The sequence below is a fragment of the Rhipicephalus sanguineus genome, chromosome 4 (genome assembly GCF_013339695.2).
Source record: "Rhipicephalus sanguineus isolate Rsan-2018 chromosome 4, BIME_Rsan_1.4, whole genome shotgun sequence".
NCBI lineage: Eukaryota > Metazoa > Arthropoda > Arachnida > Ixodida > Ixodidae > Rhipicephalus > Rhipicephalus sanguineus.
This window is the reverse complement of record NC_051179.1, coordinates 63,937,808-63,990,211: the sequence shown is the minus strand read 5'-3', so window position 1 is coordinate 63,990,211 and position 52,404 is coordinate 63,937,808. Positions and strand designations below refer to the sequence as shown.

Sequence of the window (52,404 nt, the reverse complement as noted above, 5' to 3'; positions counted from 1 at the left end):
CTGATTCGTTCAGCCCACGAGAACGTCATTTCAGGAGCTACACTTTACGTATTGCAACGTTGAGAGATCTAGGTCTCTCTTTTTTTGTCAATATGACAGGTGCGTTTCCAACACTGTAAGCGAAAACGGGAAAAAAATAAACAAGTACAGGTTATTTGGTAGACAGTGCTGCAGCATCAATATTAGAGATCAGGGGAGTCGTACTCGTCTAGTTCAGCTGTGTTCGCTGGTCATCGTCTTCCCAGACGCTGGAGACAAGAGACACCGCAGTATTGGCGTTACCGACTAAGGCCATAAAGATAACCCTGGCCCAACACCTAATTTGCGAGAGAAGACGCCGTTACACGCCGAAACTTGCGTACTAAGACTCTTCGCAGGGGACGCTTGTTCCCGCATTGTATTTGACCTGGACGCTTACGCCGGCAACCGATGCTGAGCGCCTAGCTGTCTCTACCACATGTTATAAAAGTGCGCGCAGTGCTACATGAACGACACCACTGCCCCCCACCCGTTTTGCCATGGCCTTCTCGGCAGCTTCTGCCCTCTAGAGCTGCGACTGGTGGACAGCACACGGTGAATACTGCATTCGATTGGGAACACCAAGGTGATTTAATGGCTGTTTCATGAGTGGATAAGCTTTCGCATGTGCTCCTCTTAGCGGTGCCTAAAGGGACTGAAGGGAATGCCACTTATCACAAGTCCTCTCGAGCAGACACTACTGCAATACCGCGTTGCTACTGAAAACACTTCTCATGCACGATATTCTTTAGATCGCTAGAAATGCGGCGTAAACTTAAGTAGCGGACAAAGCGTCGCTTGATCTGAATGGTCACAAGCTAATTTAAATTTCGAATCACTGAAACAACACTTGTATTTCATTTCTGAGTATAGCTGCAGGCAGTATATAAAAAAGTACGTTTACACCTAAACAGCGAACTCCGTGACAGACAAACGTTTTAACATAATATAGACGTTCCAGCAGGGACTATCGCTAGGTTTTCAATTACTCAGACTACATTCTTACCTATAGTCCCGATGTTAGCGCGTGTCGGCGTGAAGCCAGAATACATGCAAACACCAATGCGTGTTAGGCCTTACAAAACTTGCCGCCATCTATAAAACGGTGCTCCGGGGACCTTCATCAATCATCAACAATTTACGTGGTAGCACACAGGGCCGTAGAGTATATTACACTCCATTAATTACATCTCTTTGAAAGAGCGAATGAGATGTCCAATGCGGTATTTGCAGAAACTGCTTGTGTGATGAGCTGCGTTCTGTTAACGTTTATTTATGCGAGAAGTGTATGAGCGCGCTCGTTACCAAACCTAACATGTTATTGCGGAACTGAAGCATAATTGGGAATAATTTTCTGTCCCAGCTATATAATTACTATTCTCTAATTATCGTGAACGCCAAGTGGTACAGAAATTATTAATGATATCCTGGGGACTGCGATTATATTACGTGCTTAGTGTTTTATTTTTAAGGGTGCACTACTAGCTAAGAAGTCTTCCATTGAAGAAGCTCTTGAAGAAAAGAAGAAAATGCTTTGCAGCAGTAGGCGTTGATAGTTGCGTTAATTCATTATGATTAGAAACATAAAGTACTCACTAAAGTTTGCACAAGAAGAAGTAGTGTGCTAGTGTATGCCATTTTTTGTGATCAGTTATAACAGTGCGCTCTAAAATCTTTACAAGCAAAGCTTGTTTGCTGGGAGCTTAGCCTGATTTCATCTTAGCTTTTTGTTTTTCCTGCCGCTTAACGGCAACTCCAAAGGGCACGCCTGCCTCATGATGAAGCAGGAAGGTAATTGAGATTTGTTACACGTTGCTATCATTCAAATTGCTCTTTCCGTCTCAAAGAGCGCTTATAAACGGTATGCAGATAATGTCCTAAGCGGAAAGCTGTCAAACTTGTTTTGAGTTGCTACCAGAACAGCCCGAGAGTTCAAATACTTGATGGTCATCTTTTAGGCTACTTTGCTTCTTGTCACGGCACTTACGTTCGGTTGTCGGATGCGTCACGGTCGTTGAATGATCTGAAGTGCGTGGAGCTGTTTGAAGAATCCAAACTCGCAGGGCAGTCCGTGCCGATATGAAGGGATCTTTTTAAGACGAGAAAGGCGAAAGCGAAAGCTATCAGCGCCTGAGCAGCAATTTATTTCTTCGCTATTTTTCCTCTAATTGATGGCAGCGTTTAAGATGACCTTATGTCTAGTTGGATTTCGTGCGAAAAATACCGCGCGACCACTGGACATGTCGTCCACCGGTAACGCGATATATCTGCACCTTGATTAATCAAAATTCTTGAGAATTTCATGCCGTTCCTGCTCTTTCAATTTTGTGCCTGTCAAGAAGAAGGGCGCCATTTTTTTTTATGTACGTCTGTGTGCCCTTTCGTATTTTTGAGCCGGTCGTAAACATGTGCACTATTTCGGCATTTCCAGAGCGTGCGAAGAGCATCTGTGAGTCATTCTGCGCATGCAGGGCCATTTGGTCGGCTGCGTTATGATTTTTTTCGCTCTCTCTCTCTATCAAAGATGTCGCGCTTCTCGTCCACCCTCTCCACCAGTATCAGTGATGACAGAACGGCCACACCAACAAGGAATGCATCATTTGCCCTTAACTCCCACTTCTCAAATCATTTCAACAGTGTAAGCCGTTAACGGCTCTTAAAAACAGCCGATTTTGGTGGTGATCTCGTCCGCCGCCGCCAGTGTCCGTCGCAGCTATCGCGCGCAATGAGAAAAAAAATCGTTGTTCGAAACGGGGTCGAAACCAGGCATTCCCCGTGGCAGTCCAGTAGGCCACCACGGAACAACGCCAGTGGGAATTCGAGAAAAAAAATTGCCAGGCCTGCGCAGAACACGCAGCACAGCCACCTCGAAAGCTGAAATAGCGGCCTTTTCAGAGCCAGTTGTAGACTCTCTTGGAGCAACTAACAAAGTACACATGCAAGCTACCCTCTACGCCGTAAATAACAATTTTTGCGAAGTAGGGAAGCACCCATTATGGGTGCTTTGTCATTCTGCAGCGAAGCGTGGTGGTATCAGATACCCGCCTGTAAGGCATTATGTGCACTTCGTTTGTGCTGTGGCTGATGACGATGAAGAATTATGGCTGAGCTTTTTTATAATGGATTGGAAGCATTCAATGGACCCACTCGTTGCGCAATTTGCATTGCTTGATGCCTGGTTGTTATTTCACTCCTGTACGACGCTATGTTACATATGTTAACACGATGCCTTGCCCGACATGATACCTGTATAAGGTGTTTTTGCGAAGAAGTTTCACGCACCAGCGTGGCTATATTAATAAAAAGAAACAGCGTGGCTTTGTGGTAGAATACTTGACTGCCACGCAAAGGGCCCGGGTTCAGATCACATCCGTTCCTAGACATTTTTTCTCATTCCATTTTTTTTTTCTTACTTCTCGCAATAGTGGTTACGGACACCAGCTGCGGCGGCAGCGTATAACTACGGCGCCAACATCAGCTCTTCTTATGATCACATAACAGCTTTCGCTGTAATATATAAGGTCATCAAACACCATCGCTGTCACCAGAGCCACGGCCGAGAGCACATGCTTACCCATGGCTAGGTAAGTGGTGGGTGGAAGCGAAGGATAACAGCCACCACCGATGGCGATGGTATCTGTCGCCCAGGTTGATGCCATCGCTTCATCTTGAAAAGCGAGGTTGAGGGCACGGAACGCTACCCCCTGTTAGAGGTGCTAATGCTTGATTGATGATGGTAGTCAATAAGAGTGGCCGACGTTTCTAGAAATTTCGCGTGATAGTGGTTACGGACAACGGTGACGGTGGACGACTACCCCATTGCCGTTGCGATCTCAAAACAGCTTTCGCTGTAAAAAAGCGACAGGCCTGTGCGGAATACGCAGCACAGTCACAGCAAAAGTTGGAGGAGCGGCCATTCTAGGGACCCTTCTAAACTCTCTTCGGGCGACTCCTGCAAGTAGAGTAGAGTAGACAAGCTGTGGCTCATACCCACATGGGGGGATCGGCCAAGAACCGGTTAGATTTTTAAGGCAAATTTGAAATTGAAGTTCAAACTTTGTTTATTAATACGGAAGAAGTATAAATGAATTAGAATTAAGATTCTAATAATGATAATAATATAGAATAGAATTGGAGCAATAAAACCGAGAATTTGGGAAAAAAGAAAACAAAATTTGGAAAAGTAGATTTTACAACCTAAAGTTCTTTTGTATTAGATTGAGCGCAAATGGACGGGACACGGGAAGACAAGACGACTACACGAGCGCTCACTACCAACTGGTTTTATTCAGAAAGAAACATAAGTATATAAAGCATAGCACACCACAAGCGCGCCTGCGCACACATCAAGTGAGAAGAAAAAATTATTAAAAAAAGGTTATCTTCGGCACCGATTGTGTTAGCCAAACGTCGGTATGCTTGCGGGGGAGTGAGTTTCAGTTGATTCAGCGGAATTTAAAATAACCTTTTTTTTTAAATAAAACCAGTTGGTAGTGAGCGCCCGTGTAATCGTCTTGTCTTCTTGTGTCCCGTCCATTTGCGCTCAATCTATTGCAGAATGAACCAACACGCCCAACAGAGCATTTTACTAAAGCTTTTTGAACCTTTAAGAAACTCCTGCAGTGCATCAGGAATCTTCCCGTCACTGTGGCCAAGAGAAAAAACCCGGAAAGACAGTACATTTTGTTCATTTAATTCTAATCTAAGCAGACGGAAAACGACACCTAAGGTATTTTTGCGCAAGGTAGAGTACCTCTTACAGGAAATGAGATAGTGCTGCGTTGTCTCACGTATTCCGCAAAAAGAACAATTCGGCGAAGCTGCGACACCAGCTCTGTGTAGATAAAAGTTTACAGTTGCGTGCTACCCACTACGCCATAAATCGTCATATTTTTGCGAAGCAGAGTGCCCACTATGCTATTATTCATCGTTCTGGGGAGAATCGAGGCGTCTGTAAGGCATTATTTGCACTTAGCTGATGCTATGGCTGATGTCGAGAAAGTATTATGGCTTATCCCTTTGTAATGGAAGGGAAGGTTTAAACCGCTTACTCGATGCGCAGTTCGCAGAGTGTGCTGCCTGTTGTTATTTACTCTTCTACCACGCTTTATTGCATCGGTTAACGTGATTCCTTGCCCGATAACACGCCTCCATAGGGTCTTTTACGGCGGGGCGGTTAAACTTCTCGTTAGGCCGTGCAGTCACCAGAAAACTATCATCATCATAATCGGTCTCCGCCTTCTAGCGCGTTGCTCGGCCGTTGCGCGCTCTTTTCGTCGTCTTGACCTTCTTTCTGCTTTGCTCCCAGAACGCGTGCGCCGATTTTTTTCCAGCGTGGGATGCTATGACTCTGATGGGTTGCTAAAGAACGTGTACAGAGAGAGAAAGAGAGAGACGGAAAGAAAGAAATAGGAAAAGAGAAATTCTTGGCAGAAAACATTTCCTCGCGAAGCGGGATTCGAACACGCGTACTTGCACGAACCGAAGACCAGCATCGTAACCACTCGGCTATCCAGGCACGCGACCAGATATTACAGTGTAGCCAGGGAGTGGGAAAGAGAAATAAGGGCTAGAAGGAGTGATGTGAGGTTGAGGAGGAGGGAACGCAGTCTGGGAAAGAGTAAAGCATAGCATAGAAAGAAAGATAAATATGGAGAAAGCAAGGGAACAAAGGCAGAAAGATAAGTAAAAGCGAGAAAGAGAAAGAAAGAAAGTTAAGGCAGTTTTGCACTACTGGTGTCAAGCCTAGAGGAAGTGCGGAGCTGGGCCGCCATCTTTCTTTCTGTTCAGTTTTCTCCTTCTTTCCCCCTCCCTTTCTTTCTGTTTCTCTTTTCCAGTTTTTTCTGTCTTTATTTCTCTATTTATTTCTATATTTTGCTATTTAGCTTCCTTTTTTTGCCTTTCTTTCTCTCTCTTTCTATTTCTCGCTTGCTTCTTCTTTTTTCTATTAGTATACTTGGTTTTCACTGGGTAACATGTTGGGCGAGTTGGTTTCTAGCTTCCATATTTTACAGCCCAAGACGACAACACAGTAAGGAACACAAGACACACGGAGCGCTGTGTGTGTCTTGCGTTACGCCACTGCATTACGCCAAGCGACGGCACAGTACGGCAGCATACGACAGTCCTGCTTGACAGGCAGCGCCATCTCTGGCAGAAAAAGTTGGCCGGGTATCTGCGTGCTTCGCTGCAAATGTCGTCTAAAGACGATAGAAGAGGCGCTGCGTGAGATATGAACGCCATCTGGCAATACGTCGGGAAACGTGAATGCTGTGTTTCGGGCTGGTAGTCCCGGCGCAGCAGCAGGCAAGACCGGCGGTGACCAACGCGACCGGCGGGGACGCCAGCCAGCCCGAACACGCGGTTTGGCGCGAAGCGCCGAAGCAGAAGAAACGTCCGCACTCAACGAGTACTCTCCACACACTCTTTTATATTCACGTCGCCTGGGTAAAGCAGGAATGCCAGAGCGGCACCCCATGGCACTCGTACAGTGCAATACTGAACTGAAACCGAAACACAACAATGAACTCGCGCAGAGGGCACGGAGGAAGCCAAGTTTCGGCGCAGTCGCATTTTCAGCGCAGCTTAAGAAACTAGGGTCTCTAGAATTACGTATCTAGGTATTTTCTATCAAAGGAACACACCACCTAATACTTACCTAGTGATGTTGCGCCTCAGATATGCGTAATGTTTGCTTTTTGATCAACCATGTACACAAGTATGAACCTAGTGAGCCGTTCACGATGGCTGGCCCTTGTGCAAGTGGTTCAACTTTGGCAGAGTGGCTGAATCGAGGGACGTGCCGACAAACAGAAAGACAGACCAAAATTTCCGCGTTTAAGTTCCCCAAGAAAGACTATCGTCTTTAAAATAGAAACTGGGAGCATGCCAACGAGCGTTCTCCGTTCTCGACGCCGCGCCACCGCTCGCTTCCGCGCACGTGCAGAGCTATCGCGGAACATTCGCTTCGCCTCACAATGTACCGCCTGCAGTGCGTCTTCAAAAAGGTCTTCGAGCTGGACAGGCACTTCCGAAAAGCGAACTTGATAAAAGGAGAAAGGCTCGTCAATCACGTTTAAGGTCAAGAGCAGACGATCAACGACAACGACGCCCGACTCAACGCGAAATGCATTTTCAAAGTCGCGATAACACTGTGTAGGACGTATACCTTGATGTACGACCCATTCTCTCATGTTGAAGATACGTGATGTTCCATACGAACTGCGGAATGAAACCGTGCACGCTATCGATGTTCTGCGTTGTGGAGTATGAAGCATATGATTATTGTTTTGCATATGGCATGCTTGCAGTACCGTGCGTGTACTTTCGTGAAAAAACGTTTGCGCCGGGCGAAAAAAAGAAATTATACGGCCATGGCACTAGAAAAGCCTGAGAATGTTAGAGTCAAGTCCTCCGTGTCGCTGGAGCATCACCCGCCTATTTAGACGCGAGGCAGCCAGCTGAGCTTTAACCACTGTGAAGAAAGTTGAACTGCTAGCCTCATTTCTTCGGCTTTCGCGTCATGCTTGCACTCTCTTTTTAAGAACATCGACTTTAAAGGCGTATAAATCCTGCTGCACGAACACGTCCGTTCCGGCGTGATAAAGCAGCCTTCCCGAAGCGTAAATTAGGCGCCGAACTTTTGACAATGTCCAGAATTCAGTTGATTCAACCAACCGCGCAACGCTAACCGCGGTGTAACGCTAGTGTGAACGTTCGACAACGACGGGTAGGTCTCACCAACACGGAGAATCAAAACAGAAAGTTGTTTCAGCTACAACCGTAACTGGACTTTCACAATCCGAGTTGACAGCGAGTAATCATTACTGTAGTCGTTGCGTGCATGCGCCGCGTTACGTACTGATACAGGTAGTCAAAACGAACGAAAGCGATGAACTGAGACAGCCAAAACAGAAGGCGAGACAGTGCTATCAACTAGGACATACTTGATTCTCCTTACTGCGGTGATCCACGATTGTCGCCTTTATTTCTCGTGCGACATGCCCCGGAACCGATACAATTTCACACGTGAATCGCGTGCCTTGGTGTTGTCTGCACTGTTGTGGCAGCCCACGACACAGCAATACTTCGGAACTCGCTTCCGCGGGGTCGCTTCTGCCAACGCGGAAATGCAGCTTTGCACAGCAAGCCTCTCGGTTCAGCGTGCCAAGCTGCCGGCACGGCGCCCCAGTTCCCCGCACCGAATGAGGAACGCAGGCGCGCGCGTGTTCCCGCTGCCGACAAACAGCCTGAGTCGGCCGCGCGTGCCCCCAGTTTCACCAGAGCTTCTCACCAGAGCCGCAACGCGGCGCTGCCGTCGCGCCGTAAACTTGAGCTCGGGTTCCCTATAGCCGTTTTGCCAGCGTTACGCCACGCTACATGAGACGACGACAGCATACGACAGCCCGGGCCCCTAAAGTGATCCGCACTTAATGCATAGACAGAGAAAGACAGCAGTACAAATAAACAGAGACAAGAAACCGAGAGTGGAGAGCGAGAGAAGCAAATAGAAAAATAAAGAGAAACAACGGCCACCCTGCTCCGCACTTCCTTCAGGTTTGGCACCATTAGTAGGAAGCTGCCTTATCTTTTTTGCGAAGGAGTTTCAACCATCAGCATGGCTCTGTGGTACAACACTCGACTGCCAAGCAGGGTGCCTGGATTTAAATCCCGCTCGAACCCATATTTTCCTTTTTTTAACAGCAGAGCTGTTTAAGCTCAGAGCAAGGCCGCCGTTGCAAAAAACGCCAGGCCTGCGAGGAAAATGCAGCACCGTAACAGTGAAAGCTGGAAGAGCGGCATTTCTGGAGCCCGTTATAAACTCTCCTGGGGCAATACACTAGCAACGTACCCACTGCACCACAAATCATAATTTTTGCGAAGTAGGGAAGCACCCGCTACGCCATTATTCGTCATTCTGCGGAGAAGCGAGCTACCATCTGTAAGGTATTATGTGCAGTTTGTTTATGCGGCGGCTGATGACGATGAAGAATTATGGCTGAGCCCTTTGTAATGGGTTGTAAGCTTTAAACGACACACTAATTACGTGATTCGCATTGTGTGACGCCCGGTCGTTATTTCACTCTCCCACCACGCTATATAGCATACGTTAACGTGAGAAAGAGAGAGAGAGAGGGGAAAGAACTTCATTCAGACTCCGAGGAAATAGATCACGGGGGCCTTATGAGCTTCATTGGCAACCAATAAGAGTGCACTTGCGAGGAACCCACTACGCTATATATCATCATAATTTTGTGAAGTAGGGAAGCAGCCACTATGCCATTTTTCGTCATTCTGCGGAGAACCGTGGTGCCCCTCTAAACACCTGTAATGCATCATGTGCACTTTGTTGATGTTGTGGCTGATGATTATGAGGAATTATTGCAGAACCCTTTGTAATGGGTTGGAAGCATTCAACAAACCAATCGTTGTGCAGTTCGCATTGTGTGACGCCTGGTTACAGAATTCGTATTGTATGACGCCTGGTTACAGAATTCGCGTTGCGTGACGCCTGGTTCTTATTGTTGTCTTCTACCACGCTATATTACGTATGTTAATGTGGTTCCTTCCCGGCATGAATCCTGTATAAGGTCTTTTTGCAATGCAGCTTCAAGCACCGGCATGGCTGTGAGGTAGAATACTGGGCTCCAACGCAGAGGTCCCAGGTTCAAACTCCGTTACATCCTGGAAATCTTTCTTATATCGTTTTTTTTTTCTTGTATCGAGTTATAGCGGTTACGGACACCGGCTGTGGCGAACAACTACGGCGCCAAAAACGGGGCCCTAGTTGTGATCTTAGCTTGGGTATTCCAGGCTTAACTGCCCCTCTCTATGCTCATTTGGCTATATCTATGCTTAAGAGGCTATCTCTAGCCTAGGCTTGGCTAATATGCTACGGGAAGGCCGTCCAGCTCCGCTGTACTCTCAGGCTTGGCGCCACCACTGTGTGGCTGCCCTAATTTTTCTCATTGTGCGCGATAGCTGTTACGGGCACCTTTGTCGATAGCGTTCCGGACACCTTACGGACACCTTGGTCCCGGAGGAGGCGGCACTGATATCGAGGCAGCCTCATTCAGACAGACACGTCGCACCATCTCGTGGCGTCGTATTAAATACCGGGTATGTGGCGTTTTCAAACTTAGGATTGTAAAAAGCGTGTGTTACACTGCGCTTTTTGCAGGACCTTAGCTTTTGCTTCTTCATTACATGACCTAGCTCACACTGGTAGCCACTTTAGCACGTCCCCGCTAGCACGCGCAGTACGATTGGCGTAGCCGTATTTAATAAAACGTCATAGTTTTTCTCAAATACGTCTTGTCAATCAATCGCGTTTGTCCGTTGTATCGTGACGTAAGAGATTGCGCTAGCGACGCGTTCGGTGGCCCTTCGGACTCGCCGTGGCTCGGACGCCTGTCATACCTTCCAAAGAGGAGCAGTGGCAGTACGAGGAACATCGGCGCACCCAGAAGAGCGAGTGTGCGCGTCACCATCGAGCCAATGCCACCGACGACGATCGGGCAAGTGAAACCAAACACAAGCGCGACGCCCCGCTGTGGGAACGCTTCCACAGCTTCGCTGGTCTTCCCTCTTCACAAACCGTTGGAAGGGCCCTAAATTTTTTATGTTGGTTTCTTTCTTTGTTCTATGACCTCCACCGTTGGCCCTTACCCTTTCTTAGGCCACTGAGCCATCCCTTTCAATAAAGTTCTTTGCCTCTCTCTCTCTGTTCCCTGCCTACAATCCATTCTTTGCGTTGATTTATTGGAGCAGAGTTCAAGGCCGTTCATCTACGTCTAAATCTGTTTTCTGTTGGTAAAGAGCAAGTTAGGCACCTGTTTCAGTGACGTATGGGTAGCCAGCGCTGCCCAGGTGGCGCGCCTAAAATGGACAAGCTGCGCCGCCCTGGCGAGCTAGTTGAGAAACAACCAGTAATACAAGGCCGCCGCGAGGCGTACGACGGCACGTTTCAACGTGCCCTCACATACCTCGTGGCACGTTCAAACCAGTTCAAACGCATGCTGAACGTCGTTCGACACTACCGCGGCTTTTGCTCGATGTGCGTCGTTTTGTAGGTAGTTTGGAATGCGCAAGACTAGCGAAGATCTGGACACTTCGCTGCACTGTGGCGCAGCGGGCGAGCAGCGATGCCACCGATTATTCTCCGCTGATGTGTGCGGACGGGTACCTTCGCGAGAGTGTGCTGTCGAAAGGACGGAAGCTGTCATTGGCAATGAGAAGTATGTCTATGATGTGGAAGAAGCTGTTTTTCGAAGAGACAGCGCTTGTGACCTTTCGGCGAAGTGCCAAGCACCGCACGACGTAAACTTACAGGTAAGTGTGTTCAAATAGCGCTAGCAAGCTTGACGGTGTATGCAGTGTGTTCGTTGTGCGCCCGCTTTGAAATGAAATTAGTGCCTCAGGCAGCACTTAGAACATTCGGCTCAGTGAGTGACAGCTGTTTTGAGCGAGCATATCACAATTACGTAATCTGTAGTTACAGCTCTCGTACTATATTACAGAAGCTGTAATTCGCTGCACGCTTTGCTTTACGGGGTAAAGACTGCGATACGAGCATTTACTGGGCATACGCAAGCCGTTAAAAAATTTTAACGGCTTTCATGTGCCCACTAAATGTTCGTATCGCAGTGTTTACAAACAACGTTTTTGAAGTTGACGGTGAAGCGCGAAATAAATGTAAAAAGGCCGGTGTAAAGTAGAGATCAGTGATGTTAGCGCAAATACAAACATGTCGCAGGTCTCGTGCTTTAACGACGTCGACTCGCCATCGTCTGCAGACCGTTTCAAACTTGCGATCGGGCGTCGTCTAAGCCTGATACTTAAAAAAAATGCCTTTGAAGAACCTAGTGCTAATTTACTTCGTGGTGGTTCCGAGTTTGACATGCAGTGTGTGATCAGCAATGGAACATGCGTAGACAACACGGTTTTTCTAGCGGTCATGGACTTGTAACCGGTGTAGAGCTGTGCACGTGACAGTGACGTATAATACCGTTTTACTCGAATGTAACGCGAGTTTTTTTTCTAGATTTTTGCAACCTAAAGTCGACCCTCGCGTTACAATCGAATACCGAAATTTTATTTTTTCTTCCTGGACGTAATGAGATGTCATCCCTGGCGTTACAATCGTGGTCATGTTACAATCGAGTAAATGCGGTATGTTTAATGTACGGCGCGATGCTTACGCAACCTAAGCTGTCATGTGCTTTCTTTGACGTTTTCAAGGCCAGTTTCAAATAAAAGATTTGTGATGTTTTCCAGAGCGCCAACCCATGTGGATTGGTGGAAAGCAAGGCCGAAGGGAGTCAACTATGCTCTGGACTATTTTTTTTTTCAGTTATTAAAGACATTTTTGATTGTGGCATTTGTGAATACAACAATACCGCCGGTTTTGGACGCTTCTTTTTCCTCGTTTGATGATCGCGCACGGCGGCATGGTTCACGTTAGCAGCCGCTCCTATTTGTTTGTATGCCCGAGTGTTTCTGGCCGTTCCCGGCAGGGCGGCGCACCCTGTCCGCGGAAACTCCAGCGCAGGTTGCCCATAGCGAAGAATCATTAAGTTCTTCCTAAATACTCATACTCTGAAGGTGGTATAATTGGTTTTTTGGTTTTCATATTCTCATGCCGTTTTGACATATATTTCACATTATACTACTTGTTCAAAAAAACGTCCTTTCGTGGTACTGCCTGCTCCTACTTCCTTAAATTCGATGTTAATAGTGAAAGTTCGTTCTCCTGGCCGCGATATTCGCTATAGCCATTCATTGGAACATAGGCATGCAAAGGGTTCCCCATCGGGGAGGGGGAGGGGGGAGGTTTATCGCAGCGTCCCACCCCTACTTAGTCAATGTACCAGGCAAATTTTGCGCCCCCCCCCCCTCTTATGTGACTGGGGGCTCAATGTACGCATGGGAGATTTTGCGCCCCACTCCTCTTAGGTGACTAGGGGGCGTTCGCCCCCCCCCCCCCCCGCCTCCGTGCGCACGCCTATGCATTGTAAAATATGTTACTCATTGGTCCATGTTGAAATGAAGCCTTCCTGCAGTGCTTCCGAAGTTGAATTTTAATGACGTGGCCGCTTCAAAGACGTAATACATTTCGTTTCAAATGTAGTTTAACTTTACTCTTCTGAGATGCACAAGCTTTCTTTCTACGAAAGCCCCCGACATGGTGCTGAAAAGTGCATTACATCGAAACGTATTCATGTCACCTACCGACTCGTTCTGACATTCCGTCATTGCTGTGACAGATGTGCGATGCGTGCTTATCTTGAAAGGTCGCAAAATTGCTGCGCTGTTTTAACACGCTGACATTTGTTGAGGTGCTCACCGCAAACAAGGCAAGACGAAATGGCTCGAGAAGTATGGCTGCAATCATCGTTTTGTTTTGTGGAATTCGCGAAGTGAAATGGCGACGACGGCGAGCGATGGCAACAAAAATGCAATGGCGTTGCCGCTAGGGTCGTAGAAATTGGACGCCCTATAGTCTTTCTTTTTTCTTACAGCGCGCCCGTTCCTGCGTTGAGCGGCGTCGCCGTTGTTGTCGGCGTAACCAATAGAGCGAACGAGGACAAAAGAAAGACTGCCCCAAGGCGTCTTCCACCATGAGAGCCAGCAAAGAAAGAAAGTTCCGTCTACGGGCATCGAACCTACGACCGCTCGGTCCGCAACAACAGATGCCGGGCACGCTATCCACTGCGCCACGGTCACAGACACTAGAAACGCTGTGTTAGCGTCTGCAATGCCTCGTGCCTGGTCGCGCTACTTGTGACAGCGTACGGGCACGGGAAAGTGGGTTGACCTGCGAGGCTTGGGAGAAGAAGACATGCGTTCGTGGAAGGGACACCTTGTGTGTGGAACGATCTGGCGGACTCAAGGGCCCTTCATAGTCCGGCGTAGCGTTCGCGTCAGCCAGCGGCGGCACAAGTTGGTGACGCCAGGTTCACCACGTTACGTTGACGCGAAAACCGAGCATTCTATACTCCCACTCACACCACCCCGCGTCGCCTTCACGCATGCGCATTTGCTCAGTTTATCGCAAAATCTAAACACCTAAACAGCTGCGCTCAGAATTCGCATTAGGTAGTATCGCAATCATCGGTGAAATTCTTTCTTTAATCTTGAAAGATGTCGTAGAACAGCGTCAAGAACTCACAGGGTCCCTTATGCATTCGGCTAGGACGAATCGTAAGCGAAAGCCACCTTCTTTTTCTTTTCAGTCGATATTGATCCTGGCCCGCGACCCTCCGAAAGCTTTCTGCACCTAGCGTGGTTTCGCACTGCCACCAGGATTGGGGGAACCTTGCGTTGTTTTGCACTGCCTCCATGATCGGCGTACCTTTGACATGACCTTACAACGAAGTGGGGTGATGACGTCATCACGTGACAATATATCCCGCGACGTCGCAATGACGTCATGATGATGTCCCAAATTTTGGCGATCTGTGACAGCATGATAGCGTCATGTGGTGGCGTCATTACGTGATGATTTTTTGCGTCACTCCCGTTTGTCCCCGACGCCGCAGGACGCAGACGCCGCCGACGTGAGACACCGACAGCGACGGTCAATTTTCGCGTTTGATGAGGCATCCAAGGCTTTCGCCTTAAAATGTACCAACAAATTCGCTTCGTGCCGATAGTCTACGAGCAAACGATTAAATGGTACATGGATTAAACGATCGAGGTCCAGTGGTCGGGCAGGCCTTGAGGTCTGTTGCATGGAGGGGGCAAGACGGCTTAAATGCAGACCTGGGTGAAGTCCACAGCAAGTGTGTCCCTGTCACAGTGCGGATTCTGGCGTCACAAAGTGGGCATGGTGTAGCATATGGACTGTGGTACTGTTGCAGCCAGCGAACGTTTACAGACGGGGTGAACGTAACTCCGACACGAAGCAGCCGTAAAGTAACCTCCTTTTGGCGGTTTAAGCACTATTAGACGACGGATGTAATGTAACTGGCTCCAAATTTCTGTCGTATATTTAGGCACAACTGAATGCCGTCCTGTCGCAACAGTGCTAGATCTGATGCAATCCGTCTGATGCAATTCGCCGCTGGCTTGAGTAAGCGGTGGTGTGCACTTCCTTTTGTGTACACACTTTTTTACAGCGGAGCTATTATACTTTTCGTTATACCTTTACGCGTTCGCAAAAACTATCATCATCATGAATGGCCTCTACCTTTGAAGCGCGTGTAAAGCAATAACTCGGCTACCACTGGGTGTGTTCCAATACTCACCGTAGACGGCTAAATAGACAGCTAAGAGGACAACAGCCATCTTAAGTCACATTCCAATTCTCACGTAGCCGGCAAAATAGACAGCTTCGAAAAGACAGCATCGAAGACACAAACGATTCAGGCTACTTTGCTGTCCAAACAAGATGGCGGCTCAGCGAAATGCTCGGATAGCTCGGTTATCGCCGATATGGTCGTCCGCATACAAGCAGACACTTTTCCACGCGCTCAGCGTGAGCTACGTTAAATTTTTCATAGATCTGAACACGAAAGAAGCTAAGTAAATAACGGTTACGTTTGTTTTTCTTGGCTTTCTCTTGTCACGTGGCGCAGACGTCATCCAGTCGCGTTCCATTTCTCGGAGCACCGGGCTCGATGCTGTCTTGTAAGTTGTCAGCGTATACTGTCTGCGATGCTGTCCAGAATGGGAACACAGCCACTTAACTCGGCCGGCGCGCGCTCTATTCGTCCTCTTCTTCATCTTCTGTTAAGCTTTTCGTTATGCCGTTAGTAGTCGACAGATAATTACCATCATCATGACCCGGCACGTGCTATCTTCGTCCTCTTCTTCATCTTCTTCGCTCCCAGAACACGTGCGCTGGTAGTCTGGCGTGGGATGCAATAACCCTGGGCGAAAGAACGAGTACAGAGCGAGATAAAGAAAGGGAGAGAGAAAGAGATAGAAAGAAAGGGAGAGAGATTCCTGGCAAAAAAAACATGGCTGATCCCTCTGTCATAAGAATCGGTATAACACGAAAGTGAAACGTATCTTCACAGAGGTAGTTGAGCGTTTGTTGTGCACTCGTCCGCCCCAAGCGCGAAGGAATCAACGCTACAGCAACAAATTGTAATGTCACGCGAAGAACGGCAAGCAGCTCGAAACTTGCAACGCGCTGCTCAAGCAGAAAGGGCGCACGGAACGAACATACACAGGTTGAGCGCGAACTGTCACAGTTGTAACTTAATTTTTGTGTGAGCAGCGCGCTTCTTTCGCAAAAGCGGCCGCTGCAGCGAGCGAAGTGACCTTCGGGCTCTCAACGCGAACTTGCGGTGAGAGCACGAGTCGTACACACCACCGCCATCAAGAGATAAGCCCGCGCTCGAGCGACCACGCCCTGTAGAGGCGCGCTCATCCGCGTGGGGGGACGACCTTTAAAGCGCGCTCTTCGAGCCCTTCGCGCCATCTCGCTAGCGATAACGAAAGCACGCACCGATCTCTGAGTACCGCCACCGGTAAATGGTGCTCGCCGTTAGCACGAAAACAACGTGACGTCTGTCGCCGAATCCTTTCGCGCCCGGCGCTGCGGAGCGAGGGGTCGTAAGTTGGACTCCCGGGGACGGAACTTTCCTTCTCATTTTTTTATTTGCCAACTGTTAGTCTTCATATTTTACAACGTCATATCCGCGACGGAAATACGTAAGTAGACCCGTGGTGGGCCCCGGCATACAACACTTTCGTGTTAAAAATTTCTTGATGACGCGGGATTCGAACCCACATACCCGCGATTCGGAGGCGAGCGTCGTAACCACTCGCTATCCAGGGACGCTGGCAGCGCATAGCACAGCCTTGCATAGTATAGTACGCCCCACTGTAATGCCTGAATGGTGCTGTGGATACGAGAGCAAATAAATAAAATAAATAAGGAGCAATGGGGTGAAAAAGGGAAGAGAGGGGGAGGAGGAGGGGATAGAGCAAAGCATAGTACAGAAAGAGAGAGAATCTAAGAAAGAGAGAGAAAGAAAGACAGGAAGAGCGAGAAAGAGAGATAAAGAGAAAGAAATAAATAAAAATAAAAAGACAAAAAAACAGAAGAGGGAAAAAGAAAGAAAGAGAAAAATAAGGAGAAACAAAGAAGGCCGCCTAACTCCGCACTTCCTTCAGACTTGGCAGCAGATTGTGCGAGGCTGCCTTAATTTTGTGACACCGTGCTATCACACTGATGTCATGTAGTTCACAAGGAATACATTATGAGCATCGTAAATATCAGCCATAAAACACGTGGACAAGAGCTTGATGCGCTTCAACTTTACCAGCGTCACTTAATTTCATATTGGCCTTGGAAGGAATACTTTACCAGCGTAAGCTTATTTTGTGTACCCCAGCATTAATTTAAGACAGCTCATTACTGATACCATCCAGGCATTTAACTTGCCTCCGTGAGGCCTTATACTTTATCTCACAAGCTGGTTGCAGCAGGGGGGAAGCTACGAGATGCAAGCAAGCGATGCGCTTGCGCAGAAAACATAGTGCTTGCAAACATAGTGGCCTGTAATTCCATAATGAATGGCAAGATTAAGACAAATGCGTTTGTTTCGCACGTGCTACGTCACAGCGATACGTAATACGCTAATCACGTTTCGCATGACGACATATGCCTTTAATTATTAATGCAGAAACCTTAGAGGCCTCATCAAACTTACCGTCCGAAATTGATTGTCGGCGTCGGCGGCGTCAACAGAGTGAAGCGAAAAATTATCACGGGGTGACGTCACATATAGCCAACATTTTTGACGTCATAATGGTGTGATCATGGCGATATATGAACCGGCACGCGTTGTGTTCGTCCTCCTCTTCCTCTTCTGCTTCGCTCCCTGAACACGTGCGCCGATATGTCGGGCGTGGGATGCAAAAACCCTGATGGGCGACAGAACGTGTACAGAGAGAGAGAAAGAAAGACATAGAAAGAAAGAGCGACAGAGAGAAATTCTTGGCGAGGCGAGATTCGAACCCATGTGTCCATGATCCGAAGGCGAGCGTCGTAACCACTCCGCTGTTTTCAGAGTATAACAGCATAGCATAGCTTCTGTAGCATAGCTTAGTATAGTATAGAGGGGGTGGGAAAGGTACGTGAGGGGGAGGAAGACATGTGAGGGTGAGGAGGAGGGCAAGGAGGAGGGAGAACAAGCACAGAGAGAAAAAAGAAAGAAAAATAGAGAGTAAGAAAGGAAAGAAAGAGAGAAAAAGATATAAAGACAGAGAAATACTTAGACAGAGAGAGAAAGAGAGCGAAAGACATAGACAAAAATATATATAAATCAGAGAGCAAGCATATGGTTACTATAGTATTGCAAGGGGTGGGAAGGAGACGGTTGAGGGAGTAAAGTCCTAGCCAAGCTAGGACCAGCTTGGTGCGCACCAGCTCTGCTGTGACCCTGCCTGGCGCGACTTAGTGCAAACTGCGCTAACTTTTTCGGGCGGGAGGTGGGGGGAGGGGTTGTTCAACCATAATTTATGTATGTTCGTTCGTGCGTTTGTATGTCTGCGTGCACATATACGCATGCAAAACTGAAAATTTTCGATGGGGTTTGAAGCCCCCTTCACCTGGCCACGCCAGTGACGCTTAACAAATAGAAAGTTATAAACTCACTGATCTCACGTTTTGCACACCGATCTACAACTTTCATTGCAACTTTTTGCCCAGCTTCGCTACTTTAGAAGTTATTTCATTAATATCGCTGATTTAAGCAATTAAGTAGAGCACAAGAATGGTGTGACTCACTCCATGGAATAGTGAGCCACACTATTCATGCGGTCGCGCTGTCGTAGAGCGCGTCGGCATGTTTTTAAACTCTGGCTGGCGTTAGTTTGGACACCCTGTATATATCGGGGGGCCTCGCAAGAAAACAATATGCATGAAAGATTGATATGTCTAAGTTTAGTGATACGTTCTCATTTCTTTATTGCACTGGTGTAACCACACCGTCTTTCGGCAGATACATACAGGCCGGCACCTTCCGCAAGCTATTCGGCGGCATTTTGCACACAAAATTCGTCCTTTTTCCTTTGACGCACAGGAGCACTGATGTGGTGCTTAACATAACGGTGATAGTTGAACGATCACCACCACCCTTGTGACGCAGATATTTCTTTTCTTGTGATTGATTGGTTTGTCACTCAACGCGAAAGGGCATTGGTTCAGAGAAGACAGCCGCATTCGCGAGCGTGCAAAGAGGTTTGTGTAGTACAACGGCCTCCATTATCGGTAAGCAGCGCACATTTACAAATATCTCGTATCATATCAGAGGTGATTTTGTTGGAACCTACTATGACACTGACGTCCAACAATGCTAGAACATGGCGCCTAACTTGCGCATAGTAATGCTTGCGCGGGGAGGTGCACCTAAACGAAGTTAAGAGCCCGTTCACTACTGTGAAAACGGAAGCCAGTGAAGCCAGCGGCTGCGGCTGCACGTTCTGCGGCACGGCCTCACGTCGTTTTCGCGCTCATTTGCGCTTCTGTGCTCCTTCGATTCTTGCCCTTCTTCATTCCAGCGAACGACAGGCGTCCGTCCCGTAGTGAGTCGCATGGGCAACTGCTGATAACAGCACTGGCGCGAACTCTACGTCACGATACAGAGGGGCGGAGCGAATGGTGGGAAGTGCCGCCACCGAGTATCGCGACACATGCGAAAGAGGCATTGGCGGTGGCGAGGGGCATCTGTGGTGCCGCCGCCGAGTATCGCGACAACAGCCATTGTTGGGAAGTGCCGCCACCGAGTATCGCGACACCTGTGAAAGAGACAATGGCGGTTGCGAAGGGGCCTGGGGGCACCTTTGGCGAGGGGCACCTTTGGCGAGGGGCACCTATGGCAAGGGGCGCCGAAAATTGTTGTTCTACGCGACGTTCTGGCCGTGGACATGATCCGCCAGAACCCAGCGATATACAGCTTCGCTTTGATATATTTTCGCCGCGTTCAAATGGCGCATAGCATACATAATTAAGCAACTATAGAAACATTTGCGAGGCTCATCTTGCTATGACGTCGAAGTTCATCTTGCAGTGGCGTCGTGGAGTATGGCGTTCCAGGGAACCGGTTTCAAACGTCCGTGCGGCAGCTTAGAATCACTGACCTTTGTGGAGGATTTTTTGTCACACCTGGAATTTACGTGCGTGAAACTCACGTGGATGGTACGTCAATGTTGGGATGTTGTAATGCGGGCAGCGGCCCTAAAGAACACGAGCTCAAGAAGAATGTGGAAAGCTGAATACCTTGTCGTTGCGGGGCGAGTCTCATATTCTTTTTACTCCTTCTTCGGCACCTAAATTTCATCGTTAATATTAAATGCGAAGCATTTCTTAGCGAACCTCTGGCACTTTGAGCGTTTCTATCTATCTATCTATCTATCTATCTATCTATCTATCTATCTATCTATCTATCTATCTATCTATCTATCTATCTATCTATCTATCTATCTATCTATCTATCTAGCCGCCTACGTCTGGGGGCTCTCATGATCGCCTCCTTAACTTCGTTCAGACCAAAATTGGCATAGGAGGGTAACATGATTTGACGAATATGACTGTCGGGTCATGACATGAATAAAGTGAAAATTCTTTCGCGTACGTCGTCAAACCCTTTCCTCCAGACACGTGTGGCACATACCCGCTTACCACGGGCCAAGGTACATGAGTATGCACCACAGGTGATTGACAGTTTATATCTACCCATGAACGGCGAGAACAGACAATAAATGCGAGAGCGTTAAGAAAAACCGACATCGGCAGCGTTGACCTGACGAATGGAAAGAATGAATCGAACCCAAGCACTCTGCGTGGCAATCAGGTATTCTACCACAGAGCCACGTCAGGTCTGTAAACTGGTTTGGAAAAACATCCTATGCAGGCGTAATGTCGGTGCAACGTCAGTTGTGGTTGTGGTGCTTGCTATCTATATAATTTTATAAGAGAGCAATAAACACTATACATGATACTTCTCCAATACAGACGTCATATCAGATTAACGTCTGTGGTTCCAGTGTTGGCTCCGCTTTTATAGCAGTCTAATAAACATTACATTTGTATCCCTATGATTCAGCAAGCTATATTCAAGCATTGCTCGACTACGGAGGAATACATTAACGAAAGTTACGTATGATATTCCCATCATCGCACCGTAAAGTGCACTTAGTCCGCCAGAACGACGCAGTGTCATCTTCATTTCTTACGAGGCTGGGTGATGGCCTCATGTTGATCGAGGATGATGCCAGATTGATCGACAGCCGCTTTGTAGACTAGGCTACCTAGGCCACATACGCCCAGGTAGTCTACGAATACGACAAGCGCCATCCACTGATGTTGGTCTACATAGCACTATCCAGGCCTACCAGCCTCGACGTCCTATACCTCACCAACGCGAAAGGTGACTTCAGATTCCAAGATGTCGCCGGCTCTATCTACGGACATTTTGTCGACAAAATGACTAAGGCATCCACGGTTTCCAAAAGATATACTATGCCTCATACTTCACTACACATGGACCCCTCGTCACCGCGAGCACGACCTGATCCGATAACAAGCCATGACCAGCTGCTGGTGCTCACTGATCACGGGTATGATGACCTTGTTCAAGAACTGTCAAGAACTTCTTGCACACATGCACACGAGTTCGTGAAACGTGCGAGCGTTCTCTATCATAAGGGACAAGTATAAGAACTACATATCAGCTTACGGCTTCTGGTGTTGGTATAATACCCACGTTGCCGTTGCCAGCGTTACCCTACTGTAAACAACTGGTTATATAACACATATGCGGCTCTTCAACATATATGTGTGCGTATAAAATTTATACAAATCTTTAGCGTCATTTTGTAACGTTTCGCTCAGTGAAAAAATTACGCTACAGTCACCTTCCCACCGCATGCTTCGCACCACATCGACTCCCATGGTACATGGAATCTGCCGAATTTTTAATCTTTAATTATTGTCTTTTATTCACAGGTCTTTCTTTTTGAACCACCTGATTCATGTCATGAGTAATCTCTAGAAATGAATTTGTGCCATGGCTCATTGGAACACCAACAACACTATATATTTTAGGGTAGCTCCCTTTATCGAGGGCCTGCAAAACCTGTCGCTAAGGAGAGCTACGCTGAAAGGCGCCCTGCGGAACTGTATAACAAGGTCCGAAAATCCTGCCGATCGGTAGTCGACGCTCCCGCGAACATGTGAGCCAAACGTTATAGCGAAGTACGCGGCATGACATTTGCAATTCAGTTTCAATGTGAGCTACAAATAGCATGTTCTTCTCTCGACAAATGGTGTCATATACCAAAAATGAACTACGTAATAGGCATAGGCCCACGCGACTATCGTTTTCAGATGAGCACTGCAGAAGAAAAGCGCCGCGTGACAGGAGATGCGCGGGCTATGGGATACAGAGCACTCGGGATACTTAGAATAACAGAGAGCTGAGCTAGTTGGTAAGTATTCATTCTAAAAAGACAGGGCGTGCAAACACGGACACAAGAAAGAAGTCAGGACACCACAAACGCGTCTGTGGTGTCCTGACTTCTTTCTTGTGTCCGTGTTTGCACGCCCTGTCTTTTAGAATGAATACTCGGGATACTTGACCGACCTGGACGCCACAGACGCTCCGCTTCGAGTCGCGCCTATGTCCGTCAATAAAGAAAGCGACGACGGCAAGGCCTCGTCGGCCGCCGTCATGTCATCCTTCCCTACAAGCACATGGACACGGCCATTGGCTAATCTCAGCATTACGAGCTGGATAGTTACCGCGGCGGCCGCGGAGCGCCGCGCTCTATAGTACTAGCTACTTGTGCGTTTCGCGGTGAAAGGATGTGTTTTCGAGGGCTCCGGAACGACAGCAGCAGATAAGTCTTGGCGAGCTTGGAAGCCAACAAGAAAGGTATTGTGTGTATTGTTCTATTTTTTTCCTTGCTTTCTTGTTGGTTTCCTTGAGCCTACAAATTTTTTGGGACCACGTGGCTCTGAAGCGCGGTCACACGCTTGTCTTTTGGTTTAGGGGATCAGAAAACTATTAGCGGAACGCTTAATTGAGGTAATTGTGCTTATTTTTTGTCCTGTAATTTAGGGTCAATTGCTTTGTTGTTATTCTTTTTCGTCACCACGTGGCTGTGGAGTACACGTGTACCGACCGCATGTGTACACATACAATGTTTGAATTTTCGGCTTGGCAGTCGACTGAGTTTATCAGGAGGTGGGATGTGAGAGTGCGTTGTTAAATGTTGACAGTGTGGTGTTTGGACGAGTAGGGTATTGATTGAGTTTTGTCGTACTTTTTGTTTAGGGCAGTGTATGAGTACGCAGTGTCTTGCGATTATCTGGCGTGACATTTTTTAACACGTGGACAACGGTGTACTGGTCTAGCCGTGGCCAAGAAGACCATGAAGTGTTCAGCCTACGGGGTGGGTTTAAAAATAGAGCTTTGTGCGGATGAGAAGGCAAAAGAAGCTGACGTCACATGTAGACAATGTGAGGTCGAGTCTAAAATGGAGAAAACGATGGTTGCCCAGAGCGAGTTCATGGCGAGAGTCGTGGAGCTAGAGAATCATTTGACAACAGAGCGAGACAAAACAAAGGCTATAGGAGAAAGGCTTAAAGCAGCCGAGGAAGAGCTATTGAAGTTCGTCAAGATGAACAAAGAAGAGGCAGGTGACGGCAGAAAGATTAGGCCATCGACTCCGAGCACGGAAGAGGCGAACAGGGCAGGTGCAATGACCAAAAGGCCCAGCTTTCGGCAAGTAGTCTTGAGGGAGGGAGGGGACAACCATCGGCCGTGACTCACGCTGGTCACCAGGCCAGTAGCCAGGCACAGGTGACTTCAACAGGAAAGCTTGCGCACGTTTTTCTTGCCGGTGACATTAATTAGTTTAAATGCGCAGACGTACCCAAGGAAGGGATGGAAATCGATGAAAGAGTTTCGATAGGGACGTTCACAGGACATAGGCTGGGGTCAGTCATAAAGCAAGCTAGAGAACAAATTAATGGCAGCTTCGTACTAGTGTTGCCAAGCCTAAAGGACGAACGCAGCTGAGTGGCCTTCCTTGTTTTTCTTTATTTTTTTCTTTTTTCTCTTTCTCTCTGTTTCTTTTATCTCTTTTTTGTATGTTTCTCTCTATTTCTTGCTTTCTATTTCTTTGTTTCTTTTTCTATATCTTTTTTCTCTTTCTCCTTTTTCTACCTCTATTCTTCTTCCTTCCCTTTCTCTCTCTCTCTGCTTCTCTCTCTCTATTTTTTCTATTTATTTCTCTCTTTTATTCTCTTTCTGTATTGTTCTTTGTTTTTTCTATCTCTGTTTCGTGTCTGTTTCTTTCTATATGTTTCTCTCTCTTTCTAGTCTTACTCTATCTTTCTTTCTATCTCTTTCTCTCTCTTTCTGCTTCTTCCTCTCTTTGTTTCTCTTTATTTCTCTCTTTCTTTCTCTTTCTCTCTTGCTCTTTGATTTTTGTATCTCTATTTTGTGTCTGTTTCTATTTCGCTCTATTTGTGTGTCTTTTTCTGTCTTTCTATGTTTGTATGTTTTTTTATTACGTTTATGTCTCTATTTTTCTCTTCCTATTTCTTTCTATTGCTTTCTCTCTCTCTCTCTCTCTGTCTTCTTTCCCTGTTTTTCTGTCTCTTTATCTTTTCTCTTCTTTCTATCTTTTTTTCCTTTTCTCTTTATTTTTCTCGTCTTCTTTCTCTATGTCACTTTCTGTCTATCTCTTTCTTTCCCTATCTCTTGATCACGCGTTCGTTTTCGTTTGACACTCGCACTTGCTGACACGTTAGAGGGGCTTGCCCAATTCCTGTGGCGCATACCCACCTGAGGAGGTTTGCACGAAGGACCACAAGTTAGCAATAGCTTAAACACCTTCACTGTAAAGAGAATGAAGAGACCACGTGCCGGTTCATGATGATGATAGTATTTTAGGACGGAGCGCATGTTACCAACAGCTTAAACAGCTTTGCTGTTACAACTCGCAGGTGTACGCAACCTCGCGGTAATTGCTAGAGGAATAAATGACGTCTTGAACGAAGAATCGTCAGCAAAAACGACGAGCTTGACAAAAGGGGTCGAGGACATGCGCGCTGTGTCCCCATAGGTGCAGATTGTCGTATGTAGAATGCTGGAGGTACCTAGTGCTTGACGGCAACCTGCAAAGAGCGGTTGTCGACACCAACAAAACGACATGGTGAATGAGTCGAGACAATGGTTTAAAGGTTTTGGAAATAAACAGGCAGCTGCATAGGTAGGGTGGCTTTCAAGGAGGCAGAATTCACTTAGATAGGAGGTTTGGTCATGAGGGGAGTTGGCGACTGGCTGGACGCGCAGTAGCTTTATTGGGACTCATGCGGGCTCTTCGGAGTCCTGGAGTAGCTAGTAACAAAGAAAACAACCAGGGGAACTCTTTGACAGGTAGTATTGCGAAAAACCAGAAAAAAAGGCAAAAAAAAAGGGAGAAGCCACGTGTTGCAATAAGTTGCATATGCATGCAGGGTGGCAGGGAAAAAAAAGGCGAAATGGCTAGATATTGAGGAGCAGTTAAACAAAGAACAGATAGGTGTTAATGCGGTTGCAGAAACACACCTTAGAGACTTGGAAGGTGCCTATACTGAAAATTGTTTGTGAAGTGAGCAACAAGATCACATCAGAAAGGAAAGGGGGGTGGGGGGTTGGAATGTTAATTTATCGCGGAACCAAATGAGATAGAGTGAAACAAACATGTACTGTGCACGTCTGGGTTTCGGGCACAGTAAGTTTAAAGAAAACGGGGTGAGGGGTAGCTTAGTTGTGGACGGGAAATAACGGCAGAGAAAAGAATCGGGAGATAGTGAATTGCATAAGCACGGATATTAGGGAATTTGGCAATGGGGCAAGAATTGTCCTGCTAGGCGACATGAATGCCCACATACATGACCTTGATGGGGTTTTTTTTCTGGAACGTGTTGGCTGGTGCCTATAGTCGTAATGCTACACATCCCTTATTGCAGTGCGCGACGCATAATTAATTACGGTCTGCTTATTACCCACCAGAGTCAGTTTCGGTTTGGGAGAACTACGAGAACGACAAGCCGCAGAGCGCAACTACCGCCATCTAGCGTGCGAAACGGGGCACAAAACTGTGACGCATTTCCGCGCTGCCTGCATCTTCTGCTGACGTGATTTTGCCTGCCGCATGTGCTGCGCCCTCATCGTCGTCGTCATTATCATCGTCGTATAATGGCAACGTCTTTCTTTATGCTTCCGCACTTCCCGCATGTTCGCCGAGGGCACAGACTCGCGAGCAGCTGCCGAAAGTAACGTGCTGACGTATGCGCGGCAAAAGTGCAGTGGCGACTATGACGTCATCAAAATAGCGGTGCCAGCTCGAAGCTCTGCCGCAGTGGTGACGTCTCGGAAGTTCGTGGTCACCTTCAAGTCACCTTAGATGACGTCAATGTCGTGAGATACGACGTATAGTGCCGAATCGCGCACGTGAACATCACAATTTATATAAAATACCTTCCAAGCTATATTCACTATTGTGATTTCGTAGATGATGTACGCATATGCTCACGGGAATTGATGCCGTAGGCTATATCGGCCGCGAAATTGTGTGTCAATACCCCTGCAAAGCTAGGTCTCGGCGAGCAACATTATCTCGCCTTAGATAGCACGAGGCCTAAGCTTGATGGGCAGATCACGCGGGAAGTCGGAAACAGGCAATCGAACACTGATTATTGTCTCATGACAGAGGGAATTTATGACAAACTGAGAGAAATTAGAATAGACGAGGTATGTGTTAACAGCTTAGGTAGCAATCATAAGCGAATAACATTACAAATGGAATATAAAACTGGAATTGAGAGCATAGAATGAAAGTTTGACAGCTCATATTGAAGTGACAAAGAAGTAAGAAATATAGCAGCAAGAGTCCAGAAAGAGTCCAAATATAGCAGCACAGAGCGTTAAGGGGATACAATAGGTACAGGTGCTTCGAGGTCTGTGGAAGAACCTATTTGGAAACTCAGTGGTGTGCATGAAGTCAGAGGTGCAATCACATCCAGTTAGGACTGGATGTGTATCAAAGCGCTGTGGGACGCCTCGCTGTCGGGCTCTCACTAGAAGGCATAGGTCGGCAAAAAGTGTGGCTTTCACTCAGACTCACTCAAGCAATATATTTCGCGCTCGGGGCTCACTCGGATCCAGACTCACCAACGTTTTCCTCAACCGGACTCACTCGGACTCAAACACACAAGTATATCACTCATCCGGACTCACTCAGACTCACTACTCGGTCTGAGTGGGTGTTTGTGAGTCGACTCGTGAGTGAGTTCGCCGGTCTATGCAGTAGACGGAGCTACAGAGACAAGCGTTGGCTATCAACAGGCGTTTATTTGTACTTGTTTAGAGCTGGACCTATTAAAATACTGAATATCAACTAGCCCGCTCCCATGCCTTGCCCCATACACGGTGTTAAGCTCTGTTGAATTTCTTACCAGGTGTCTGTCCTATGACAGTTTTCCCAGATACCATAGATTATTATTGGTGAGATGTTCTTCACGCTATAATTTCATTTTACTGTTTAAGGTGCCAAAATCGCATATGAATACGAGGCACAGTGTAGTGGGCAACTTGGATTTTCTGTTTTACACCTGGTGTTTTTTAAGGTGTAATTAAATTTAAGCCTGTTACTAATGCTGCATGTTTGGCTTGTCGCTTGTTCATCATAACTAGAATGTAGAGTAATGTGCAGATGTGACTGTTTCTTTACAGCTCTCCTACGAAGGTTGCAGACAACGGCAGCGTATGATGCATACTTAAAACTGTATTATCCATTGCAGTATGTCACGCCAGAATGCAGTAAAACACATTGAAATATATCAAGCAAAGTAGTTTTTGTTGAAATGTACCGTGCCCTAACTGGCACATAACAGCCGGAAATATTGTCCTTGCTTTGCTTATTGAAGAATGCAGTGCAGTAAGTAATATTGTTGCCAATGGATATCTTTTGTCGCAAGTATGTCAATAAAGGGACCGACACCTGGCCAGGACGTGCGATTATATCTTAGTAGAAATGAAAAGACCGTGAAATATAGTGGCATATTCCAGCATCCTTTTCGCGGTGTGAGTAGGATTTATATTTTTAAATCGTGCTTCAAAGCAACTAAAAACCGGTATGTCGCGCATCCTTGCGGAAGAGCTTTTAAGTTGGATTATGGAGTCGATCACAGTGTTGTACATGGTCCCGTAGTCTGATGCTGTCATGCGCGCCATAATTAGTCCTGAAAATTAGAGTATGTATATTATTATCTATCGCCGTGCTATTCTGTGCTGCTTACGAGGATGCAGACGGCAACCGCTGAATAAAGATCGTATTGCCGATGGCGGATAGTTGCGCTCCTTGAATATGCAGGACTGCGTGTTGCTTTTCCCGTTATCGCAACTCACGCACTTCGCAGCCTTCTTCGTATCCAGCGTACTTCACGTCACCTTCTCTGTACCAAGACAGACACGGAGAGCGCTTGTCGTTATCGAGTTTGATAGCTGCTGCGGTTTTAAATCCCAAAACTACGATATGAATATGAGGGACGCTGTAGCAGAGGGCTCCAAAAATGTTGACGATCTGGTGTTCTTTAACGTGCTCCTAAAGGTAAGTACACGGGCCTCTAGCATTTCGCCTTCGTCGAAGTGCGGCCACCAAGGCCAGGATTCGATCCCGCGACTTTGGGTCAACATTCGGGCACCATAACCACTAGACCATCACGGTGGGTGCATTATCGAGCCGAACTTCGTATCTCTTTATTTTTGCTGTTATTATACCGGGAACTAGCTAGTACACGAGGCATACTGCTGACTATATCGAAGTCACATGAAGCATGACTAATGCTCCCACAGAGCTCCCAAGCCGTGCATGCGTCAAATACGGTAAAATGTAGGCCTCGTTTTTCACTTTCGCTTCCACACTTTCTATAGCTTTCGTATATCTCGTACGTCACTCAAGTACTCTCTTCCAAGAAAGGGATGACGCCTGAACGATGCATAATGTATGGCAGCAAAATTCTCGAAGTAGTTTGCTTCATAGCACAATGTTGTATACACTGAACCTTTCGTGGGGCGTAAATGCCGTGGTCATGAAATTTTTTTTTCATTAACTGCGGCCGTAGACAATCCCAAACAGATGAGAACATAGCGCCGCCTACGGTGCCGCCTTTCCAGATACTATGTTCATCATTGCCTCTGGCCATGGAGCGGTACCGCCTACCCCGAATGTTTTGTTTAATTAACATCCGATGGCGAGGTTTCATCAGTAGCTCCGATCGCAGCTGCCGAATAAATTTTCAGTCGTTTAATTTGTCTGCTCTCAAGTGTAAGGGTGTGTGACTCTTTCCAGCGAGTCCTGACTCGCCACGTATGTGACTCTTTTAAAGAGACACGTTAACTCTCTTTTGAGTCGCACGACTCTCCGACGAGAGCATAAGGATCTCCAAAGAAATTTCACGTGTCTCTTTAAACAGTCACATACGTAACAAGTCGGAACTCCCACAGAAAAAAAGGTCAAATGACTTTTTTTTTTTCTTAGCCTGTGGAAGCCAAAGCATTAGAGAGAGCAATGGCTTGTGTTTAAAAAAAAAACGGTTTGTCTGCTTAGTTGGTTTACATTACATTTCTGTTGCTTTTCTATTGCTTTTCTATGCTATTACATTTCTATTGCTATCGCCAGACAAAATACCTGAGCCAGGAGGTTGCTCTGGTGCGTATTCGTTATGAGAAAAAAAAATTAAATAAATGCAGGTGAGGGTGGTGAAGTAGTCCATCACACTCTATCTGAGGGATGCATGCAATGGAGTGGATATGTTGCGGAAGATCCTGTTGTAGGTGTCATTACTGTATTCTACAAAAGGGACCTGAGGAAGCGTTTTTGTTGTACCATCTGTGGTAACGTATCTTTGTGCGATATCAGGTCACAAATAATTGCTCTTCATGAAAGACAATCCAATGAAAGTGCGGGGAATTCTCCTGAACGCTACAAGTTCATGGGCCCGTGAACGATGTGAACGGGATAACCACGTCAAACGAATACTCATCGGGTAGAAAAATACCAGTCACAACTCTCCCTTTCACATTTTAGAGTGTTCAGAAGTTCTCCGATCCATGACCATTTCCACTGTGTATAATGAAAAAAGAAACACTGCTTGAGAGCGTTTCAGACAGATGGAGTAAAAACTACGTACTCTTAAGCATCGACTTCGTAAAATCCAGGTGATTTTCGGGTATCAACTGCATGCTTTACAGTGCCACCGCATAGTTCCCGTACATTTCATTCGTGACTTTATTGGAATTCACGAGGCTTGGTGACAGTTAGTGTTTTCATTGCTCTAGCAAAAAAACAGTCCCTGATATCGTTCATTCGGTTGGTGTCTGATGGCTACTAATACTTTAGACGGCGTTAGGAATGTTCTGCAAAAGTGTATTTCTAACGACAAGATTGGCTACTGTCACATAGGTTCTCCATGGGTGGCTCAACTTTAACTTTCTTTTACCGCAGTGTAAATGTGTTTTTAGTATCTTCAAAAAATTAAGTAGATATATAGAATTTCGTGAATATTGTATGTAATAGCAATTTGAGCTAGTCAGGGGGAATCCTTATATGCTCCTGTTTTATCTACAGATATTATTGCGCAATGAATGCGCTACAATTCCACGACAGCCGCAGAAACTTATATTTTATCAAGCCCCACTCATGTCGTACGGATGACTAGGGTTCGGATCCCGCCTTCGTCAACTTATCTTTCCATTTAATCCCATTGTCATGGACATTAGTGTTTCTATAGTTCGAAGTGCCCTGCTTCTTTGTTAGGTTCGGGCATAGTCCTTACCAGGAAGAGGCCTTCACGGAGTCTTTGACGTAAATTAAAAATGTGATTTATTAATGCAGACTATGGTGGCTTCTCTGTTAGGTTCGGGCATAGTCCTCACCAGGAACAGGCCCATACGGAGCCTTTGACGTAAATGAAAAATGTGATTTAATAATGCAGACTATGAAATAAAGTGCACTAGCGTTAAAGGTCACTGAATGCAAGCTAGTGCTCTCAGAAATCAGGCGAAAGCGGTAATCACCCTTGAGCGCAGTACGATCAACCTTAGCAACCGCGATGCGCAAGCCTTATGCACAAGCGCATTTTGCTATGGCCCCTGGCAGACCTTTCATGGTTGTGCGCCCCACCGGCTTATAACCTTTTGCGCACTCATGGCGCATCGCCATGCTTCCTTATGGGTTGCAAATATTTTCAGAAACAACAATGGTATGTTTAGGTTTCTAAAACGCTAATCACGCAAGCAATATACAGCATTTTACATGCTGCTAATTGGTCACAACTAGTTATGTTACATCGCATGCAACGAGTGTGTAGGTGGATTTAACAAACTAAACACCATAAAAGTGCATAAACTGCGCTCCCGTCACCATCATATCAGCTAACTACGTCATTTTCAACACTAAATTAGTTTCGCAAGGCGCACAGGAGCAGCAACACTTTCTTTTCACATTTGTCCTCTAGAAGTAATATTCTGGTTCGGATGAATCTTCACGAATCCCTGGTGGAAGTAGCCATGGATAGTTAATACGTAATTTGAAGCACTTTCACTTATTACGTCAAAAATCGCAATATCATTACCGCGTGCTTGCACTACGCCGTAATTCTCGAGTACAAGCACGATACTCTACAAGTCATTTCCCAGTCAGGTTAACACCTGGTTTATGTGCCATCACTGAAAAATTCTCAGCGAATAGCAGCCGTACAGGGGATTAGAAAACAACGCACAACTCCCGAATGCGCTTATATATGTCGCAAAAATATTACGTGCCGGGGATTCATAAAAAAGCGAATCACGGCTCAGTTTCTCTGTGCATTGCTACAAGGCGAAGTCAACGGCGTTGTCGAAGCGGTAAGCACCGCGGCTACAAAAGAATAGAAGGAAAATATAACGAGCGCTAAGGCCTTCCTACGTCAAGGCCCCTTGTCCGGCTTATGTTCGTGGTGCCGAGCCGAAGGCGAAGTCTGGTCCTTAGCCTTGGATTTTGCCGGCTTGTCCTTACGCTTTTTCGCCTCTTTGTGACTTCCTGAAGATCCCGCCTGATGCCGCGGCATATCGGCACCCTCTCCAGCCGGTTCTTCGCGCTGGTTGGCTTCGCCGCCGGAGTGCGGGTACCTCGGGAAAGGGGCCGAATAGGGAGTGAAGTCGGGATAAGTCGGCGGCACGTACGGAAAACCATAGAAGCCCGGCGTCGGCACGAGGGGCATGTAGGGCGTCTGGTACGGCATCATACTCGGCAGCATCGGCGGCGACCAGAACGGCGACCCCGGAAGCGAGTACGGCATGAAGGCGCCGGCACCCGAAATGGGAGACGTCGGGAAAACGGTAGGCGCGTACGGTGGCGACGCGGGCACGCTGAACGGCTGCTGCCCGTACATGGGCGACGGAGGAGGAGCCCAGGGGTACTGTTCGTCGGGCCAGTAGTAGCCGGCCGCGTCAGTCGCCGCGTCGTCCACGAATGCTCCCCCGTAGTAATCCAAATCGCCCGGCGAGAACGGTGACGCGGACGGCGCGTTGCCCGAGGTTCCGACCTGCTCATCGCGCGCCTGCCCGGGAATGACGTCCTCCGAGGCCTCGAACCTGTCGGTCGGTTGCTGATCGGCGTCGTCCGCGCCCTTGTCTGCGTCGGCGTTCTCTGCTGCCCGCGCTAGCACAAACTTCTTCAGCAGCTCGGCCTCGGCCTTGGACACCTCGGCGGGGTTGGTCTTGGTGCCGCCTTTGGCGGCCGCCTTCGATTTGGCCGCCGCCTTCGGTTTGGCGGGTTTGACCGGCTTTCCCTTTTTCCCTGGCTTGCCGACATTGGCGGGTGCGGGCGGAATATGCTCGGTGGAGAGCTCTTGGATAGCAACGATATGGGTGGAGCCACTGGAAGCCCCAGGTGGTTTGCGGACAACCTGAAAAGGAGCGATGACAGAAAGTCGTCTTATAGCGCTTGACTTGGTTCCTATAATGTGTATTGCTTGTTTCCTTTAACGTGGCTGCTCACGTGGCTGCGAATGCAACTTCCAGAGAACATCAAGGTAATTTAACGCGTGTATCTTACACAGCCGTCCGTTATGTCTTGCAAGAAGTCTGGCATGACTTCATGATTTAACGCGTTACTGTGTGTGCAGAAGGATTTTCCCTTCAAGTGTTACAAATTGTAATATTCTGCCGAACATTTTTAGGTGAAGTTTTTATAACTCAGAGATCTTGGCGTCGGCGATCCCGGCGCCGGCGATCGTACGCAAAGCCACAAATTACGCATGTGACCGGCGCAGCTCGACGGTGCACCGTTCACGTGGGTAAATGTATGCGCCGTTTTCCAATATATGATGCCCTCTCGATCGGGATGCTTGCCGGCGATCTGCCGTTTCCGATATGGCAGTCTGATCTTTCATCAAGGTCACTTGTCACTTCACGTAGCCAGATTTCAGTGTTGCCTGGGTAATGACGTATGGCCGTCGTTGTTGCCTATAGCAAATGAACTGTTACGTGGATGGAGGTCAGATTCCCGGCGTGAAGTATTAGGAGGGATCATTGCGAAATGAGAAAGAAAGAAAGAAAGAAAGAAAGAAAGAAAGAAAGAAAGAAAGAAAGAAAGAAAAAAAGAAAGAAAGAAGAAAGAAGAAAGAAAGAAAGAAAGAAAGAAAGAGAAGGCACACAAAACGCAAAGCTTCACTTGCCCTCATTTTCCGGACAGTGCGAGGGCTCCTGATTTCTCTCTCTCTCTCTCTCTCTCTCTCTTTGGTGTCATATTAAGGCTTGAGAACGTAAGACTCACCACTTGCTTTTGACCGCGAGGAGAGATCGGCATCTCACTGGGAGCCGTTTTGTACACCACCTTGGACGACTTTCTGCTGGGAACCTGGTGTCGTTTCGCGAACTGCTGCTCCGTCTCTTTGTCGATGACCAGCAGGTCCACTTTGACCGGGTCTTCCTTGATGAGGTCGAGTACTTCCTGGTGTGTCTTGCCTTCCACGGACGTCCCGTTGACCTACGTTTCGCACGTAGGCTTTTAAAATACGGGCGGACTCGCGGTAGAACGTACAAGCATCGAGCAATTGGAGAATAACGAAACCTATCAGGACGCTGGTAAGAAAGGCAATTGGTCTTCTAGTTCTATCTCCTTTAGACATCAAATAATTATCTGTTGAAAACAACAAAAGTACAGCCATACCGAAAGTCATGGATGTGGTGAGCCAGTCTGACAATTGATGAGTAAAAAAAAGCATCGAAGCTTTACAAGTGAGTGTTAAAACCTTTGTTTCGTTAACAAACAATACTTCCTCATTCCAACATGAAGAATACAGGGAAACAGTCCAACATGAATGCTGCGGGGTGAGAGCAAAAAGTCATTAAAGACTACGCGGCCGCTTTCATCCCGTTTCACGGAGCAACAGCAGCACTGGAATCTTGTTTAATGGCGGACTCCGTAGTGAAGAAAAAATCACACCATCTTCCGCTAAAGGGGACCATGAGGCGATGCGAAGCAGCGTTTCGGCATGTCGAGCCCGCGTTTCAGAGGGGGAGCGGAGAGGGGGAATGGGAGTAGAGAGGGAGAGGGAGAGGGGAGTGGAGTGGAGAGAGGGAAAGTGTGGAGAGGGGGAGGGGAGAGAAGGAGTGGAAAGGAGGTGTGTGGAGAGGGTCTGCGCATGCGCAGTAAGGAGGGTCACGCCGCACACCACACCACCACCGGATTGAACTCCACCATAAGATGCTTCACATCTAAAAAAGTCACAGTTTTGCCGCAAGGGCGAAGCAATGAATGCGATAGCAACAAATTGGAACGTTATACGAAGTCCGGATAGCAGCTTGCTCCTTTAGCATCCTATCTCGCGTACCTCGACATAACGCTGGCGTAGCAAAAGCAGCCGCTGCAGCAAGCGAAGTCATCTTCACGTTGTCTATCGCTTCAACGCAAACTGAGTGCGTGAAAACACAGCACGTGCAAAGTTATGAGCCTTCTGCTAATTCCCGTCAAGATAGGGCGCGCGCGACAGCGCCTTGCGCCTCAAAGTATTCAGTTTTTGCTGGAGCCACGTGATCCCCTCTCCGGGACTACCCGTGGGCCTTTCTCAAGAAGGACGGCACGTTTCTTCTTCGCTTGAGCCGCGATCATCGACTGCCCTCGCAAGCTATCACTCGCACGCAGGACATACGACGCCAGGCGATGTTCTCGCCCTTGGACCTTATACTTAACCTCCCATGTTACCCGCCACAGTGGTCTAGTGGTTATGGTGCTCGACTGCTGAACCGAAGGTCGCGGGATCGAATGCCGGCCGCGGCAGCCGCATTTTCAATGGAGGCGAAAATGCTTGGGGCCCGTGTGCTTACATTTAGGTACACGTTAAAGAACCCCAGGTAATCGAAACTTCAGGAGCCCTCCACTACGGCGTCCCACATAATCATATCGTGATTTTGGGACGTAGAACCCCAACAATTGTTATTATCATTTAAACCTACCGGCGACGGCGACTGCGACGACAAAAATCCACATGGAGTGCACATATAATTACTATCGCAATAATATACAGTGTTTGCATATTGCGCATGAAAAAGAGTTCGTAGGAAAAAAATGCGGTATATTTTATGACGCCGTAGAGCTTATTGTTACTGGGACAAGTAAGAGATCGTTTCGTGGCCGCAATTAGCATGTGCGTAAGGGATTTTCCAAATATGTACTCCGCGTGTACTATATGGATGGATATGTGGTGGTCTAACTAAATCAGAAATGAATCGTTATGTTTCCTGCCGCTGAAACATCGCTCCAGCAATAGTTAATTATAGATGTCATGGATTGGATGAAACCTGAAGGCATCAAAAATTAGTTTAGTTTTGTAACAGCGCGGTCTCTAGAATTATTCGCAAAGCTTTTACCTGTATTTCGCGTAGACCATCTTTTTAATGCTCTGGCGTTCGATGGCTACTCCCTCGCGATATGTGTCTGTCTGTGTGTCTATAGCGTAGCGCTTTTTCCGTAGGAGTACATAGGGCTCCAAAGAAAATAGTACGCGGGAAATACATAGTAGTGTATAACAAATAACTACTTGAACCCTCGAGTTACCAAATAAATAAGTTACCAAAAATATCGGCGTCGGTTACCCCATTACAGGGGAGCGCACACCTTGGCCTTTCTCTCCTGAAATGACGACGCTTTGAATGAGTGCAAATTGAGTGACAGTGTTATGAGCTTGTTGATGTCATCATGGCGCGGGATTCAGCTTATGCTGCGTCCAGATGTATGTTAACTACTTCAGCTACCACAAGGGCTCAGTCGTGATCTTTGGCATTAGTCATCGGGGCAGCGGTGGCTACATGGTTGAGCGTCCGCTTCCAATGCGGGAGGTACCGGGTTCGATTCCCAGTGCCGACCGGGAACCCACCGGTTTTTCCTAATGGCTAGAGGAGTACGCCGACCTGGCGCTCGGTTGTTTCTGAGTACTCATCTCGAAAGGTGGCCCCATAAGGTTCTGCAAAGACCCCTGGGTGCACCTTTACCCACCACAGCCTTGGTGAAATAGTTGAGCCTCTGCTGTGGGAGGCAGAGAATTGCTGCCGCCGGGTACCTACCGGTAAAATAGGTACAAGCGCACTTCCGGCCTGGTGCTCGGCAGAACGAAGTTCAAAGTCGCTTGGGAGGGCACCCACCCTGTGGGAAATTGGCGGCATGGGACCGCCAGACCTAAAAATAAGGTCACCCTCCTCTTTTTTTTTTTTTTTTTTGACCAATAGACATTGTGCAAGCTCTCATACATCAATGTACAATCAACAATCAGCTATCCTCCTGCGAAGACACGGTTCGCTTTCGTGTTAAACCGATTCCTATGACGGAGGGATCAATAATGTCTTTTTTTCCTGAAGTTCATGTAGCGAAGCTTTTTTCTGTAGTGTATAAGTAAAGGAATAAAGCGCCTGACGGCTTAGGCATTTGTTGCTGTGATGACGCTACGAGTGTGTTGTCTCGCTGCGCAATTTCGTGGGGAACAAAAGTCGGTGACCGGCGCAAGTTCTAGGGCCAGTGCAGATGCCATTCCGTACAAGTACACGTTGAAAGCTGGTGACGTGAATACTTCGTTCATCCTTGCTTTGGCCTTGCGTAACGGGACTCCAAACAAAGCAGGAGTTCAGGAGAAAACTCCTTGGAGAAAATAGAGGTCTGAAGATATGAATATTCTTGAACATGGGGTGTCGTTGGAGGATCCAGCGGCAACCCCTGTTCAAAAAAAGATGGTTGATCCCTCCTTCATAGGAATCGGAATAACACGAAAGTAAAGCGTGCCCTTACAGAAGTAACTGAATGTTTACAGAAATAACTGAATTGATATAAGAGAGTTTGCACAATGTATACTGATAGCACCGTTTGCCGTGTACTTAGCTTTAGGTGCATATAATGAACTCTAGGTGGTCGAAATTTCCGGAGCCCTCCACTACGGCGTCCCTCATAATCACATCGTGGATTGGGGACGTTAAACCCCCGATATTATTATTATTATAGCACCGTTTAACGTCGATGCACCCACTTCGATGATTGGTGGTACATCTCCATCCCGACGACTAACGTCCATGTTAAATGGTTAAACAAACCCTTGTGGTAGCTGTAGTAGTTAACGGTGAAAGCGTAATCAGAGAACGAGGTGTGATAGCCAGAAGAGCGTCGCATATTGGACGCTGAACTTGGTCGCCATTCCGCGGCATGTTAAACTGTGACTGAACACCACGGCCGGACTAGAGGTAAACGCAAAGCGCGTCCTGCCGCCCCGGTAGCCCGGCCGCGATTTTTCTCGGGGCGAGCGCGCCAGCGGTTAACTCGGTGTTACAGCCAGGTGACGCAGGCGCGCGTCGCAGATGCTATGAGCGAGGCCGACGCTTTTACGACGCTTGGTCTAAGATCGCCACCTCGCGGTGTGTTAAGGCATTGACAAAATTGAACTTCTCTTGAAAAAACGCCGAATGGGACGGACGTGTAACGCGTTGCAGGTGCTAATCGCGGAGGCCACAGTAATGACGAATTACTTTGCGGCTCCCAGAAGGCAACACCATCCCGCCGACCGGGAGAGTGGTAGATATAAAAGGCGCGTTTGTAAAGCTTGTAGAGACTGTGGCGGTGGCGCAGTGGATAGCGTGCCCGGCATCTGTTGTTGCGGACCGAGCGGTCGTGGGTTCGATGCCCATTGACAGAACCTTTTTTCTTTGACATCTGATCGTGTAAATTTTTTCTACGTCATTTCCGTGACGGAAATACGTCACTGAAGTCTTGGTGGACCCCGGCATAAAACACTTTCGTGTTAAAATCACAGCATATCCACGGAGTGAATGATGATGAGTGGGCGAAGCTGCGGAGGTTCATCGGTAAACCGTGAATCTTCCGTGAATTCTGCCCAGTACATCATCACCGACGTGAGATCGGGCGCGTTTATACTAAAGGTTCGATGAGTTATGACGACTTGCAGCTCACTTTAATTTTACATGTACGCTGTGAATTTTCATTGTTTAGAAAACCATTGCTTTAGAAAACATCTGGCGTCTTTCGTTAAGCAGCTGGCGTCTTTTCGTTTTGCTTTAGAAACATCTGGCGTTCTTTCGTTTTGCTTTTACAAAACATCTGGCGTCTTTCGTTTGTTTATTTCATCAATCAACGGCGTTTTGAACAAAATTTTTATTGTTTAATCACGCACAGGAGAAATCTCACCAGGTACTACCTTGGAGGTAAACAATGGCTGCTAATGGGAATGAGAGACAGAAGAAGTCGGCTTTTAGCTAACACTTACACTTCTACTTCTACTAACGTTTCCTACTGGAACATGCCAATGGCTGCTAATGGGGAATGAGAGACAGAAGAATTCGGCTTTTAGTTAACGCGCACGCTGCGAATTTTTTATTGTTCAACAACGCACAGGAAAAATCTCCCACCGGCACCACCTTGGAGGTTAAAGCGTAAGACTGGTTACGCACTACGACTACGACTACTACGACTACGACTACGAGGGACGAACGGGTGCCGCCTTAAGGAGCTTCGCCCCTAAAATATTCATACCTTGAATCCCACGAGGGAGTTTGAGGGCTAACCACTTTCGCGATTAAAAAAAACGCGGGGCATAAACTGTACGTACCTCGAGGAGCCTGTCGTCCTTGGCCAGGCCGCCCAGCTCAGCGGGGCTGCGGATGTCGAGTCTGTCGATCACGAATCCGTGGCGCTTTTCGTCGCTTTTCACGTCGAAGCCGTAGCCCTTGAAGTTCGGCCACCTTCGCAGATAGCACAGGCGAAGTCCGCGAACGACTTCCTGTGTATATATAGGCGCAATTATAACACCAAGAAAACAACTCGTGCGAGTAGAGAGCCCAAAGAAAAAGCCAGACATCAAAAATCAGTTCTGCGGAATCCCGCAAGGTGGAGGAAAGGTTAAGAACGAGAAAATAGACAAACACCCATTTGTAGCACAAAGCCACAAGGAAATCCATACGGATTTCTCAGAAATAAAGCCGCTTAGTCGCCGAAAAATTCGTCGTGGTCCGGGGTACGAATCCGGGACCAACACCTTTCCGGGCCGGTCGCTCTACCAATTGAGCTAACCAGGAAGCTAGCAATTGGCAGCGCGAGCGCGAATTCATCGACAACTCGAAGCAACTGGGCCAACGCCTTTCCGGGGCGGTAGAGCGACCGCCCCGGAAAGGCGTTAGTCCTTGGGTTCGAACCCCGGACCAGGACGAATTTTTCGGCGACTGAGAGGCTTTATTTCTGAGAAATCTGTGTGGATTTCCTTGTGGCTTCGTGCTACAAATGGGTGGTTGTCTATTTTCCCTTTCAAAAAGCCAGACAGTCCGATCACTACGTCGTGGTTGTGGCAGGAGGTTAGCTAGGGCCAAAATTAGCAAGATTAGCTAGTGCCCGTAGTGTGCGAGTAAGTACGGTACTTAAATTCGGTCGGCAATTATTGCTTAGACATCATACCTCGAAGAAAAAGGATGGAAGAGACACAGAAGAACGTCGCCTTCAAGAGTCGATATCAAAACACTACGGTGAGCGATGTCTAAGGTCGATTCTTTCATTCTGTTGTCCTTTATGCACTGCATTTGTATCATGACATGTCCTTATGATATTTACTTGTTCCCCCCCCCCCCCACCCTTATGTAATGCCTTGTATAGGGCCTTTAAGGATTTAATAAATGATGATCATGACAAGTATATTATAAGCGACAATGTAAAAGAGCAGTGATGAATAAGTGTTCGCTCAACTGTGTAATAATTAACTCTACGTAACATTCCTGTGGCCTGCTAGTTAAGATTAAGGCTGTGTTTACCTCTATGACCTACGTGTCTGGCTGGCTATGAAAATTTGTCCTTGAGCGAGAAAACAATGGTGCGACTCCCGACACAGACACATGTGTTTCTTCTTATTTGGGGGGGGGGGGGGGGAGAAGAGAGGGGGATGGGCGGCGAAAGGGAAAAGCGGTGGGGGTGTGATGGCGTTCGGGTACATGAATTTGGGCGTGCATTGATGACAGATTTATTGCCGTGCCCTCAAACAAGCGTTTCCTTTACGGACCCTTGGTTAATTATGTGAAGAAGCCTGTTGTGCCTCAGCACAAAGGCCACAATGTCGCCGACTTTCCGACAAAGAGGAATCCTGGAAAACGGCGTCTTGGCCCAGCCGGCCCCGACAGCTGATACCAGTCGTCATGCTTTAACGCTGCCTAACGACTGAGAACAGCATTCCTGAGGGCGATGGAGGGAGCACTCATGCCGGCGCAACCTGGTTCGGAGAGGAGTCGGCACCTTCGGAGAAGGGTCAACACCTGCGTGTTGCTGATGTCGGCGCGTCCCAGTTCGGAGAAGAGTCGACACCTTCGGAAGGAAATCAGCACCTACATGCTGCTCATGCCGGCGCAGCCGAGTTCGGAGAATGCAGAGGGGAGTCGACACCTGCGACCGGCGGACGGTCAGCAGGACAATGGACGGCTAGAGGATTTAAGGCCGTGCCGGTCCGTCGATCGGGAAGAAGGAGAACGACTCGAACGGAGTCGACCGAGTCGAACCAGCCGACGTGGTCGGGCTGGAAGTCATGTTGCTTAAGAACGAAAATATGTAAATAGTCTGTACATAAAATCTTTTCCTTCTTCACCTTGCCCTTACTGACTACTCCGAGCACGATACACACCCGTGTTCGCACCGGCCACGCAACCCGAGTCCCAACAGCGGTTCCAGAGGAGGGATGCAACGACGCGTATTCCAAGCAGCGAGCCTGAGGGACGACATCGGAACTTAAAGGTGCCAAAACCACGAAGTGATTATGAGGCACGCCATGGTGGAGGACTCCGGATCATTTCCCTACTTTTTTTTCAGTTGAATCCATTTTCTTTTTTCAATTCAGTTGTTTATTTGCAGGCGTAAAACATTCTGAGTACCAAAACTGGTATCGTGCGCCTGAATCTATGTACAAGGGTCCCAAGCCACTCCCAAAGCTCATTTGCGGTGATCGCGCGAAGGCCCGAGCGCTACTGACTTGCGTTTGGGTTTACGGAGGACAAGCCGTAATCTGAAACACATCTACAGCGAGCATACGCAAACCCAACAATCCCAAAGAACCCAAGGCCTGAGATCTCAAGTCTAAAAATATCTAATGTAATATTGATTTAGGAATCTAGACCATCGACAATAACGATAAACAACGCTGGCTGTGATAGATATTTAAAAGGCACAGTGCCACTATTACACTGCACTTGCGTCACAACGACGAACACGGCTAAACGCTTACAGTTTGCGTCGCCGATTCGGGAGGTGTGCGCGTTATTGGGCGGGTGGCAGTCTGCTTTCCCTTGCGCGAAGCCGCCATGACGCCTTCCTCGCAGTCCGAGCCGCAGTTCTTCACGAATGGCGCGCTTTCTTTGGAGACGCAAGTTCCCTTTCGTAGTTTCCGTGCGATGGCTGGAAGTGCAACGCACATTGAACGTTTTACCAAACGTCGCAGTTCCTGCACTGCGTGCACTACATTTCTGGGTGTTTATACTATCCGGATGTACATATGACACGGCATTCTTTCCTGATGTCGTCTGTTGTTGCTTATATACTTCATGTACGAGCTCTTTCACACTTAAGGGAAAACTTGGAGCTCATTGCAATGTGCTCTCAGTTTTCCCCTAAGTGTGAAACAGCCTGTACATAAGTTATGTACAGTGTGTTAACAGTCCTTGTTAGCACTTTCACAGTACTACGCGGTTGAAGTCTTGACCTTGCTGTAATACAGGGGCGAAAGGCGCAATACTTTTAAAAAATGCAAACAGGAAAGAAAGTACCGTATACCACAACAGCATAGACAAATGTTCAATAGAATATACATGAAAAAAAAATGTAAATGCGCTCCAATATGCACACATAAAAATAACATTTTATAAAATTCGTTGTTGGGCTAGTTGGTTCATACTTATCAATACTGGATAGCGCGGCTTTAGCGCAGGGCAAACTAGAAACACTGGCGCACATAGGACAAGCACTACTCGCAGCTAAGCTTTATTGGGTGTATATGTGTAGCCTATTGACTCCCAATAAAGCTTAGTCGCGAGTGGCCCCGTTTCTCAGTGTTTCTTCTTTGTCTTGTGTTAAAGCCGCGATTTCCAGTATTTATAAATTGAAAATAATCAAAGAAAGACGTTCAGTGTAACAATTCCCGGAAATTCCGCAAGAGTTTTTGCTCAAATTCTTGACTCATCATACGGTACAGTCACTACCACTGAACGACTTATCCCTATCAACCATGCTTAACCTAGCCCGGGCATGCACAAGAAGCACTTTAACGCGCAGGTTACGTATGATGTGCATCACTTACCTCAGCAGAGAAACTCGTTCGCCGGTTTACTTCGCAAGAGCTGACGAGTCGACGTACTGGGGACCAATCGATATCCTCCTTCTTCTCCTTCTGATGATGATTATTATTATTGCCTTTATGAATGACTCACACCCACTCTGGGGGATTGGCCAAGAAACGCTGCTCATAACGATCACGCGCTAGTGATGCAGAACTATCGATGGTACTATCGATACTATCAATAGCTGAGTCACTATCGAACTATCGATTGTAAAAAATACTATCGATAGCGCTATCGATAGTAAAAAATTTCGATGGTACTATCGATATCTATAAAATCAACAGCACGGACTCACTGCAGAGTAAACTTGGTTCCCCGCGCGCGTGGTACACAGTGGAGCCGGAGGAGCAGGCTGAAGCGCAAGAAAGTTGACATGCTTGTGTTCTTCACCAGTGTTCTTTGCTGACACGTGATCATAAAGTCAAACTGTTCAGCTGCAGCGGAAAAGAAGCCGTTACATGTGGTGGGACTGGGTGGCTTCAAATTGATATTGCATTTTATGATTTCAAATAAAAAATATCAAGAAGTTAATTGTAAGGTGTAACTGGTTGCTTTTGGATACGAATTCATTGATGGATATATTCCGCCATTTTCACTGCGGAAATAATTCATTTCTCTGCCAAAAATTGCTCATAAATTAAGCGAAGCTAGTAGTAGGCTATCGCAAATGTTTTGGCAATATAGCCGGCCAGCAACCGCATCATTATTCACACCGTTATCGATATTATTATCACGTGGTTGTGTCAGTGAAGAATGCTGTAGCAAGACTGCAAACATTACGGCGTGGTCTGCGTCAGACGTTGCTAACAGTCTTTGTGGGTGAAGCCCGAATACGTCAAAACAAAGCAATAAACACGCGTGGCAGTAATATCACTATAGTAATATTAACGATGGTACTACTGATTGCACTATCGATAGTTTGTCGATAGTAGCACTATCGATAGTGTGTTTACACTATCGATAGTTAAAAAAAACTATCGATACTCTCGATAGTCAATTTACCGATAGTTCTGCATCACTATCACGCGCACGAAAATCTCTTCGTCTTTTTTCTCAAGTAATATTTCCCCAAGAATTTCTTGACGAAAGCCTAAACCTTTTCCGTATTATGACGTGCCTGGTCGCGCATAGTGGCCAAAATGCGGCGAAACAACACGCGATACCGAAACAAAGGACAATTTTTTTTTTTCGATTGATTCTGGCGGCCGTAGTTTTGAATGACTCACTTACACAACGTGGCCTAAAATAGTTCGTAAACATTACAGAGCTTCTTGCATGGAGACACAGGTGTCGACAATTGTTTCAACTAATGGAGCGTTTTATAGCTTATCTGAAAACGCAACTACCACGCACGGAGTGATAGGGGGAATATACTTTATTGACACGGAATGGTGGGTTACCACAAGCGTCACCATGTGATGTTATCTTGTAACGCAGCGCTTAGAGAAGGCGCGTAGTTAGGAATGCGCTAACAAAGTCCAAGTTTTGCGCTTTTGCGTGCGTCTACGGCGATGCACTTGAGATGCATGCACCCCCTTCTGTATTACATTTCCCCTACGGGAACACCGTAATAACACGAAGCCTTTCACGCATTCTTGCTCAAGTTATCGCAAGATGTCGTACCAGCGTTGTTAGTGTATCCGCATTTAACGTAACCTTGCATTTGTGTAGAAAGTGGACAAGATAAAACTATCTAATTACTTAAACAGTTAGTTTTACCACCTAGGGCACAACTATGCCGAAATCTTGTCAATGCTCTTCGCGGGCGCTTTAATTAAGTGCCAACAAGCCAAGCCACAAGCCCTTGTGGAATTAGTTCGTATTAACGAGCTTTATTTAAAGAAGTGCTGATAATTCTGAGGTGCACTGACGAAGCAAAACGGACCCGACGGAAAAAAAAAAAGAAAGGTCTCACCGAGACTCGAACTCGGATCGCTGGATTCAAAGTCCAGAGTGCTGACCATTACACCATGAGACCAACCGCTTCCGACGCCGGGAATCGAACCCGGGCCTCCTGGGTGAAAGCTAGGTATCCTAGCCACTAGACCACGCCGGAGCACGTTTACGTCGACTGCGAGGGGGGCCCATATAATCCACAAACGAAGCAGACATGCGTCATAAAAACGCTCGCCAGCCAACGGAGATAGCACCGCAGCAGTAGCAACAGCTTCCGAGCCACGCTTTCGTCACGCGTCGATGGTGCGCGTCACGCGGCTCGGGCAGTTACACGGAATACGCGCGACTTCTTTCGTGTCTTTCGCTATTTGTACCCTTCTATAGCGAAGTCTATAGCGCCAGCCGGCGTGGAGCCTCATTACTACATCGCGCTGCTGAGTAAAAGTTGTCTGTTTCAGACCCAGCCGCGGCTTGTGATTCTATGGGTAAATGAAATGCGAAACGATCCGTGAATCATTCTACGAGTGGCCGTTAGAGAAATGGCAAGCCGATTAAGATTAATATCGAGTCATCTGCATTATATACAGACCCTCATACCACACTGCGCAACTTCGAGACGCTGAACAGCACCAATTACTTTTTTCATTATTGTGACGCTCTGATAATTTAGTGATTGTAAGAATCGACGATATGTGATTTCGGGAGTATTTCGCAGTTTCACACGCGATTGCTCTGCAGCTTCTCTTGGTGCTCCTCTTGGTTAGTTGCGATCGCGGGGACAAACCTCACGAACGGCAGAAAGAAAAACGTCGCTTATAAAAAGTTGATTATGGCACATGCACAATGACCATTTATTTACTTATTTATTTACATTTTTCTTCTAAATGTCATTATTGGTGTCTTCTCGTGTTTTCTATTTTTTCGCACACCAGTGTTCTCATTGATATTCCATTTTACTTTTCATTTAATTATATTACATATACACTCGTCCGAATCCGGAGGACCACGGGTGGCATTGCGCGAGAGTCCACAAACTGGCCGGTCCGTTTCGGCGAAGCAGGGCATACGACAAGACGGGTGAAAGAACGAACAGAACAACGGGTCGACGCTCTTCTGCCGCCGTCTCTGCAGCTCTCGAGCTCCATCCAATAAGTGGGCACCGAAATGGACGGCCCACATAGTGAAATTTCACAGAATACGCCTCCAACTGTGTTTGGTGAACTTCACAATGGCGGTAAATAGGGTTTGTTGGCAAAGCTCGATCCGAAGGCATGCTGAAATTAGGAGAATAACCGGCTTGCGTGAAAGCAATTATTTATATTTATTTTCAGATTTTGTATTACCTCTTGCGTTATTAACGCGATAGCGTTAGAGAGCTCCTTTCGCAGAAATTCCGGTGTCGTCGGCGGCGAAAAATCGTCATCTTGTCTGTGACCGAAAAATCGAGAAAGATTCAAATAAAATAAATAATAATAAAGTTCTGTCTGAGTGAGAATCGAACCCAGGCCGCCTGCCCCTTACAAAAAAACTTAGAGCCTATCTGCAGAAATTCTACAGACCACGAGTCACCCCGGATTCGGAATGCGGAAAGAAAAGTGACAGACTTTTTGTCACCCCTTGTCACCTCCCAGTAGGCAATTGGAACACCCTTTCTGCAGAAAGTCTGCAGAGCATTTGTAGCCGCCAGGATGCAGCATGCCGGCAGAATGTCTGCAGAGCGTTTGCAGAATTTCTGCAGCATTTCTGCAGAATATGTGCGGACCTTTGTCGCGGATGAAAAAAATAATAAGAACTACCCTTTGCGTTAGCACCACGAGTCAGGTAACATGCAGCATCCAGGGATAGAATACCGTACAAACACCCACCAACACACGACCACAGCGTACACGCAACAACGGCAAAGTAAATACCGCACACTCGCGCTTCACAACCCAACACCGACCACACGGGATACATAGCCATGGTATCTTGACCTGCCATTCAGTGCCGGTGGAGAAATTCCTACGCTTCAAAATTTTAAATTTACACGTTCACAGAATGCATGTCAATTTATGCTGGATGTTAGGTAGCCATAAAACACACAGATCTGTTAATCTACACCCACCAAATGTGCAACGCTATTTTAATTAGCGAATTCCAATTGCCAGCTGGCAGGCTGTCGCATGGTGCTCCAGAAAAGCTGCAGCCTTTCTGCAGAAATTCTGCAGACCATGAACAACCCAGAGCACGTGAACACAGACAAGTGACAGACTTTCTGTCACCCCCTATCAGTGTGTCACTGAAAGGTGAAATCTATTTAATCATTAGTATCAAATGTGTCATGATCCAGAATATATAGATACATACCTATATAATATATACATCCACACGCACGCACTCTCGGCTCTCATTATCAGGAAAGTTTGCTTGCCGCGTCTCCCAGGGGTCTGCAGAAAATCTGCATATAGGTCTATATGGGGGTGACTGGTGGGTGACTGAAAGGTGAAATCCATTTAATCATTATTATCAAATGTGTCATGGTCCAGAATATATAGATGCATACATATATATTATATAAATTCACACGCACACACTCTGGGCGCACATTATCAGAAAAGTCTGCTTTGCCGTCTGCTAGGGGTCCGCAGAAAATCTGCAGACTAGGTCTATATGGGGATGACTGGTGGGTGACTGAAAGGTGAAATTCATTTAATCATTATTATGAAATGTGTCATGGTCCAGAATATATAGATGCATACATATATATTATATAAATTCACACGCACACACTCTGGGCGCACATTATCAGAAAAGTCTGTTTGGGGTCTGCAGAAAATCTGCAGACCAGGTCTGCAGAAAGGTCAAGTCCACAGGGAGGTGACTGGGGTGACTGGGTGGTGACTCATAGGTGGCAGACAGGTGAAACCAATTTTTGTAATGGCAAACAGGTGTTCTACCACAGAGCCACGCTATCGCTTGGTACTGCTTCGAAAAAAAAAACACTATATGAATGTTATGTATGACATTAGTGTGTCTAACGCATGTAATAATGCGTGGCAAAAGCGTAGAATCACGCCAGGCGTCGAAACATGAATTACGCAACTAGTGGGTGTTTCAAAGGTCTACCCATTACAAAGCTGTGTTGACTTACGGACGCAGTAGTGGGCCCTTCGCTGATTCGCAAAAGGAAGAATTATGGCGTAGTGGGCACTTAACAAATGTACTACGCGCAGTAAGCATTCTATGATAGTTTGAAACGGCCAATGTTACGCGCACAGTCGTTCGTTTCTTTACGGCACGGTTGAGGCATGCACCGACAACCGAAGCTAGGCCAGCTAGGCTAGCACTTGAAAGGCGATGCGCACGGGGCCCGATTACGCTATGGCGTTCTACTCTTGAAGGCGAAGCTAAAACGACCTCCAAGTTTTTATCTCATGCATACTCTCAATCAGCTTAGCCTTATTGCGTGATCGTTCAGTATTCGTTTTATTGGACATTTCATTTTATTTCATTGCCCCGCTTAACGCATTCTTTCATATGCCTCCTGCCGCCCGCCATACTCGGCTCGTACCCCACGGTGGGTACGTGCCTTCGAAAAATGGTTCGTCACCATCTTGATAGCATGAATTAACGTTCCAGCATCATCGTCATCACGGTGACAGCGCCTGCTTCTTGGCCTAGTCTTTTTTTTTTTCATTTTCATTTTACTCTACTGTGAGGCACATTTGGGGGGTGGAAGAAGGAGTAAACACACAAATATTCAAAGACTAAACCTTCAGGTTGGTCTATTACAGTTATTTCTGTTTTTCCTTCATTATACCAGTGAGTTATTTTGTAACCTGTCTATGTCTGAAAATATTCAAAATATAAAACAATTTAATTTCTAAAACAATAATATCTGGGGTTTAACGTCCCAAAACCACGATATGATTATGAGAGACACCATAGTGGAGGACTCCGGAAATTTCGACCACCTGGGGCTCTTTAACGTGCACCTAAATCTATGTAGACGGGCCTCAAACATTTTCGCCTCCACCGAAAATGCAGCAGCCGCGGGCGGGATTCGATCCCGCGACTTTCGGAATTTCTAAACAATTTACTGTCCGTTTCATGGCCGCTCCCCCGCGTTTGATTGCACCAGGTTAGTGAGGAACAAACCAACCAGCCCAATACAAACAATCTGAAAATAACGTATAAAAAATAAGCAATGAGAAGATATCCTAGACACCTTACTCGCAAGCACAGCAAGCAAGCATAAGATATTATGCAACATCCTGGAGCACTGCGTCAAGTTTTTGAAGAATAAGGTGCACATTCAGATAAAACAATGTAGTTTGACAGCCTGTCTCACTCATTGATCACCCGTGGAAAGAAACTGGGCTTAAAGGAATCATTGTGGGATCTGGGCGGAGGTATGTATGTACTTACATCCCATGCCGTTGTCTTGGTGTTTCCCCACTATTTATTTCTATGTACTTTGATTTATTCATTTTTACCAGTTCATTAATTATTAGATAGAGTAATTTGAGCCTTTCACACGCAGTCCTTTTTCTAATAGTACGTTGAAATGGGCATCGTTAGTTAAGAAACAAAGGCAATAATGTTCACGCGCGAACGAGACGGACGATGAAGAATGGAACGTTCCCGCGCGCAGCCTTCACCGTGTTTGTCGGCACGAACATAACTTCGGCATCGATTGCGAAAAGGGGCACTTATCCACATTGGGCTGTCTCCCCGCGGTCCCGATAACTTGCAGAGTGGCGACGCTGTTCCCGCTTTGTCCAGGGTGCAGGGCAGGCTTCGGTCATGGCCGCGACGAGTGCCAGCCCGCAGGCGGTGCCTCCTAGCAGCGAGAGAGAGACTCCAGGTGGGCAATGACCACTACAAAATAGTTTAATCAACGCGTATAACACTTTCACGCGCAGTGTCCACATTATGGGTGCTAAACTTAATGTTGCCAGTTATTTCGACTGTAGTCCAAATAACTGGCAACGCTTAAATTGAAAGAAATAAATGTGGTCGAAAAATCACCCTTTCCTTCAGTGGGATCCGAACCCACAACATTCGAATTACGCATTTGTATAATACAAAAAAAAAAACGAGCCCCTCGGACAATTCCCCTACTTTCGTACTTGGGATAATGCTGTGTGATTTTTACAGATATACAAACAGCTCATCATAATTCGTGCCCGAACGGCATAACAACGGCACACAGCAAGGAAGAAAAGGCATGAACGCCGTTCGACCTCAGTTCGGTTTCGCAAAACCACGTGAGCTGAAGAAAACTATATGGGGTGGGGGTTCGGGAATCCATGCAATTGAGTGAGAAGGAAAAAGAAATGGCGAAGCTTGCCCTAAGTCGCGCAAGGCTTCAAACAGTTTCTAAGTCTAATCTGGTTCCTTCTAGGTTGTTGCTAGGCTTTATCTAAGGGATGCTAGGTTGCTTCTAGGTTGTTGCTAGGCTTCAGCTAGGTGATGCTAGGTTGTTTCTATGTTGCTTCTCAGCGTAGAGAGGTTCGAGTTAAACCACAGTCCCAGACACGACACGGATGTCCAAACTCCAGAGACAGAAACTCGCGCTGAAACCGAGCGTTCGCACCTCCCATGTAGATCTACGGGCACGTAGTCGTTCGCGTAGGGCTTTCACCGCTTCGGGCTCTTCTCGCAGCCGCCATTGCCTTTCCCGTTCCCTATAGTATCCTCTCGTTGTACGTGCCGCTGAAGCACTGCGCACAGATGCTTCAGCGAATCTGAAACGTGCGGCCACGGTGTTTATCACTGGGTTAATTCCGATTGTTTATTAAAGTTTTCCTCAGTTACTGGTTACGTCTGTCTACAAATCTTAATTGGTGGTTGCCGCGCGTCTGATGCCTTCTTCATTTTTAGTGGACCAGCGATGAGTCGTGAGATTTGCCCAATTTCTGTGGCACACACCTGTTTATGATGATGATAGTTTTTTGTACACACTAAAGGTTTTTACGGCCGGCTTAAACAGCCTCGCTTTAAAGGCCAACTACGGCGATTTTTCGAGGTCAGTCGATTTCAATAAAATTCGTTGGGTACGCTCCTTCTCACGTTCCCGTCATTTATGCCAAATTACAGGCTGGAGAGATACGCAGATTCATTACAAATGAATTTTATTGATTGCCCCGACCCTCTCCAACTTGCTTCCCAGAATTATTGGCAACATTGTGAGTGTGACGTCATTTTTGCCAAATCAGAAATTACAAAACCGAGGTGCCACTGCAGCATCTGCAGCACCTGCGTCAATATTTCGGCACGGAAACACTTTCCGTAATGTATAGAGGGTGCACCGTGACCGGGCTTATCGGTATACGGTGAGCTGCGCGTCGTGCGAAAGGTGGCTCGTACTTGGCTTATATTAAAGTCCTTCGGTCCTACCAACGTGATGCTGAACGCCGCTATTGCCAAACTTATGCACTGCTCCCATAGCAATATTAAGAAGTTTTCGTTAGTCCGCAAACTTCTCAGCAATAGCATTTTACCCGATCGCGGCCCCACAAACTTGAGCCGCCTGGACATGTGGCGCCACCCGGCGGTGGAATGTGCAACCAGGTAAGCAAGTAACTAAACAGGTATATTCTACTTCATCGAAGGGGAATGGCGATTTTAGTTGGCCTCCAAATGCGTCCGAATCGCAGTTGTCATTTTCCGACAGCTCCGAGGAGCTTGTGCACGTAGCACGGTCAGTCACAGACATGGTACGGCTAACTGTAGAAAACAGCGCTAAAAGACGGGACGAAGAAAGGACACAAACCACGGCGCTGACGGCGCTGGTTGTTAGCGCCTTGGTTCATGTCCTTTCTTCGTCCCGTCTTTTAGCGCTGTTTTCTACAGTTAATCATGGACCAACCGGCCCAAATGCGTACCTGGGCCTGTCTGCTCTACGCGACCGCGAGTGGCGACGCTGACTTGGATTGGCGCCATGTCAGTCTTGCTGCGCCGCTCCTCGGAACGGTTCATGGGGAGAGCACTCCTGGCGGCATAGGCTCAGCTGGGCCCGAAAAGTCGCATCAGATTCATCCATGATTTGGGTTACGCCATGTCTGACGCGGGGGGCCTACCCTTCGTTTACCGGGGTTACTACCGGGGTATATCATCCCCTGGCGCTAAGGCAGCTCCACAAGGGAACTGCACGCCGCAGACTCTACAAGGGGTGAACCCCGCATCGTGATGACGCTGGCTTATGGAAAAACGACAACTGCACACATAACCCCTTTTTCACTGTTGCGGTGGGACAAAATTGTCCTACCCAACCTTCCCAGGCCTTTTGCCTGGGGGATATATGTCGTCAGGGTCACCTTTCCCCTGAGCGTCTGCTCTTCGCCGCTTTCGTAGCTTTCATACTACGCGCTGGCGGGACCGGCATGCCTTGCACGATTTCCTGTTTTTGCCGACTTATACCTCACGTGAAGACAGTACTGCTCGGTTGGGTTTCGGTTTCGGTGTAGCGCTTCTCTTGCTTGTTTAAAATGATTGTCCAATTTGCCGAGTATTTCTGCGATCGGATCCGTGACAGGAGCGTCTCAGGAACATAAAAGCACCATTACTTTGACATGGTCAAAAAGTCGCCGGAGTT

General features: G+C 47.2%; 1 protein-coding gene and 2 non-coding genes across 3 annotated transcripts; all 3 read right to left on the bottom strand.

Moving 5' to 3' along the window:
- Positions 1 to 31,999: 31,999 nt before the first annotated feature.
- LOC119391252 (uncharacterized) lies at positions 32,000 to 51,788 on the bottom strand. The gene is made up of 5 exons (XM_049415214.1): positions 51,695 to 51,788; positions 41,822 to 41,991; positions 39,179 to 39,295; positions 33,850 to 34,062; positions 32,000 to 32,980 (listed from the first exon to the last, which is right to left on the bottom strand). The coding sequence occupies exons 1-5, from the start codon at positions 51,786 to 51,788 to the stop codon at positions 32,000 to 32,002; spliced, it is 1,575 nt and encodes a 524-aa protein (XP_049271171.1).
- Positions 44,836 to 44,907, bottom strand: Trnaq-uug (transfer RNA glutamine (anticodon UUG)). Its single transcript has one exon. It is a non-coding gene; the product is annotated as a tRNA-Gln (tRNA).
- Trnae-uuc (transfer RNA glutamic acid (anticodon UUC)) lies at positions 44,914 to 44,985 on the bottom strand. Its single transcript has one exon. It is a non-coding gene; the product is annotated as a tRNA-Glu (tRNA).
- Positions 51,789 to 52,404: the final 616 nt, after the last annotated feature.

Coding starts and splice junctions, on each gene's coding strand:
- LOC119391252 (XM_049415214.1), bottom strand. CDS start 51,788: ATGAACCGTTCCGAGGAGCGGCGCAGCAAGACTGACATGGCGCCAATC. Junction 41,992..51,694: donor CGTAGAGCAGACAGGCCCAG/GTACGCATTTGG, acceptor TTGCACTTCCAG/CCATCGCACGGAAACTACGA. Junction 32,981..33,849: donor CTCGCGGTCAAAAGCAAGTG/GTGAGTCTTACG, acceptor GCTCCTTTTCAG/GTTGTCCGCAAACCACCTGG.